Below are 56,318 nucleotides of genomic sequence, written 5' to 3' on the forward strand. Positions count from 1 at the left end.
AACACTATATATACGCGCTTTGCACGTCATTTTCATTCGTAATACTTGTTTTAACGAGTTTTCTCTCTATCTTAATTTCTGTACAAGAGCAACAACGTGAAATGGAGAACAACAACGAAGGTACTCCAGTGACGAGCGGGTCTCAAACTCCCCCGGTACCCTTGGGAGGTGGATGGGGGTCCGATGCCAGGGTACTACAACATGTACCCGTGGCAGGGGATGATGCCCGGGATGGCAGCCGAGGGGAATATGCCCGGGATGGCAGCTGGGGGAGTATGCCGGCGTGGTAGGGGGTAGCGGGGATGCAACCCGGTATGCAGATGATGCCGGGGTGGGTGACCGGGATGCAGATGATGCTGGGGGGGGGGACGGCTATGCAGCCCCCGACAGGAGGGGTACCGGCGACGCAGGGGACGCCGGGGGAGGAAAACGTCTATCGCCCCAGTTTTGATTTTTCGACTGCTTCTTCGCACATATCGACCCCAACGGAGGCGCAGTTCACGCAATTTGAGACTTTTTCCTTAGAGGAGTTGGAGTTTGATATTCTCGAAGTTCCGGATACTCCCGTTCAAACGGGGGGAGTAGTGCGGGGTCGTGCCGCCCCAAAGAAGAAGGGCAAGGGGAAGAGGGTCAGCGAGTCGTCGCAGCCGGGTGAGGACGACTGCTCGGTACGGAGGAGGTGGACGGATGCGGAGAACGTCGCGCTGTCCAAGGCGTGGGTGAGTGTTTGCGATGATTCCCTCACTTCGAACAATCAGAGGATCGTCAACTTGTGGGCTAAAATAGCAGTAGCCTACAAGACATTTTGCCCGGAGGGGAGGCCACGCACCGGGGAGGATTGCCAGAAGGCGTGGGACCGAATCAGGGCTGCGGTCTCCCGATTTTCGGGCTTGTACACCAACGCCCTCCGCATGCAGAGTAGTGGCCAAACGGAGGATGACTGCAGGAGGATAGCGGAGAAAGCCTTCCCCCAGCCCGGGTTGTATAAGGATTTCACCTACTGGAACTGCTTTGTGGTGCTAAACGAATCCTAGAAGTTTCGAGCAGGTGCGCTGGCTGGCCGAAGAAGCAACGACTGAACTACACTGGTGATTTCAGCTGCAGCAGCGGTGGTTCCCACGACCTCCCCGAGACGGCCCAGGTGATCCCCACCCCTCGTTCGTTCGCTCGCCGACCTCGCCCGGCTGGGCAAAAGCGGGCGCAACGGGAGGCGAGGGGGGTCGCCTGGGGTTCCTAGGAGATCCAGTCGGCATCCCCCCTTGGCCACTTCACAGAGGATCTCAAATTCTTCGCGCGTCAACAAACGCGCGCTCAGATGGTCAAGACGTTAGCCGAATGGCGGGCGGCAACGGACCCCGAGGAGAAGAGTTTTCTTCACGCATTGCTCGTGAGCATGCGTGACGATTTGAGTGGAGGCGGCGGCGACGGTGGCGACTGTGGCGGCGACGACGACGGCGACAACAGAGGCGAGGAGTGAATTTTTTAATTAATATGCTTTTTTTAATTAATGTACTTTTTAAATTTTATTGTATTTTTTTTAATTAATGTACTTTTTAAATTTTAATAGTATTATTAAATTTTTCCGTATCTGTGTCATAAATTTAATTCCGTATGTGGTGTGATTGCTAATTATTTGTTTTATATAATTTTGAGTGATATGGCTAGACTATGGCTGGGTTATTTGCTTGTCTTGATGATGTGACAGAAGGATTTTTAGGGCGGGTGATGTGGCAGGAGGAATTTGTGGTTAGGCTATGACTGAGCTATTGCTGGGCTATTCCTAGTGTGGATGCTCTAAATTCCCTCCCCGATAGATTAAAGGTACGAATGTACACGTGTCTTGTAGTGTCCGATTTATAAGTTGTAGCTCAACTTGCAGTTTATAGCAAAACAGCCTCACCAAAGCACAGACCAAAATGAGTGATGGAAACAAATTTTGACACAATAGAAGTAGCTTCTACATCTAATTACTCATTCTATCTGCACATATTTATGTACATTGGCACAGATCAAGTAGCTTCAATCTGTAGATAAATTGTTCATTGGTTCTCAACTAAACTTCAACCAGAAAATTCTCTGTATCCCCATCCACATCCAGTCCACTCATTTTTCTCCATTTCTCGGGGATACTAGAGTATCGCCTCCTCCTCTGCCAATCCCTTCTCACAACGCGAGCCACTAATCATCTCATACAGTCGAGCACTGGGTTGCAAGCCTTTGGAAGGAAGTTCATTAAAAATACCTCTTGCAAGGTCATGTCTTCCTTCTTTACACAAGCCACAGATAAGGATATCATACGTGATTATATTAGGTGTAACTCCCCGGTCTTCCATCGCACGCACTAATGAAATTGCTTCATCATTACGATGAGCTTTGCACAAGCCAGCCAGCAAGATACTATATGTAAAAATATCTGGATGAACTCCCTGAGCTTCCATATCGCTGAAGAGCTTCCACCCATCCGAAAATCTGTCTTCACGCAACAACTCCTTTATCATAGAGCTATACTGACCACTTGTATTCTGTGGACCTTTCCCAGGAACTTCCAGAAAGTCAGGCTTAGCTTCATCTATGTTTCCGTTCTTGCAATACCCGTTGATTAAACTACCATAGCTAAACACATTATTGGGCTTAATGCCCTTTTCCGCAAGAGAATCAATTAACTCCCTCGCTTTATCCATTTTCCCGTGACAGCAGTATCCATCTATCAAGGCATTATAAGTGTAGACATCAGGACTAACATTTTGTTGCATCATAATTTCCACAAGATCCTCCGCCTCTTCCACCCTACCATTCTTGCAAAGCATGTTCACCAACACAGTAAAAGTGATCACGTTAATACAAACCTTCTTATCAAACATTTCACGCAGCAAAACTCGCACAACATCCCATCTACCGGCACAACACAACGCATGAACAATCGAGGTATAAGTGACAGTATTTGGCAAAACACCCCGTTCAACCATTCTGCGCAATACCAGTATCGCATCCTGAACCATCCCGCCCTTGCATAAACTATCAACGAGAGTGTTATACGCATAATTGCTACTAATGCAACCCCTTTTAGCAAACAGATCAATATAATTACATGCTGTCGCAGTGTGCCCTGCTTTGCAAAGCCCATGAACAAAGAAAGAAACTGTAAGTTGACAAGGCTCAATGAGTTTATCATCTAACAGCTTGTTAAAGAGCTTCTCTGCCTCAATAGCCTTATCACCTAAAAAAAGCCCCTTTATGAGAGTATTGAAAATCACGACATCGGGTTCGTACCCGAGCTTGAAAAAGCTGCCCAATAAAGAAAACCCCAAATCCACCCGATTTAAAAGGCAATAGCAATGCATAATGATGCTGAATGTGTACTCATTTACAGGGAGACCTGATTGACGCATTCCGTCGAACATTGAGAGGGCAGCGGAGTAGTGCTCCATATGGACAACAGTAGTCAACAATTTGTTGTATACAGAAATGGAAGGCTGTGGTCTGATCCGAGACATTTCACGAAACAAGAAATTGGCAAATTGGATGTCGTTTATAGAGCTGAAATCAATTCTGAGCATAGATGAAAAGGGCTTCCTACCTTCGTAGCGGAAATTGGAACAGCAGAGAGAGATTGAGTGAGGAACAGTACCGAATCGAGCAGCAATTCTTCTGAGAATCAGCGACATTGCAGAAACCCTGATGCTGATAGCAGGATTTTTGATGATTTATGAAGAATATGAAAAAGAAATTGAGAAATTGAATCTCCTATTTCATTCCAACAAAAATGAATTGAAGAAGATGGGCTTTTTAGGGTGTCCAGTATAAGGCGGACACGCCCAATAGCCCCGCCCTAGTTTTTGTCCATAGCCCTAATTTTGTTATCCATAGTCTCAAAATTCTATTTCTGCCACTATAGTGGACAACTCCAATAGCCCCCAAATTTTATAATCAATTTTTATTTTAAATATTTTTAGTTTCAATCAAGTGTAATTTAAATAATCGCAGTATAAATAACTAGAATACGAGGTAATTATGCCCGAATATTCGTTGTATTGGAAACCGGTAAAATTATACAACGAATAATTAAAATAAAATATAACTACAAAACTCCGGCACCGTCTACTCGGTGTCTTCTTCTTCTTCTTCTTCTTCTTCTTCTTCTTCTTCTTCTTCTTCTTCTTCTTCTTCTTCTTCTTCTTCTCCTCCTCCTCCTCCTCCTCCTCCTCCTCCTCCTCCTCCTCCTCCTCTCTCGCTGCTGCCGGCCTCGGTATCCCCAGGCGCATTATCAACCAACCCCAGTCGACTTTCAAGCCGATTGATGAGCCTCTTGTAGACGTTCCTGACGTACGGGTCAGTTTCACCTGCGTATGACCTGCATACGTCTTGCAGTTGTTGCATCAACGTTACGTCTATGCTATTGGCCAATACCTCGTGGGGTTGCACCGTGGGCTGTGGGATTGGGGCAGACTGGGGGATGCGCGATCCGGACGCGGCCGCCGTTTGGCGTGAGGCACTTCTACCCCCTCTGGCTTTGCGGATAGCGGCCTGTTGTCCCATGGGCCGTCGTCGCCTAATGTGAGTCGCGGCTGGCTCTTCGACTTGCTCGTCGGACTGCTCGAACTCGTGCGAGCCGCTCCCACTGCTGTATTCCCGGGCAAGGTTGTGCCTTGTGCGCTTCGGGCCAGGAGCTGTTTCCACCTCGTTCGCCACGATCGACCTGAATTTCGGACAATCCGCGAGGACAAGATACTCCTCCCACAAGGTGAACTTCGGCTGGCCCGTCTTGTGGTATTGGCCATCCGACAGGGTCTTAACATCTGCTACGCTTCGGCCACTCTCGGCGTGGCGAAGGTTGTTCTCGTATATGGACGCGAACAGCTTGGTAGCCCGCAGTATCCTACCGAACTTTTTTTGGATCTGTTCTGGGTCGCGCTTCTCGGCGCCGTCGGGCTTCAATTCCTCGTATGCCAACATGACGCGCCTCCAAAAACTCCCCGACTCCTGATCGGTACCCACCACGGGGTCCGAAGTGATAGAATCCCACGCCTTCGCCACGGCAATGCTCTCGTCTTTGCTGTATGGCTTGCCGCGGCTGGACCGCTCGGGCTGATCACCGCTACCGTCGGCGCCACTGCCCTCGCTACTCGCAATGCCGGGGCAGCTGCCCGAGTGTCCACCGACGTTGCCGGTGCCACGACTGCCGCCTCCGCCCCTAGGGCCTCTGCCCCTACCGCCACCAGAGCCCCGACTGCCGCTACCTCCTCGGGTCGGAACGGGTGTTTCCACCCGCGCTGCCGGCGTATCTGGGATGCCGGAACTGAGCAGACCCAGCATAGTATCAAATGCGTCTTGATCTGCTTCGGTGATCGGAGATTGGCTGGCTTGGAAAGGGGAACCCGGCCGCGGCAGGTGAAGCACGTCTAGGTTGGGTCGGTAATATCCAAAAGCGGAACGACTCAGATTCCGATCTAAAGCGGGCGGCGTTGGTGAGGATCTCCACGACTGAGATGGAGGAATGGGTGGACTCGATGCCCACGGTGGTGGAGATTGATTCCAACTCCAAGGCTGTGACGGAGCCGCATATCCGCCAAATCCCGACGGCTGAGAAGCATATCCGCCAATACCCGATGGCGGTGAATGATGGGCAGACGGCTGAGATGGATTGCTGTCATATCCCGATTCCTCAGTGTCGGGTGATTCGTCGTCTCCTCGGTGCCTTTTGTAGAGAGTGTTTTTGTAGAAAGTGGGTGTATGGATTTTGTGAAAATGGGAGTGGGGGAAGAGGGGGAGTGGTATTTATAGATGAAAAAACGAAAAAAAAAAAATTCAAAAAATGCGGCTATAGCCGCGGCGGATATCCGCCACTATAATAGCCGCGCCTATACACCCACCGCCGCGTCCTCGCCCCACTCGCGGCGAAGCCTCGTCCGCCGCCCTCCCCCCATCAGCCGCGTCCACCCTCGCGGCGGACACCCCCTCCACTATAATAGCCGCGCCTACCGCCCCGCTTCCGCCCCGCTCGCGGCTATAGCCGCGTCCACCTTATAGTGGACGCTCTTAGCCTTTAGGTTTCTCATACTTAAATTGCCCGTTCTAAAATTATTAAAATTATTTCTCTTTTGTTGTATAAATTTATTTTTAGTTTTCATTTAATTTAAAGAATTTTGCGAATTAAAAAATGGTAATAGATTTATTTATTTTTCACGAAATAATATTTTTTTAACAGACAAAGTTGCAAAACACCCATTATGGAGTAGTAAAAGTTTGTACTATTAAATTAAATGTGTCTTTCAAAAATTAATCTCAGAAGTAGTTATTCAAAGTCAGATAAAATCGGCAGAGTCAAAATATCTCTTAGAGCATCCACAATGGCGGCAAGTGGGCCGGCTAGCCGATTCCCGGCGCTGGCCGGTCCGCTCGCCGAACCATTGCAGCAGGCGAGCGCGCGCCGATTCCCGAGCGCTGGCCGATGCGCTCGCCGAGCTGGCCGCCATTGCAGGCTCCCGATCGGCCAGCTGTTTTTTTATTTTATTTTATATTTAATTTTAGAAACACTATATATACGCGATTTGCACGTCATTTTCATTCGCACAACTTGTTTTAATGAGAGTTTTCTCTCTATCTTAATTTTTGTACAAGAGCAACAACGCGAAATGGAGCACAACAACGAGTCGACTCCAGTGACGAGCTGGTCTCAAACTCCCACGGTACCCGTGGGAGGAGGATGGGGTCCGATGGCCGGGTACTACAACATGTACCCTTGGCAGCAGATGATGCCCGAGATGGCATCCGGGGGTGGTATGCCAGGTTGGCAGGGGATGCAGGGCGAGCCGGCGATGCCGGGCGGGCAGGGGGTACCAGGGATGCAACCCGGGATGCAGATGATGCCGGGGTGGCAGCCGGGGATGTAGCCGGGGATGCAGGGGACGCCGGGGAGGGGGACAACGTTATCGCCCCAGTTTTGATTTTGTGACTGCTTCTTCACACACATCGACCCCATCGGAGACGCAGTTCACTGGGTGTGTTACTTTCTCCTTAGATGAGTTGGGGATAGATCTCGGGGATGCGGACACTCCCGTTCAAACGGGGGGAGTAGGGCGGGGTCGGGGCGCGCCAAAGAAGAAGAAGATGAAGGACAAGAGGGTGGTCGGCGAGTCGTCGCAGCCGGGTGATGACGGCCGCCCGACACGGAGGAAGTGAACGGACGCGGAGAACGTCGCGCTGTCCAAGGCGTGGGTGAGTGTTTGCGATGATCCCCTCGCCTCTAACAATCAGAGGATCGTCAACTTGTGGGCTAAAATAACAGCAGCCTACAAGGCATTTTGCCCGGAGGGGAGGCCACGCAGCGGGGAGGAGTGCCGGAAGGGGTGGGACCAAATCAGGGCTGGGGTCTCCCGATTTTCGGGCTTGTACACCAACGCCCTCCGTATGCAGACCAGTGGCCAAACTGACGACGACTGCAGGAGAATAGCGGAGAAAGTCTTCCCCGTGCCAGGGCTTTATAAGGAGTTCACTTAATGGAACTACTATGAGGTGCTGATGGACTCCGAGAAGTTTCGGGCAGGTGTCAATGCTGGCTGGCCGAAGAAGCAGAGACTGAACTATACCGGTGATTACAACGGCGACAGCAACGGCGGATCCCACGACCTCCCCGAGGATGTTCAGGAGTTCCCGTCTCTTCCCGCGTTTACTCGCCGCACTCGCCTGGTTGATCAAAGGCGGGCGCCAACGAGCTCGCCAGGGGTCCCAGGAGGTCCAATCGGCATCCCCCTGTTGGCAGGTCGACAGCCGAGCTCGCCTTCTTGGCGCGTCAACAAACGCGAGCTCAGATGTACAAGATCTTAGCTGACTGGAAGACGACAACTGACCCCAAGGAGAAGAGTTTTCTTCACTCAATGCTCGTGAGTATGCGGGCCGATTTGAATGCCGCCGCGGCACAGTTGGGGGGCTCAGACGCGGGCTCAGATGCCGTAGATTTGGGGGTCTGGGATAGTGGCGACAACGGCGGCGGCGACGACGAGGAGTGAGGATGAGTTTTTTTTTAAATTAATGTAATTTTTTTAATTAATGTACTTTTTTTAATTAATGTACTTTTTTAAAATTTAATATTATTATTGAATTTTCCCGTAATTGTGTCGTAAATTTAATTCCGTATTTTGTGTGATTGTTAATTATTTGTTTTTTATAATTTTGTTTATTGTGGCTAGGTTATGGCTGGCCTATTGCTTGTCCAGTTACTTGTCCTGATGATGTGACAGAGAGAGTTTTTAGTGCTGATGATGTGGCAGGAGCAGTTTGTGGCTAGGTTATGGCTGAGCTATTCTTATTGGAGATGCTCTCAGGTGGGTGAATGAAGCCTATTTTTTATCCTCTCCCTATATATACATGGGCAATTGTTTCGTGTTTAAGTACGACCTCTTATCTTCTTGTTTCTGATTTTCAGACGTATATACGTAAAATGGCGGCTGATCGTTTGAGTCCAAGTTCCGGGGTGAGATCCCCTGCTGTGTTTAAAAACACAGCACCAAATGCTGTGCTATGAAACACACAAATTTAGGAATAAAACGGCCGCTTCTCTCCACTTTCTCAATCTTTTAATATTTTATTTTATTTTATTTTATTTTTATATTTTTAAATTATGAAGACAATGCATTGAAAGTATTAGCACGAGTAAGTAGTGAATAAATTTAGCTAAAAAAATGTAAGTGTAGTATCTTAATTTTTTATTTCGTTCAATTACTGAAAGATTTATAAAATCTGAAAATATTAATTGTAGGTATCCTTTTTAAAATAAAATATTTAAAAATAATAGTAACTATAATGAATACCGTTTAAAATTGAATTCCTCAATTAAATATTAATCAAATTATCAAATACTATAAAATAATTAACAACGAAAGGAAATATGAAGGGTAGAAAATGACATGATACGCAACTTATATGAGCACCACCCCCGTTCAACACATTTTTAGTGTTGTTCGTTTTGCTTTATAGTTTGATTTAATACATTTTTAAAAATTTTATTGGTATTTTTAATCTTATAAAATTTATAAAAGTCAAAGTTCGAATTTTTCGTTTTCTCAAATAAAAAATAAAACTACAAATCGAACTTTTATGAATTTTATAAAATAAATTGAATAACGCTAAAAATGCGTCGAACAAGGATGGTGGCCTATACCATTTAAATTTTAAATGTATTATAATCAAACTATAAAACAAAAAAATACTAAAAATGTAAAATGGGTTAAACGAGGATGGTATTCACATAAGTTGTTCACATAAAGGGCATAGCATATCATTTTCTATCCTTCATATTTCCTTTCGTTAATAAATATTTTATAGTATTTGATAATTTGATTAACATTTAATTTGGGCATTCAATTTTAAACACTATTAATTATAGTTATTATTTTTAAATATTTTATTTCAAAAAGGATACCTACCATTAATATTTTCCGATTTAACAAATTAATATAGTAGTACTGACATTTTTTAGCAGTATTATACTCCGTATTCACGGATGGTAATATACTTTCAACTCATGCATTGTCTTCATAATTTAAAAATATAAAAATAAGAATAAAATATTGAAAGATTGAGAAAGTGGAGAGAAGGTGCCGTTTTATTCCTAAATTTGTGCGTTTCATAGCACAGCATTTGGTGCTGTGTTTTTAAACACAGCAGGGGATCTCCTAGCTTGTGGGGTGATAAGTTCATCAATCACATTTCTGATTCCAGGGTATATATATTTATATAGGTCTACACTTTTATTTTCACTTTTTTTTCATATAGGAAAATTCATTTATAATTAATTAATTAATTAATTTGGCATTGTAGGTCTTTGAAAAGTACTCCAAGAAAGTTGAAGTAATGAAAAATGATGTGAGAAATTTGGCAACAGCTCCCGAAACCAAAATAATAGACACCATGAATCTGATCAACACAATCGAGCGCCTAGGCGTTTCGTATCACTTTGAAAATGAGATCGAAGACAAACTGCAACAATTTTTCAATCTCAATACGAATTATCACGATGATGAAGCCTATGATTTGTACACCGTTGCTCTCCATTTTCGATTGTTCAGGCAGCACGGCCACCCTATATCTACCGGTATATATATGTACTATTTATTATGTATTGTAATTAATAATAAATCTATGCCTAATTAACATTTTGAAGCAGAAATATTTGGTAAATGGAGGGATGTGAATGGGGAATTCAAAGAGAGCATTAAGACGTGGAGAAACCGTACTAGACGACGCCCTTGCTTTTACTACGGCTACTCTAAAATCAGTGGTGCCAAACCTCGGATCACCCCTCAAGAAGCAAGTTGAACGTGCCCTAGTGCAGCCCTTGCACTTGGGGATTCCCAGAATTGAAGCGCGCATTTTTATCGACACGTACGAAGAAGAAGAAGAGGAGAGAAACGAAACCCTAATCAAGTTTGCCAAATTAGACTATAACCTACTGCAGATGCTGCACAAAGAGGAGCTACATCAAGTCTCAAGGTAACATAATTTTCAACCAATAGATGTGAAGTGTTAATACTACTAATTAGAAATAATCTTGATTTTTATATATAGGTGGTGGAAAGAATTAGGGCTTATCTCCAAACTTCCTTATGCAAGAGATTTTTGGGCTTTGGCAGTGCACCATGAGCCACAATATTCTCGTGCCCGTGCAACTCTAGCCAAGAGCGTTGCGATCGCATCTGTGTTGGACGACACGTACGATGCTTATGGCACGATTGAGGAACTTGAGGTTTTCACCAAGGCAATACATAGGTAAAATTTAACTAAGAACATGCTCGATTAGCCACTAAGGGAGTTTTGCTAGCTTGGATAGCTTTTATACTTAGGTTTGCTGCTTCGTGAACATCAGCTCACCATTCGTGGTTTGAGCATTTACCTCTTATAAAAAAACCAAGTTTTGTTATCGATTTTCTTATATTAATTTCTTTACGAATTTCATTCCATTAATTTCTCCTGGTTTCATTTCATCATACCACGCATGTACAACTTAAACATGGAACTCTAATAAATTGCTTGCTTATAAGGTGGGATTATGGAGAGATCTCTGGGCTCCCCGAGTACATGAGACCTCTCTATAAAGCTATCTTGGAACTCTACAATCCATACGAGGATGAATTGGCTAAGGAAGGACGATCCTACGCATCATACTACGCCATAGAAGGAGTATGATTCGTGTTATAAGGAAATTTTTTATACTATACATTACTATTATGAAAGTGTGTATTCTTACCAAATTTGAGATATGATCCATAGCTAAAGGAATTGGCAAAAGGCTACTTTGAAGAAGCGAAGTGGTTCTTAGAGGGTAACTTGCCACCATTTGAAGAATACCTAAAGCTTGGTCAAATTACGAGCACCTACGATTATTTGGTCCCCTCTTCTTTTCTGGGAATGGGATCTGTTCGAAAGGAAGACTTCGAGTGGCTGACCGAGAAGCCTAAAATACTTGTTTCCACCCTCGTAATAGGTCGCTTACTTGATGACATTGGTTCTTATGAGGTAACGAATATACACATATATATACTTTTAATAACTTTTTCAATCATGGAATAGTTTTTAACTATTCGTGGTGTTTAGTTTGAGACGAAGAGAGGTCAACTTGCTATTGGTATTGAAAGCTACATGAAAGACAATGGTGTGACAAAAGAAGAGGTGACGGCCAAATTTATGGAATTATGTACGAATGCATGGATAGATAACAACGAGGAGATGCTAAGGCCGTCTTGTTATAAATCTAGGGATCTTCTTATGCATATCCTAAACTTGAACCGTGTAACATATGTTGCTTACAAAGGTAAAGAAGATGGATACACTCAACCCGAAAAGGTTTTGAAGCCTCATATTGTTGGCATGCTGGTTGATGCATTTGATATTTAGTCAAGTCGAATCATATATAGTACTCAAAATAGTTGTACCATATGTATTTGGTATGGAATTCTATTTTGTTATTTTTTTCTATCTTTACTTTGTTGTAGAAAAACTTTGATGTATTTTGCTGTTGTTAGGCTATCTCTACTTTATCGATCGTAGAGAGACTTTGATGTATGGTTCTACTTCCTTTCAATCTGTTGGCAATAAAAAAAATAAAATAGTAAAGGTTTCCCAAAAGCCACCAATAAAGTAGGGTGCCCTTCTCAAATTTCCTGCAATTGTAAATTTCACTATTCTTCTGACAATTTGACCTAATTACATAATTGCAACTAATATTATTATTGTACTCCATGGGTATAAAAGTTAAAAGACATTCAGACGTCAGTATATTTCTTCGTCAAAATAAATATATATAGCCATTATTGTTAGTTGTAACTTTCTTTTATTGCCATAAAAAACATAAAACACAAATACACAATAGAATTTCATACCATATTATATGGTACAACTATTTTGATTATATATGATTCGATATGACTACCCCTCAAATGCATCAACCAACAATACAATGATATGAGGCTTCAAACCCTTGGGTTGAGTGTATCCATCTTCATTGTTTTTGTATGTAACATCTGTTAGCCGATCAAAATTGAGGATACGCGTAAGAAGATCCCAAGATTTATAACAAGACGGTTTTAACATCTCCTCGTTGCTCTCTGTCCATGCGTTTGTTAATAACTTGATAAATTTGGTCATCGCCTCTTCTTTTGTCACACCATTTTCTTTCATGTAGCTTTCAACCCCAATTGCTAGTTGTCCTCTCTCCATCTCAAACTAAATACCACAAATAGTACTTCAAATTATTCTCTAACTGAAAAAGTAGTTGATTAATATCAAGATAAATATACATATGTATATAATGAAGTCTGTTGCAATAGATGCCGGTAGTATATGCGTACCTCAGAAGAACCAACATCATCAAGCAAGCGACCTATTGTGAGTGCGGCCACAAATATTTTAGGCTTCTTACTCAGCCACTCGAAGTCTTCCTTTTGAGCAGATCCTCTTCCCATGAAGGAAGAGGGGACCAGATAACCAAAGGTGCTCGTAATGAGACCAAGCTTTAGGTATTCCTCAAATGATGGCAAGTTACCCTCTAAGAACCACTTCGCCTCCTCAAAGTAGTACCTCACCAATTCCTTTAGCTATACATGGATCAAATCAAATCAAACACTCTTTTAATAGTAATAGTAATAAGAATTTCCTTGTATATAACACAAATCATACTCCTTCTAGGCATAGTATGATGCATATGATCGTCCTTCCTTAGCTAATTCTTCCTCGAATTGAATGTAGAGTTCCAAGATAGCTTTATAGAGAGGTCTCATGTACTCAGGGAGCCGGGGGATTTGTCTAGAATCCCACCTAATTATAAGCAAGCAAATAAGTTGCATGGTTAAGTTGTAAGTCAATTTTTGAGGACATACTTGGTATTGGTATGATATATAGAATTGATTCAGGGTGAAATGCATCAAAACTAGTAAATGGATGAATATAGAAAAGGAATAACAAACCTTGGAGAAGCATGAAATGGAATGATGATAGGAAACATATGGATGTAAAAGATGAATAACAAAACTTTGATGATTCATTTGTTTGATAGACACAAGGAATGAAAGCGATATTCGTTGAGAGAGCCAAATTTGATGGCGGAATTAGGAGGTTTGGGGGAGGAATATTGATTATTCCTAAAGAGAACTCGAATGGTGATGGAATGGTCTTGGATTTTACCTCTGTATTGCCTCGGTGAAAAACTCAAGTTCCTCAATCGTACCATAAGCATCATATGTGTCGTCTATTACTGATGCGATAGCAATGCTCTTGGCAAGAACGACGCTGGCACGATAATATTGTGGCTCATAGTGCACTCCCAAAGCCCAAAAGAAACACTCCACCACTCTATCTCTTGCATAAGGAAGTTTCGACATAAGCCCTAATTCTTTCCACCACCTATGTATATGTATAGCAGTTAGTATTAACACCACACATATATTCACCTTTTATGTTTTAAAATTATGCTACCTTGAGACTTGCTGGAGCTCCTCTTTGTGCAGCATCTGCAAGAGGTTATAGTCTAGTTTGGCAAACTTGATTAGGGTGTCGTTTCTGTGCTCTTCTTCTTCGTACGTATCGATGTAACTTCATGCTTCAAGTCTAGGAATCCCCCAGTGCAAGGGCTGCACGAGGGCACGCTCAACTTGCTTCTTCAGTGGCGATCCGAGGTTTGGCACCATTGATTTTAGAGTGGCCGTAGTAAAAGAAAGTGCCTCGTCTAGTATGGTTTCTCCGCGTGTTCTAAGATATGAAGCTTCATACAAACTCAGCATACCCTTCGCCTCGCTCTTAAGGCTCTCTTTGAATTTCCCCTTCGCATCAGTTCATTTACCAAATATTTCTGCTTCAAAAAAATGTAAACTAGGCATAGATTTATAATTTATAGTACAATATATGCATAATAAATGCATATATAGTGGAATGAGTGTTAGTGAATTGTGAGGTCCACATTTAGAATGATGTGTAGGGTTAGTAGTGGTTGAAAACTTACTTCCAATAGGTCTTGAAATGATTCAACACATGCTTCATTCGAATTCATTGAACATGATTTTTACTTTATTCACTTAAAAAAATATAGTTCACTCCAATAGGTTTATTACTTCATTAAAAAACGTTATTATTGGACAAGGTTTTTACTTCATTTCAATAGGACTTCAAATGCTTCTACATATACGTCATTCAAATATTCCATGTGCTTATTACACCATTCAATTAGTCTATCGTTCCATTTTGTTGTCAGCGTCGTGGCGACGGTTAGACATTGCAGAGAGAAAGAACGGTACGCGACGGCGAAATGAAGTAATAATCCTATTGGAATGAATTAAAAACTTACTGAATGAAGTAATATATATTTTTGAATAAAGTTAAATCCTCCTAATATGTTATGACTTATTTTCCTGGGATGAAGTAAAATAGGCTCGTGATAAAGACGAAAATAATATATACATTTGCGCATTTCATCCATAAAAAATTAGATCTAAAAACCCTAATTTGGTTTAGTTCTGTTCTACAATAAGGAGTAGATTTGCACCTAATGGGACTCTATATTGTAATATATAAATATAAATTCTTTATAAATTAATAGTCAAATATAATAAGTTATGATCCATGCAGCTGTGGTTGGCGATTGTAAACGTGGTTGTTAGTACAAAAATTCGTGAAAAAAAAAGATAACAAAAATTTAAGCGAATAACGAAAGATAACGCAAAACTAAATTGAGATTTGTATTTTCTTAGTGAAAGTGAAGACAATTGTAATCTAGGACCATATTGGGTTTGACACTCCCCAAGACGGAGCTTATAATTATGCTCGACTCATTACATTAAACTTAAGCTATCGATAAATAGTACTACTACATATATTATTCGAATTCGAAAAGACTAAACCTCAAATGCATCGATCAACGTTGCTACAATAAGAGGCTTCAAACCTTTTTCAGAATGAGTGTAACCATCTTCTTTGTCTTTGTAAGTGACATATGTTAAGCGTTCGAAATTGAGGATAAACGTAAGAAGATCCCTAGATTTATAACAAGTCGGCCTTAGCATCTCCTCGTTGGTATCTAGAAATGCATTCGTAGATAATTCCATAAATTTTGCCATGGCCTCTTCTTTTGTCACACCATTATCTTTGATGTAGCTTTCAACCCCAATAGCAAGTTGATCTCTCTCCATCTCAGTCTAAACACACCACAAATATTACTTCAAATATATTCTCTTATTGAAAAAGTAATACTCATACTATCAGTCTATATATGCGTACCTCATAAGAGCCAACGTCGCCAACTAAGCAACCTATTGTGAATGCGGCGACAAGTATCTTAGGCTTCTTGCTTAGCCACTCGAAGTCTTCCTTTCGAGCAAATCCTATTCCCATAAAACAAGAGGGTACCAGATAACCGAAGGTGCTCGTAATGAGACCATTCTTTAGGTATTCCTCAAATGTGGGCAAGTTACCCTCTAAGAACCACTTTGCCTCTTCATAGTAGCACCTCGCCAATTCCTTTAGCTATGGATCATATCAAATCAAATTTGGTAAGAGTGTGATAAAAACACTCGTAATAGTAATAAAATTTCCTTTTAGTATATAACAGGAATCATACTCCTTCTATGGTATAGTATGACGCATAGGATCGTCCTTCCTTAGCTAATTCCCCCTCGAATTGAATGTAGACTTCCAAGATAGCTTTATAGAGAGGTCTCATGTACTCAGGGAGTCGACATATTTCTCCGAAATCCCACCTTATAAGCAAGCAAATAAGTTGGTTAAATTGTATTGTAACTTGTAGGCCAATATTGCACAACTAGAAATTCTTTGGACATGCATGTTATGATGTTGAATGGAATGAATGTAGGAAAAAATGATAATACTTAGATGATTACTTTGTTGGTCACGAGGAATGCGAAAGGGAAAAATGGAAGCAAAATTTACGGAGAAAGAGAGAGTAACTTATAGAGGGAGGGAAAGAGTACCAAACATATCCTTAAGTTTTACCATTGCATTGCCTCGGTGAAAACCTCGAGTTCCTCAATTGTACCATATGCATCGTATGTGTCGTCTATTATAGATACGATAGCAATGCTCTTGGCGATAATGGCACGAGCACGGGAATATTGTGGCTCATGGTGCACTGCCACAGCCCAAAAGAAACACTCCACTATCCTATCCCTTGCACAAGGAAGTTTCGACATAAGCCCTAATTCTCTCCACCACCTATGTATAGAAATCAAGATTGTTTCTAATTAGTATTAACACTACACATATATTGAAAGTGGGGTGAGTGACCCATTTCTAATAAAAATTAGGTTACCTTGAGACTTGCCGGAGCTCCTCTTTGTATAGCATCTGCAATAGGTTATAGTCTAATTTGGCAAACTTGATTAGGGTTTCGTTTTTGTGCACTTCTTCTTCTTCATGCACCGCGATGTAACTACGTGCTTCAAGCCTAGGAATCCCGAAGTGCAAGGGCTGCACTAGGGCACGCTCAACTTGCTTCTTAAGGGTTGATCCGAGGTTTGGCATCATGGATTTAAGAGTGGCCGTAGTAAAAGCAAGCACGTCGTCTAGTATGGTTTCTGCGCGAGTTCTAAGGTACGAAGCTTCATACAAACTCAGCAAACCCTTCGCGTCGCTCTTTATGCTCTCTTTGAATTTCCCCTTGGCATCACTCCATTTACCAAATATTTCTGCTTCAAAAAAGTCATAGATTTAGTATGCATGGAGACACTAAAACAAGAAAGGTATGTGTAATACACATATACCAGTAGATATAGGATAGCCATGCTGCCTGAACAATCGAAAATGGAGAGCAACTGTGTACAAATCATAGGCTTCATCATCGTGATAATTCGTATTGAGATGGAAATATTGTTGCAGTTTCTCTTCGATCTCATCTTCAAAATGGTACGAAACGCCTAGGCGCTCGATTGTGTTGATGAGATTCATGGTGTCTATCATTTTGGTTTCTGGAGCTAATAGCATACTTCTCACTTCATTTTTCAGCACTTCAATGGTCTTTGAGTATTTTTCTATGACCTACAATGCCATATAATTATAAATTACAATAACATAAGCTATTTACCTGAATGGAAAATGGGAAGAAGGATATGCATGCATCTTATTATATATCCACAAGTCAAACAGAAGAGGTTATTCCAAAATACTAGCCTAAAAGGAGATAGAACTTATTTAGTTTATAAATCTCACATCAGTTGCCTTATACAACCGATGTGAAACATTAGTCCTTAACAATTATGAGCTAATTACTTTCTTGCTGGTCACAAATAGTTTAGGGTTAAGAGACCAATTTATGATCCAAAAAATAAAAATGAATAACCCATAATTGAATAGTCAGACAATCTGAGTGGATTGGTCCGATTGACATTCCTATTTATTCCACTTGGTAGGCAACCTTTGGTCTCTATTAATTGTCTCATTTTGTCATTTTCGTCTGTCCCTATTAATTGTCTCATTGAATTGTTACTATATTTGATAAATGAGCCTCATATTTCATTAACTCAATCTCATCACTATTATTATAAAACTAATAATATAAAAATATGACTCACATTCTACTGACTTTTGCCTCTTAATTTTTCTTAACAAAGTCAAGCAACTTCTTAAAAGCTCTCCCGGTAAAAAAAATGTGACAATAAATGGAGACCGAAGGGAGTGATTAATAGTATATACCTTGGAGTCAGAAATGTGATTGATGAACTGTTAACCCCACACGCAGGGGGAGAACTAGGCCTCAGGGCGATGGTAGAAACTGTTGCAGTTTAGAGCCGCCATTTGCAAATCCCAAGCAACAAAACTAAGAGTTTAGAGATGCAAATTGTGTTGTAGTTAAACAAGAATCCACCTATATATAGGCACATGATCAGACTATTTTGGACAACTACTAATAATTAAACAAAAATTATGACGGCCGTCGTGTAGTTGTCTAAATTTGCGTGGTTGATATGATGCGATATTGAATACTATTCCTTCCATTCGTTCATAGTAATTGAGTCATTTTTCTATTTTTGGACGTTCTATGGTAGTTGAGTAATTTCCTCTTTTATCAAAAAGTAATGCATATTCTATGTCTTACTTTATTCTCTGTCTTACTTTATTCTCATTCTTACTTTTCATTCTCTCTATTTCTCTCTCTCTCCTACATTATGAACAATTTATTTAGGGTAAACTGCTTCTAAAATCGTGAACTTTCACAATAGTTTGGTATTTCCCGTAAACTTTAAAAGTTGCATAAAAAATCATGAACGTTGCCGGGTTGTGCAAATTTCCCAAATGACCCAACCCGGTAGTTTTTTGGCATAAACTTATCTTATGTGGCATCCGGAAGCGTGACTAGGCAGCCGGAACACAAAACTACATCGTTTTGTGTTTTGAGAATAAAAATAAATAAAAAATTCGCTGCATCCCTTAAATTAAATAAATCTCCCTTAATTATGTCTAAAATTTGCAAACGTAAAACGACGGGGGAGAGAGAACCCATCTCTGGCGGATGCCAATTCAGCTCAGGGGAGAAAATCATCGCTTGGAGATCATCACCATCCTCCCTGATGAGCGTCGGCTGTTTCGTGAGCCACTATAGGTGGGAGAGCGTGGCGGCGGGGGTGTCGGTGGTGGCGATGGCGCAGGCGATGGATCAGGTGACGAATGCGAAGTTGGTGGAGGATTCGTGGAGGTGTGGAGTGAGGGCTATGAAGGGGGAGATTGTGGAGGCAGATGAGATCGGTGCGGTGCTTAGAGATGGTGACGGACGGTGGAGATGAGAGTAGGGAGATGAGGAAAAACGCTAAGAAATGGAGGGATTTGGCGAGGGAGGCTGTTGGCGAGGGAGGCTGTTGACGACGGTGGAAGCTCTCAAGTTAATCTTAAGATGTTCACTGAGCATAAGAAATTTGATGTTTGGTTAGGTTAGGGTTTGTGGTTTTTTTATGGTACATGATGATTTAAAAATATTTAAATTTAAATCCATGCAATTGTACATATCAGCGTCCACAACATCACCCACGTCAGACACTTACACACGTCAGCACTCTACTTAGCCGGAAAATCAGACTCGAGAAATCGGCACACGGGAGCAAAGTTCATGATTTTTGACGCAACTTTTAAAGTGTACGGGAAATACCAAACTATAGTGAAAGTTCACGATTTTAGAAGCACTTTACCCATTTATTTAATACATTATACATCTCATTCTTAATCACTATACCGAAAAAAAATGACTCTACTATCATGATATGGACAATGTACTAACTTGTTATAGAACTTACGAGGAGAGGATGGTGTGGTTGTCAAGAAATAATACTACGTCACTCATTTCTAAAAAGGGAAAGAAAACCATGGCGTAAGATGCATACTTGTAGTTGGCGAACATTGAATTTTCGATAATTATGTGGAGCTTGATTAGCCATAAAAGGATATTTTAAGAAATATGTATAATAAAATTAAGAGTATATTAATGATCTCATTTAATGCTCAAATTTTTTAAATTATTGTCCTTTCTTATTCATTTTCTCTCTAATTGTTTTTAAATTTTACTGTAGTGACCTTATTTTCTTCTTTTAGTCAATGTAATGATAATATAATTAATATATTTCTGTTCATATATGTTTTGTTTTAAAATTTTATTTTAGAATCTAAATACATAAACTATGAGTTATTAAGTTTTTCCCTAAAATTAATTTTATCTAAATTGAAGTTAACGTATTCGTCGAAAATGCTATTGTGGTAAAAGGCAACGAATTAAAACGGCTTCATTTGAATAAAACTTCTGAGATTTCCTAGAATTTCCCTGAACTTTGAGATTTTTTAGAATCACTCTTAAAATCTTAAGATTTTTTTATTTTCCTTTACGACAGATTTTTTCGAAAATCATTCCATGTTCAATGCTACTTTATTTGAAATTCAGATACAAGTATTAATTCATATTTCTTAAAACTTAATGAAAATTATTATTTTTTTAAATTAATAATTTATCAATTTTTTAAATATCACTTAATTTAAATAAAATAAAATTATTGATAAGTTAAAATTTATTGTCAAATTCTTAACATAATCATGTTGAATAACAAAAATTAAACATTAATAATTATAATATAAAAATGAAAATAGTCATCATCTATATCAAATGCAACATGAAAGACAAAAATCACAAAAAAAATATCGTATAATTTGTTAATCATTTAAGACATTTGACATTGTCCAACATATATAATTCAAAAAAGATTTATTGTTTAAAAGAAATTGAACATTATAATTTAGAAAAGAATTTAGGATTCAAAAATTAAATTTTTTAATTGAAATTGTTCGTCAGAGAAAAATTAGAAAATCTCATATTTCATCTACATGCTAATGATATGTCATGTTGATTTGCACTTTTGCCATGTAAATGGTGATATGCTAAATGTGCTCCATATCAAATTTAATTGTATCAAAATTATTTGTTGGGAAAAAATTAGAAAGAAAACTCAAAATATATATATTTAGATAAAAAAAAGTTAGGGAACACGAATAAAGAAATGTTATAGAAGCTCGATATTTACAAACAAATAACCCTTAATAATAAGTTGTGACATCTATCTATAAATATACTTCCTCCGTCCCTCAAGAATATGCACTCTTTCCTTTTTAGTTCGTCCCACAAAAATATGCACTTTCTAATTTTGGAAAGTATTTTCCCTCTAATGGGTGAGACTCATTCTCCACTAACAACACTTTATTTACTTTTTCTCTCTATCTCTCTCTTACTTCACTAATTTTACATTAAAACACGTGCCGACCCCAAAGTGCATATTCTTTGGGGACGGAGGGAGTATAAAATGAAAGTTTTGGAAATATTTACAAAACTGCCATTTTAAATTAAAAGTTGTGTATCATTTAATTAAAACTGAATTTTGTTTATCCATGTATACATTTCAACCGCCGGTTTCACATCTTTAATCAAATGTGATAATATTTAACTATTGAGTATATGATTATTTATACATTTCAATCGGCCGTTTCACATTTTTAATTGAAGAGAGTATATGATTATAAAATATTCAATGACTGTGATAAACATTGAAGAGAGTATTATGATTATAAAATATTCAAAGTCATTGAATGTAGTAATATAAAATAAAAAAGAACTTGATAGCACACTTCTCTATCATTTTAAAATCATTTATTCAATTCAGCCGTTTTTATTGTTCTATATCTAAGCATATTTATCAATACTATCATTATATAAAAAATTATTCTTATGTTAAAATTCATACACAAATTATATTTAACTTTTAATTCTACACTCCATCACAACTTTGTTTTAATAAATTAATTTTTTATTGAATGTATTACGCTATATGTTTATTACTATAATAATATTCTTCACAATTTGATTTAAATAAAAATGGACCGTGGCACGGGAGTGATACTAGTTGTAACTAAAGTCAAAATAAATAAAATGAAAATAAAAATAATTGTAAACTAATTGCAAGTCATTTTATAGTATATAATTATACAGTCTTAATAAATTAATGCCTGCCTGTGTGAGACATGATGATCAAATATAATAATTTATGATAATGAAATTATTATATTATAAACTACGAAATTATTGTACTATGCTACATATTTTAATAATAATTCAGTTAATATATTAATGTCACGACCGCATTTTCTAAGGATAGAAAACACGGTTGATCGCGACTAGGGGAGGATTAAAGAAACGGGGAAGAAAGGGGAAAACAAAAATCGACCATAGCTCGAAACAAATGGGAATAGCTTGAAATAAAATCAGAGTTTTGAACAAAATTAGACCTGAGTATTTTAAGATGCACAACGGAAGCAAATGAACGCGGTTCCATGTATGAAGACATGAACCTCCGAGAGTCAAAATCTGACTGAATTAAATATCTTGTCTCAATAGCACTTCCTCCACCACTTCGCTGCTCAACCTGCACATTTAGAAATATATGCAGGGCTGAGTACAAAAAGTACTCAGTGAACACATTGCCGAAGAATACACATATACATTTGAAAATATTGTCAAGCCATCATCACAGTAACACTCGGGGTGTTGTTGAAAAGACCCGAGCTTACTAAAAATATCACATTGGGTTGCAACCCCTTTTTCCTGTACTTAGCCATATCTGATCACATTGTGCCGTTGAGATGGTGTTCTCACACGGTCACCTTCCCTGCCCATCATGTCAGAGGTTTCTATGTACCGGGAAGGTGGCCACCTTCCACGGTCATCTTCTCTGCCGTTCACGGTTAGAGGTTCCAAGTAGGGACACCACCCTACTAGGACTCAAAATCGAATCGATTCACATATATCATCTTTCATAATTCACTTGGCCTTAGCCAAACAGATAGGCATCATACACCAAACATTTATGGCAAGACAACATCTTTAAAAAAAATCACAAACATGTGTTCGTGTTTTCATAAAATACGATTTGTATTTTTAGTATAAGAAAGCTCACCTTCATCGTTTAGTTCCTTTAACTTGAATTTCTTACTCCGACCTTACTTGCGGAGATAACCTTTTGAAAACAAACAACGTACTAATAAGACTCGAGAAATTCACATACTGATAGGAATGCATGCCCCCTACTTTATTTCTTTTATCATTTGTTCACCGTTAGAAAATTTTAGAAACTTGCATATTAATTAAATTGAGAAATTTAAGTAATAGCACTTCTTTATTAACCTTAATTATTTATGTGACTTGAGAACATCGTCTCCCTCTTTCTTTCCATTTCCTTAGTGGCCGCCCGAGGCGCCGCGGGGCGATGCCGGTCGGCCGCTTACGCCCATAATTCCTCCGGTAGCTCCTCATATTTTCCATCACAATATCGAACAAAAATCTCAAAATTTATTTAAGCGCATAATTGAATTCTCGCAACTATTTCCCCTTTGTTAAGAAAAATTATATGTTTTCCCGACTTGGGATAAATTATTCATACTTCAAAATTATTTCAAAATTAATTAAATATTCCTCACTATTAAATTTATTCAATTATCAATCCAAAGATTTATTTACAAAAATCCTAATTCTCCACCTTATCTCTCAAATTAAAATTCTAAAGCCCAACTCAAATTAAATGGAGCCCAACTTTACAAATCATCTAATTGAATTAAAAAGGCCCAATTCCTTTAAAACAACCAAAGGCCCAAATATTTTTTTTAAAAAAAACAAAAGCCCCATTTATACTTCCACCATCTCCACGTCTCTCTCTATTTCTCTCTCACCAAATCGGCAGTTTCCTCCCAATTCCCGTCGGCTTCTCCAATTCACCTCACGACGCTGCCGGTGCTCGCCGGGAAGATGAAGTGTTGCCGCTGCAGTGCTGTCGGCGCTGTCGCCGATTCAGGCTTCGCCACCTCCGTCGCACGAAGCCACCGCTGTCCTCAACGTCCAGCCAAGCCGCCTTCGCCGTCAGACGCTGGGAGACACTGCTGCTGGCCGCTTCCATGCCGTCTGCGGTCGCCACGGGTCTGCTAGCTGTTCGAACAGCCCCGAAACGACACCGCGCAGCCCCGAAACCAACCCGAAAAGCCCCGCACAACCCCGAAACAGCCCCCGTAAGTTTCTAATTGATTTCATGAATTAAAGTCTGATTCTTGAATTCGGTTCGCTTCGATTTAAACGATTAAAAGATTGATTCCAGATCGTAGTTATTGTTTTGGATTGTGCGATTTGGTTGAGTATATAAAAAAAAACATGCTATGCAGTTCATGGATTGAAGGTTTAGATTTGGGGAAGGAGATTTACCTTTGATGTGGAAATAAAGTATGGTTGGATTGTAGTGCTTGACTCTACAGTTGTGTGCAAATCTCCCCCCTCGGACTCCTCCATCCTATGTGGGGTTGGTGTGTGTAGAGAATTTAGGATGTCTATGGTGATGTGTGTGAAAGAAAATGATTTGCATATATGTACTTATACATAAAAGATAAAGATGGTAAGTGGCGTATCTTGCAAGATGCAAGTGGCTTATCTGGTAAGAATAAGATGAAAGTTGTATGACATTATTCCTATCTCAAATATGATTTGCTGGTCTTACTTAAACGCAGCATTTAATGCCGTGCTGAAAAATTTGATCCTCCCGGATCTGCATATCCCTTTCTTTTATATTTTATTTGTTTTATTAAATTTTATTATTTGTATATTTATTTACTTGTTTATTTAATTGGGTGTAGGTATAATCGGTTCAACTTCGTGGCCGTTCGCGTTGAAGTACACGCTTTCTTAAAACATACGATGTATAAATTAAATTTTCTTTGGACTTTTGTTAGATGTATCGGATATCAAGATTATGAGTTTGGGATCTTATTTATTTATTCATCTAAATTTATTATATTCTTATAGGGGTAATATATATATTTACGTTTTCTATTCACTTCCCTATTGTCAAAACAACAACGACGACTATCTATCGTAGCTCGGATTTAATCACATAAAAGTTACTTATATAGATAATCAAGCTAATAATATAGTTTATAATAATATCGGTTTAGCGGGTCGTTACATTATACCCCTCTTAAAAGAAATTTCGTCCCGAAATTTAAGAAGTAATTAGACAAAAAGCTTGGGATATTTCTCCTTCATTTTCTCTTCTAGCTCCCATGTTGCTTCTTCCTGTCCGTGGTTTTTCCACAAAACCTTTACTGTCGCAATCGACTTGTTCCGAAGCTGTTGCACCTTCCGGTCTAGTATTTCTATCGGCTTTTCTTCGTAGCTTAGGTCAGGTTCTAAAGAGATTTCTACGTGACGAATCACATGTTTCGGGTCGAACACGTACCTCCGAAGTTGGGAGACATGGAATACGTTGTGCACATTCCCAAAAATTGGGTGGTAATGCCAAACGATATGCTACCGGGCCCACTTCTTCCAGAATTTCATAGGGTCCAATAGATCGTGGTTCTAGATTCCCTCTGAGTCCAAATCTGGTTATTCCTTTGGAATGAGACACTTTCGAAAAGACTTTCTCCCCGATGTTAAATTTCAATTCGATTCGACATTCGTCGGCGTAGGATTTTTTTTTTCTCTCTGAGGTGGTCAATGTCTTGTCTCCCATGAGGGTCTCACGCGAGGAAATATAGAGTTGATCTAACCGTTTTAACTTTGATAGGAACTGAATTTGGGATTCCAAGAGAAATATTCGAATCGTTCTTTCTTTGCGTAGGCTCCAAGGTAACCATGAAAACAAAACGATTATAACTATTTCAATTACGTGAGGGTTTGGTTCACCACAAACTTTCACCAGTAGCTTGCAACAAAGGTTTTCATGAAGTGCAAAGACTAGGCTCAATTGAGCTCATTATGCTCATTCCCAGAAAAGAAAAGATACAACTTCAAAGGGCTTGAGCTATACCCATAGAGCTTGGGAAATTTTATTGTGGGAAGAGCTTGCCAGATGGAATAAATTGCGAAAGTGAGGGTATGATGAATAGAATGTAGATGTCAATAATAGGTTGCCAATAATATAATCAAAATGAACAGTGAAGTAGAAAAGTTTCAAGTATCCCTAGATGATAACAGGAAGACCTGTGATGGTTGGTTACAAATGGATTTGAAAAGAAGAGAAAAAACAAACAATTGCAATTTGCTCGACAACACTGTGATAGAAGATCATATCAACGAAATTTTAGAGTTTATAAGCAATTCAGGGAAACTAACTAATAAAGAGGGCAACAAAAGGAAACTAGCCAAGGGAAAAGCAATATGCCATCTTTAAATATGGAGCTTGCAGAAAAGCTCAAATCAAGAGACAACAGTCATATTTGAATTCAGAAAATGAGAGTACTCATGTAAAACAAATAGCTTGTCAATAAGTATGTCTGAAATCACAAAGGGTCAAATTAAATGGTTTAAGGTCTCACCAGATGGCTACTCCAATATAGTAAGACTGAAAATGATTGGGCTCAAGTGGATTTGAGAAAGAAGAATAACAAGGAACTACCCTTTTGGGTCAACAACATCGTGATACTATATCACGTTAACGAATTTACAAAGTTTATAACCAAGTCACGGAACTTAATTAGTAGAGAAGACAACCAGAGCAAACTAGTTCGGGAAGAGAGCAAATTACTTTAGACTTGGAGTTGCTAAAGAGCTCAAAGCATGATGGAATAATTATAGTGGGATTAAGAAGAAGTGACTATTCTTTATAAATTAATGAGTGTCAGCAAGCACATTTGAAAACACTAAAGATCTACTAATGATCTTTGAAGAATATATTATCATTGAAGAGACAATAGTTTAGGGAAACATGTTCATTATGAAGGCTATAAATAAAGCAGCTCCTAGTATAGAAGTTTGGTGGCAGGAATTCAGAGAGTCAAAGTATTGCTTTTATACAGAACGAGTAAAGAAGGACCGTAGTCACTGGTGGTTATCAGAAAACATGAGGGAGCAAGCTCAAAACTGAAAGTGATTCACAACCTTGACATAGAAGAGGGAAAATAATGGCACATTACCTTGCAAAAGAAGGCATTTAATATCTTAATTCAACAAAAAGTATTTTGATCAAGGGGGTGCGAGAAAATGAAATTCATGGGAATCCAAGTAAGCGTTGCTGATGAATCTTCTTGGTTAACTACAATGGTGATACTCCCTTGTCTAATTCCTTATAGAGGATGGTAAATGAGTTATGGGAAACTTTGGTCACAAGCTACTTTCACTTTACGATCACGTCAGCTGACCATATGTGGGGATTACGACTCTTTGGTACTCTTGGTTCGTCATCGCAGTCATCCTCGTAACACGTCGTTTTTGCTTACTTATATTGTAGAGCTAGGTTCTTTCTTTGCATTGTAATTATATTCTCTTGCTATGTATGTGTACATCGCTTAGTTGGATCAAAGGTATGATCATTTGGAGTGATTGGATTGTCAAGAAAGACAATGGTTAACCCAAATTATTCATGTCATTGGGACGTAGAGAATGACATCTAACCCCTACCATCCTCCTAGAAACATCGTTTTGTTCTATGTTGGATTGCTTTTCTCATGACGAAGTTTCTTTCTTATCGAGTCCCTTTCTTTTTGTCGCTCGGGAAAGCGAGAAATGTTCATACTGTACTTCTAAGTTCGAGTTCATATCGTGTTCTAGAAGGAATGCATATCTAAGTATTCTATGTTCTTTGGAAATTTTGATTTCCCCATACTAGCAACATGATTCAATGACTACTCAAAAAGAAATATCATTTCACAAACTCGAAAAGAGACATCATTTCAACAATTGGTACCAGACTCGTATACTTTATACTTTCATATTTCAGTACCTTTTTCCATTTAGCCAAGAAAAGACATACTAACTCTTTCTTTAAGCATGCTTCCAAATCAAGAAACATCAACTCTTTCTTTAAACTTGGTATTTTCATCTTTTCACTCAAATTAACTGCATGAGCTATTTGTCCATTTCAAACTTTCAAACATCTTGACTTTCTTTTGAAAAAGAACAAGTTACCTTTTTCCTCGTTGAGTGCGATTGGTGGGAGTGCTAAGAGCATTTTCATTGATTAGACAGTCTAGTGGAACAAGGCTAGACCAAAGATTTTCAAAGAAGACTCTCGGGTTCAGAGCGGAAAGAATGCTCTGATACCTCTCTGTCACGACCGCATTTTCTAAGGATAGAAAACACGGTTGATCGCGACTAGGGGAGGATTAAAGAAACGGGGAAGAAAGGGGAAAACAAAAATCGACCATAGCTCGAAACAAATGGGAATAGCTTGAAATAAAATCAGAGTTTTGAACAAAATTAGACCTGAGTATTTTAAGATGCACAACGGAAGCAAATGAACGCGGTTCCATGTATGAAGACATGAACCTCCGAGAGTCAAAATCTGACTGAATTAAATGTCTTGTCTCAATAGCACTTCCTCCACCACTTCGCTGCTCAACCTGCACATTTAGAAATATATGCAGGGCTGAGTACAAAAAGTACTCAGTGAACACATTGCCGAAGAATACACATATACATTTGAAAATATTGTCAAGCCATCATCACAGTAACACTCGGGGTGTTGTTGAAAAGACCCGAGCTTACTAAAAATATCACATTGGGTTGCAACCCCTTTTTCCTGTACTTAGCCATATCTGATCACATATTGCCGTTGAGATGGTGTTCTCACACGGTCACCTTCCCTGCCCATCATGTCAGAGGTTTCCATGTACCGGGAAGGTGGCCACCTTCCACGGTCATCTTCTCTGCCGTTCACGGTCAGAGGTTCCAAGTAGGGACACCACCCTACTAGGACTCAAAATCGAATCGATTCACATATATCATCTTTCATAATTCACTTGGCCTTAGCCAAACAGATAGGCATCATACACCAAACATTTATGGCAAGACAACATCTTTAAAAAAAATCACAAACATGTGTTCGTGTTTTCATAAAATACGATTTGTATTTTTAGTATAAGAAAGCTCACCTTCATCGTTTAGTTCCTTTAACTTGAATTTCTTACTCCGACCTTACTTGCGGAGATAACCTTTTTGAAAACAAACAACGTACTAATAAGACTCGAGAAATTCACATACTGATAGGAATGCATGCCCCCTACTTTATTTCTTTTATCATTTGTTCACCGTTAGAAAATTTTAGAAACTTGCATATTAATTAAATTGAGAAATTTAAGTAATAGCACTTCTTTATTAACCTTAATTATTTATGTGACTTGAGAACATCGTCTCCCTCTTTCTTTCCATTTCCTTAGTGGCCGCCCGAGGCGTCGCGGGGCGATGCCGGTCGGCCGCTTACGCCCATAATTCCTCCGGTAACTCCTCGTATTTTCCATCACAATATCGAACAAAAATCTCAAAATTTATTTAAGTGCATAATTGAATTCTCGCAACTATTTCCCCTTTGTTAAGAAAAATTATATGTTTTCCCGGCTTGGGATAAATTATTCATACTTCAAAATTATTTCAAAATTAATTAAATATTCCTCACTATTAAATTTATTCAATTATCAATCCAAAGATTTATTTACAAAAATCCTAATTCTCCACCTTATCTCTCAAATTAAAATTCTAAAGCCCAACTCAAATTAAATGGAGCCCAACTTTACAAATCATCTAATTGAATTAAAAAGGCCCAATTCCTTTAAAACAACCAAAGGCCCAAATATTTTTTTTTAAAAAAAACAAAAGCCCCATTTATACTTCCACCATCTCCACGTCTCTCTCTATTTCTCTCTCACCAAATCGGCAGTTTCCTCCCAATTCCCGTCGGCTTCTCCAATTCACCTCACGACGCTGCCGGTGCTCGCCGGGAAGATGAAGTGTTGCCGCTGCAGTGCTGTCGGCGCTGTCGCCGATTCAGGCTTCGCCACCTCCGTCGCACGAAGCCACCGCTGTCCTCAACGTCCAGCCAAGCCGCCTTCGCCGTCAGACGCTGGGAGACACTGCTGCTGGCCGCTTCCATGCCGTCTGCGGTCGCCACGGGTCTGCTAGCTGTTCGAACAGCCCCGAAACGACACCGCGCAGCCCCGAAACCAACCCGAAAAGCCCCGCACAACCCCGAAACAGCCCCCGTAAGTTTCTAATTGATTTCATGAATTAAAGTCTGATTCTTGAATTCGGTTCGCTTCGATTTAAACGATTAAAAGATTGATTCCAGATCGTAGTTATTGTTTTGGATTGTGCGATTTGGTTGAGTATATAAAAAAAAACATGCTATGCAGTTCATGGATTGAAGGTTTAGATTTGGGGAAGGAGATTTACCTTTGATGTGGAAATAAAGTATGGTTGGATTGTAGTGCTTGACTCTACAGTTGTGTGCAAATCTCCCCCCTCGGACTCCTCCATCCTATGTGGTGTTGGTGTGTGTAGAGAATTTAGGATGTCTATGGTGATGTGTGTGAAAGAAAATGATTTGCATATATGTACTTATACATAAAAGATAAAGATGGTAAGTGGCGTATCTTGCAAGATGCAAGTGGCTTATCTGGTAAGAATAAGATGAAAGTTGTATGACATTATTCCTATCTCAAATATGATTTGCTGCTCTTACTTAAACGCAGCATTTAATGCCGTGCTGAAAAATTTGATCCTCCCGGATCTGCATATCCCTTTCTTTTATATTTTATTTGTTTTATTAAATTTTATTATTTGTATATTTATTTACTTGTTTATTTAATTGGGTGTAGGTATAATCGGTTCAACTTCGTGGCCGTTCGCGTTGAAGTACACGCTTTCTTAAAACATACGATGTATAAATTAAATTTTCTTTGGACTTTTGTTAGATGTATCGGATATCAAGATTATGAGTTTGGGATCTTATTTATTTATTCATCTAAATTTATTATATTCTTATAGGGGTAATATATATATTTACGTTTTCTATTCACTTCCCTATTGTCAAAACAACAACGACGACTATCTATCGTAGCTCGGATTTAATCACATAAAAGTTACTTATATAGATAATCAAGCTAATAATATAGTTTATAATAATATCGGTTTAGCGGGTCGTTACAATTAAGCTACAAAATTGTTCTATACTACAAATTTTAATAATAATTTATAATTAAAATATTATGGGCTACCTGGGGATTTTATTATATGGTAGATTCAGCTGAATATTTAAGGTTGGGTGGCTATGTCGTTGTTAAGTGTTAACTTAAAGTTCAAGCATAATTGATGATTAAAATACATATTTATCGTGTCAACGGGTCGCAACGCAGTTGGCAGCACGGATCTGTGCCTCTGTGGTGACTTTAAGGCCACGGATTCAAATCCCGCCACACGTTGGGGACACTTTCAGCCTTAATCCGCAAACCCGGTCGAGCAGGATTAGTCGAATTCCGCCAAAGGCGTGTTCGGTACGCATGTGATCAAACCAAATAAAAAATATACATACTTATGGTGTGGAGGTTAATGCTTGTGCAACGAGGCAATTTTTTGAATCACTACGGAATAGAGAAGTGATATGAAAAATTTATTACCAATTTTCACGTGATTTCAAACTTGATTCGAAATAATTATACAATATTTAAGTAAATAATATTTATTTTTTAAAAATTTTAGATATTTAATTTTTAAAATATAATTTACCTATATTGTTACAGAATGATTAGCATATAATTTAATTTTAGTTAATTCATATTTATAAATTGATTTTAAACGTATAATATCAAAAAAGTTCGATTACATTTATCACTAAAAAAGGAAAATCTAAGTTATTTGATTACTCCCCTGTCCCTGAAAAATATGAACATATTTGGATCGGCACGAGTTTTAATTTATAATTGGTAAAATAAGAGAGAGATAAAAGGAAAAAGTAATTAATGTATTGTTAGTGGAGAATGAGTCTCACCTCATTAGAGAGAAAGGAGTTTCCATTAGAAAGTTCATATTTTTTAGGGATGGACTAAAAAAGAAATAGTTCATTGCAGCAAAAGGTGATTCCGTCACCTTGGCGGCCCCCACACTCCGGCCCGACATCATGCGAGTGGGTCCAATCGGGGTACGCAGTAGCCCGTTAAGGGGGAGATCTTAACCCACTAGCTGTCAGAAGCCCATCTCCTAAGGAGATGGAAGCAACTACACGACAGTAGTGTGATTCGAACCCAGACTCATTACAGCAAGATCTGCCCCTCCGTTGCCAACTGCGCTGCCCCTGCAGGCAAAGGAAATAGTTCATACTTCTAAGGGACGGAGGGAGTATTAAAAACACCACACATGATAAATGAACATAAATGGTAGTACTCCACATACATAATTGAACATTAAAATATTTTACATTAAAAAACAATTAATAAATAATAAATTAACTTAAAATAAATTACATGGTAATTAATTTGCAATAATTTGGAAAATATTAATCCCTCCGTCCCCCAAAAATTCATAAAGTTATATATAGCACGAGGTTTTAATGTGTAATTAGTTAAGAGACAGAGAGAGAAAAGGTAATGGAAGTAGCGTTAAGGGATTGTGTGATCCACGTTATTAGTAGTTCAAAACTTACCTTATCTAAACTTTGTCTAATTGGGGGCGGTCCAAACTGGAAAAAACTAATCTATTTTTTATTGGCGGAAATGGTATAATTTTAAATTAAATAAGGTCAAATTTAAGATAAAATTAAATTTTCTAATAATTATTTTGAATCAAGTTTTTGGTATGGATTCAGTTAATCATGAGTAGTGACAATTAGATGCAAGAGAAAATGTTACACAATAGTACAAAAATACAATGTACTTACATTAATGAGCCTGAACATATCAAATACTCCTATTCGAGAGAAATAAATATAATAGTATGAATGAGTATACTTTTAGTATCTACTTCTCTTTTGTATCTGGCTTGTACGTGGTGTAACAAAAGAGGTTCTGGTAATTAGTGAATGCATTGTGGTCTGATCCCTACAGATTGTTTCTTTATCTATGTACTATATTTAACATGTTCGTGATACTTTGATATCAAATTCCTTCCAATTATGAATGTATCCCGGTTTTATTCTTATGGTTCGTTTGGTAGCCATGTTCCGCAATGATAATAATATTTATTCTAATTCTATTTGATGTTTGGTATATAAATTAAATTACCATTTGGCCCGTGTTAATTTTCTGGCCAGTCTTATTTTTCATCTTTCCATTTTGATTAAGATTTAATAATGGTATTTTGGTATAATTACAATTCAAACTTAAATACAAACTAATATACCAAATATAGAGTTTAAATATTTATTTTATTTATATTCCTTTAAATACTCCTCGTTGCTATCCTGCCACGCATCCATAGTCATTTTCCAAAATTTGGCCATGGCCTCTTCCTTTGTCACACCATTCTCTCTCATGTAGCTGTCCATGCCAGTTGCAACTTGGTCTCTCTCCTTCTCTGTCTAAACACCAAAATTTATAGAAAGTCTAGGGTTTTTTTCCACAAAAATAGGGTTTATTATGTAATAGCAATGTACAAAAACAAGAGATTGTGTTTTCTTTGGTATTCTCCTTAGAAGAAGATAAGTAATGTTTTAAAGAAAACAAGGAAGCTACAATGTAGTTCCTAAGCTATCAAAGTTTTCCATCATTTCAGCATTTACTTTCCGCATTTCAACTTGATGCGAGAATTTAGCGAAAGGATTTTAGATGCATACGTACCTCATAACTAGATGCATCACCCACCAATCGACATATTGTGAGTGCAGCCACAAGCATTTTAAGCTTCTTACTTAGCCATTCAAAGTGTTCGTTTCGAGCAGTTCCCATTCCCAGGAGAGAAGAGGTGGTGAGGTAACAGTAGGTGCTGGTAATGAGAGCATTGCTCAGGTATTCCTCAAATGGTGGCAAGTATCCTTCTATGAACCACTTCGCCTCCACAAAATAGCCCCTTACCAATTCCTTTAGCTGCATATATATAATTTTTGTATGAATAGACACTTTTATAATAGTACTAATAGATTTCTCCTTAAGACACACAAATCATACTGTTTCTATTGTATAATGTGTTGCATAGGATCGTCCTTCCTTAGCTAATATTTCCTCGAATTGCTCGTACAGTTCTAAAAGAGCTTTGTAGAGAGGTCTCATGTACTCTGGGAGTCTAGCAATTTCTCCATCATCCCATCTAAGCAAGCAAGAAATTTTTTTATAAGTAAACAAGGTTGTACCTAATTGTTGACCACTGAAACCTAATTGCACACTCACTCTCCATTTGTAATTATTTGTCTCACTTCAGTTTTATTACGTGATTGGTATGTTTTATATTCCATTAACTCAGTCCATTCATGTTTAATTATAAAACTGATAGTAGTATATAAAAGTGGAACAAACATTTCACTAACTTTTTCTACCAGCATTTTTAAGTCTGAGCAGCCAAAACGTAAGACGATTCTTGGTGGACAACTTACCTTTGTATCGCCTAAGTGAAAACCCCGAGTTCCTCGATTGTACCATAAGCATCGCAGGTGTCATCTATTAGAGATATCATAGCAATGGTCTTGGCAAGCATGATACGAGCATGAGAATATTGTGGCTCATGATACACTCCCACAGCCCAAAAGAAACACTCCACCACTCTATCTCTTGCATAAGAAAGTTTCGAGATAAGCCCTAATTCTTTCCACCACCTATATATATCAATCAAGATTATTTATTAGTATAGCATAACATTATTTATTAGTTATAGTCAACCTTGGCCAATTTCAATATGGTTTCATTTTTTTGCTCTTCTTTATCATACAAGGAGATGAAGCTGCGTGCTTCGACTCTAGGGAGCCCTAAATGCAACGGCTGGACGAGGGCATGTGCAACTTGTTCCGTAAGGGGCGAACCCAGGCTTGCCACCATTGATTTCAATGTGGCCGTAGTAAAAGCAAGTGCCTCGTCTAGTATGGTTTCTCCGCGTGTTCTAAGGTATGAAGCTTCATACAAACTCAGCAAACCCTTCGCGTCGCTCTTAATGCTCTCTTTGAAATTACCCTTCTCATCCATCCATTTATCAAATATTTATGCTTGAAAAATATTCATATTATTTATAGCCAAACTAAAACAAGAAAGGTATATAATACACACATATATATACCAGTAGATATAGGGTGGCCGTGCTGCCTGAACAATCGAAAATGGAGAGCAACTGTGTGCAAATCATAGGCTTCATCATCATGATAATTCGTATTGATATTGAAAAATTGTTGCAGTTTGTCTTCGATCTCATTCTCAAATTGATACGAAACGCCTAGGCGCTCGAGTGTGTTGATCAGATTCATGGTGTCTATCATTTTAGTTTCTGGAGCTGTTAGCAGACTTCGAACATCATTTTTCAGCACTTCAATTGTCTTTTGAGTATTTTTCTAAAACCTACAATCAATGCAAACAATTAATCCTTGTTAAAGTGAAAATAAAAATGAAAGCTGAGACATATGTGTATATATATATAGGAGAGTGCTCATATCCATAACTGAATTTAAGTCTATATATATATATATATATATATATATATATATATATATATACTGGAGTCAGAAATGTGATTGATGAACTGATCACCCCACAAGCTGGGGGAGAACTTGGACACGGGGCGATGATAGAAACTGTTGGTGTGGAATAATGGACTAACCATTTGGGCTTATTGATTAATTCAGTTGGGCTGTTTAATCTGAGTGCCCATTTACATTGGTGCCTTGATTCTTTCTGGACTTGGCCCATTACTTATGAGAGTTATCCCGATGGCTGCCACGTGTCACCTCCACTCGGATCATGGCGCTGAGCCGTTGGATTTGAGGTGTGTTTCCTCTGAGTCTGTATGCGACTCTTTCACTCTTCACTCTCTCAATTCTATCCAATACACACTCTCTCTCCTTGAGTCGATTCTCTGACTTCTCTCTAGAAACCTCTCTCTCTCTGAAACTCCGGCCGTTTTTTTCTTCTCCGATGACTCCTTTCTCTGTTTTATATAGAGGATCGAGTGATATCTCTCAACCTCTGAGTTGATCTGGAGATTTGTGTGAGTTCGGACGGTTGAGTTCGTCCTCTTGTTGTTTCTGGGAAGATATTCGGTGGATTTCATAGATCCGTGAGTTCCGAGGGTTCTTGAGGCATTGTGGTTGTGTTTGTGAGTGATTGGTCGTGTGGGGTGACATTATGTGGTAGTAATCGGGTAACCCTAGCTCGGGGTTAGATTGTTTCCACGGTACTCCCTTGTGACTTGTTGGATAAGACGGAGGAGGTCTTTGGCCCTTGTGAAGTCGTGTGTGCGACCTGAGCCATCATCTGTTCTTGGTGCTCCAAGTTTTCTTGTTTACGGTGTATTCTTGTTTAAGATCCGTTAGGATCTGTTTCCTTTATTACTAACAAGTCTTGTGAGTGTGCAGGTGAATTACTGTGTGAGTGCTATTGCAAGCGGTCGAGGCATTGCAATAGATTAGGGTTTTCTGTGATTCTTGCAAGTGATCTCTGTTATTTCTTGATTGTAATATTTGGTTCTGTAAACTAGCTTGTTCCTTCTGAGATTAGCCATCTCAGCTCTTGCCTAATAAAAAGAGGTCCCGGTAATAGTGAACCTAAGTGATCTGATCCCTACAGTTGGAATTTAGAGCCGCCATTTGCAAATCCTAAACAACAAGATAAAGATTTTATTAGAACTGCCAATTGTGTTGTAGTTAAACAAGCTAAGAATCGATGTATATATATAGAGAGAGGTGAGTTGTTGTTAATAATTGCGTAGTAGTTAAAAAAAGAATTCATGTAAATGTATGTAGAAGCGATTAAGGCAGCCAAGAAGAAGAGGGAGCCGGACCACACCTATGCAAACAAAAAAAATCAAATTAATTGAAACTGAATTTAGACAATAAGTTAACCATATATACAAAATTATGTAGATGTCAAAACTTTGTGTAGTTGGCAGTTGTTACATAAACCAAAATTAAAGTTTAAACAGAACATATAAATAAAATGCATACTACGGCCAGGGGCGGACCTATCATGAGGCATGGGGTCCCTTGGAACCCCCAACCGTTTGTCTTTTTACTATATATTATATATTTATACGACAAATACAAGACTACTCTCTAGGGTATAAGTTGGTTCCATATTCACTATTTAAGCTTGAGATATAGAGGTCGATTCATGGATTATCTTATACTCTCTCAGTCCCTCCGTAGTTAAGTTGTATTCCTTTTTAGGTTGTCCAACTATAGCTGAATCGTTTCCTTTTTTTGGCAAAAAGCAACAACTTTTCTTCTCTTTTACTTTACGCTTTCTTATTTTATTCTCTATTACTTTACGCTTTCTTATTTTATTCTCTCTTCATCTTTCTACCTTTTTTGCTTTTCTACTTTATTATTCATTTACTTATCTCACTTAATACAACTTTTCTTAAATTCCGTGCCGAAAAGAAATGCGTCTACTACAGAAGAACGAAGAGAGTATTTCTCATTGGTTTTGTAGTAGTAATTTATTTATAGGGAGTATATAATTTGTAATTTCTCCTAATAGATTTTATCATAGTTAGATTATTCAATTTTATAATAATTAACTTATTTCTCTAATTTTATAGTTAATTCATTAGCAAGTAATATGTGTTTTTTAAATTAATGAATTTGTGTAATTTTATTTATTTTTTCATTTGTGTTAATATTGTTATGATAAGATCATAAAGTTATCCCCCATAAATATGATATTTTTCATATTATTTTATTTATTCGATTCTCATAGTTTATTTTGTCACACTGATCTTTATAATTTAAGATTGAAAAATAGTCGTAATTCTTTAGCCTTATAAATATACATATATGTCATATAATATTGGTAAATTTAATTTTAAAGTTGTTCATGTTGGGTGACACTAAAAATATATAACAATTGTTAATAATAATTTGGACCCCCAGTATTTGAATCATGCGCCCGCCATTGCTTACGACAACAATTATTGTGGTTTATGGTTTATGTTTCGAGCTTAAGTACAGTATGATTGTCAAGAAATAAAACATGCCTAAATATCCAAAAAGAATACTATGCCTAGAAATAGAAAGTTGCTTAGTAAGAAATATATAGAAGTACATTACTAAAATAGTAAAATGCATATTTATGGTTGTCACCTTCGGTTGTTGCATTAAATAAAAATTAAGAACTAGGCGGCTGTGCGATAAATTTCTAAAAAAATAATAATAACAGCTGACTAATACTCCATGTATACTTGTGGTTGGCCAGCTGTGTAGTTGCTCAATAGCGTATTAAATTATTTCTAAAGATATCTCAAATAAAATTTTGATGATAATAGTAAGCTTGAGTTTGTATAATGGCGAGAATTTTAAGGCAATCAATCCCTTCATTTAATAAAAATTTTAAGGCAATCACTCCCTACATTTGTAAATGAGTTTTGTAATGACATCTTACAAGCCTCAGTCAAAGTCTTGGTCATTTAATAAAAATTATCTAACACATAAGCAAGTCACTTGATCGAGTGGAATGTCAACTAATAACTACTCGATTGCGTGTAGTTTAGTTTAATTCTTGTTCAATTGGTTATTCAATGGATTTTGTTTAGTAGGGTAGGAAATAAAAGGGTAAAATGGATTCCAACCATTTTGTTGAATGCCATCAACCACTACAACTTCAAAAGAGATTTGCATTGGTATTTTACAAGCCTCAATAATCGTAGTTATATAGAGAAAGTTACTACAATTTTAAGAAAACTATCAAAAACATGAATTATGCTTTTTCAGATCTTAAGTCCTTTTAAATATCCTCCGCACTATAAAAAGATATCTCATATTTAAAATTATACTCCCTCCATTTCTTGTTAAATGATCTGTATTCTCTCCGATGCATACATGACTTTGAGACGACTTAAGTTGTGATTTTATATTTATTTGCTTTACTAGCTAGTTACTTTAAATAAGCAGATAGAAAGTTATTAACCAATCCCTTCTACCAATTAGGGTTTCTTTTCTAGTTTATTTTCTTTAAGCCTCGAAATTATTGTACTATGCTACAAATTTTAATAATAATTCAGTTAACATATTAAGCTACAAAATTTTTCTACACTACAAATTTTAATAATAATTTTATAATTAAAATATTATGGGCTACTTGGGGATTTTATTATATGGTAGATTCAGCTGAATATTTAAGGTTGGGTGGCTATGTCGTTAACTTAAAGTTCAAGCATAATTGATGATTAAAATACATATTTATGGTACCAACGGGTCGCAGTGCAGTTGGCAGCACGGATCTGTGGTGACCTTAAGGTCACGGGTTCAAACCCCGCCACCCGTTGGGGACACTTTCGGCCTTAATCCGCAAACCCGGTCGAGCAGGATTAGTCGAATTCTGCCAAAGACGTGTTCGGTTCGCCTGTGGTCAAACAAAAAAAATACATACTTATGGTGTGGCGGTTAATGCGTGTGCAACCGGGAAATCTTTTGAATCACTTTTATTTTCTTTCTACGGATTAATTTTGTTATTTGTTATATCATTATATATCAATACAAAAGAAGTGATATGAAAATTTTATTACCAATTTTCACGTGATTTCGAACTTGATTCGAAATAATTATACTATATTTAAGTAAAATAATTATTTTTTCCTTAAATTTCTAGATATTTAATTTTTAAAATATAATTTTCTTATACTGTTACATAATGATTGGTCAAATTCTGCCAAACACGTATTTGGTACGCCAGTGATTAAATAAAAAAATACATACTTATGGTGTGGCGGTTAATGCGTGTGCAGCCGAGCAATAAAAAAAATACATACAAAAGTTAGGGATATTTCATGCCGTTCACTCTTAAATAAGTTGCGTTTCTAAATGATCTTTTCAAATTCATTTTTTAAAACTGTGATGTTATGCTCTCTTTCTCATTACTAGTTATCCAAACACATAGCTTAGGTAATATTCAAATATTCAAGAAAAGAAAGACATTTTATTTGATAAAGACTACGAAAAGAAATAGGCACACAAATAGTACATGGTGATGATGAATATGATTGAAATGCAATGCACTTCATTCACTGATTAAGGCTGTTGTATATTATTGAGCTTGAAATACCACAGTAAAGGAGTCTTCTCGATTCCTTTCGCATATCGACACGCAACGATCTCTTCTCCTTTGGCTTCTCTATAAATGGGTGGATTATTTTCGGACAGGAGCTCCTTGATCGGCCCATAAAGCTGGGAGCTCCCGCTTCCTGCAAGATGCATCCTGAACACGAATGCCACTGAGATTCTGGGGCCCAAATTCTTCGCCACTACTCTGTGGTAGGCGCTCTTAAACCTAGCATTTGTGATCAACTGCAACAGCCAACAAACACCAACATATTAACTCACGGATAAGGTGGGTCCTACTATCTACTACTAACATTACTAACATTGCTTTTCTCTTTCTCTTACATACTTTATCAATTTCGCAATAAAACTTGTATCGTTCTCATAATCTCTATTTTTAAGGGACAAATGGAGAATAACATAATGATGCAGCATCCAACCAAATTGCTTACCTCCATCATATCTCCGGAGATCACGAGAAGAGATCCGGGGGAAGGTGGCACATCAACCCAGCTATCCTTGTGCAGGACCTGTAGGCCCCCGATTTCGTCCTGCAGCAGAAAAGTCAGAAATCCACTGTCTGTGTGGCTACCGAAACCTAATGTCATGTTGGGCTCAGGACAAGCCGGATAGTAATTGCAAGCAAGAAACTCTCCCATGGCACACCCCATGTCTAACATGTGACTCTTCTTCAATCCAAGACCCTCAGACAACAACTCAAACACACTGATCCCCACATTCTTAGCTTGCTCCGAGAATTCCATCATCGGATCTCTGCACATATAATCATCCAGTTACAAAATCCAAACCATTAAACACATATCAGTTTGCTGATATATTAATATTAACTGACATCACAAAGCATATCAGTTCATGACTCAACTGATATGACTACAACTCATACCTGAAAACTTGAGGAAGCTCCTGCGGTGTGGGAGGGTCGGGAGCCATGATCAAGTAGAGACTGTCTCTCCAATTAGCAGCGGCATTTGTATAGAGATCGAAGTTGCTGTTGTAGACAACCTTCTTCAAGTAATCCCGCGAGTAATACTGCTTCTTCACCTCCGTATCCTGCTCGTGGAACTCCTTCACTGCCTTCATCGCTTTGCTCAACGAGCTTGTCGGGATGCCATGATTTACGATCTTGAAAACTCCCCATTCTTCAAAGGCAGCTCTAACTTGATCGATGATTTCACCGCGGTTATTGCTCAACGATCCCAAGTCAATTACCGGAACGCTTAGATCGCAGACAGTCTTGTCTTCCTGTATGTAGTCTTGGTGGATGAAAATGCGGGGAATCTTTGCGATCCCGGCGTCGACAAGCCCCTTCACGCCGCTCTTCGTGGCATCGAACGCTTCTACTTCCCTGCTTCGGTTGTATTCCGACATGCTTGCTGCTATCTGCACCCACAAACTGATTACTCCTACTATTTTTTTTTTGAAATGTCATAGAAGAGATTAATTGTTCTCTTTTCTAAATAGTATGTGGCACGTGTTATAAGCAAAAAATCACAACTGCTTAACGAATTATAACTATTATTGGTGTTCGGTTGGGGAGACTAGCTGGTTATAATCTGGCGGACAGCTTTTAATTTTGTGTTCGGTTGCCAATATTGGAAATTATGTCGGCCCAATATTAAATAAAGGCCTGTGGACGGGCCAATAAAGGCCCATGGCCTGCCCGTCCACATGTATAATTTTCTGCATTGACATACCGACATCGGAGCTCCAACCATTCTAGATTTCTATCTCACTGCCTCTCCCTCTTGTTCCCATTATCTCTTTCCAATGTTAATTTAGTCTTGTAAAAAGCCCATTCCAACTAATCGGCCTAACAATATCTTACTACTATTTTACTACTCTCTCCGTTTTAAAGAAGATGCCACGAGATTTTTGGAGATGTTGTTTTGTGTGTTAAGTGGGAAGAGAAAATATAGTTTTATAATTGACGAGAGAGGAAACTTTTTCAAAAAGAGTAAATGTGACATCTTTTATGGGATAAACTAAAAAAGAAAGAGTGACATCTACTATGGGACGGATGGAGTACTATTTTATATAAGCAACCAAATATAAATAATTGTAAAAGATTATGATGCATGACCTTGAAGGGCTCCAAAAACTGCCATTCATTGTGATTGGGATTAGTTCCAATCATTAATTACAGTGTAAACGGGTGGGAAATGAAACGATATCTACAACAACTATTCAATCCGCTATAAAATTTAGTTTTAGGAAAGATGAATATATAAAATATGATAAAAATATGCATTTCAGATCATTTTTAGTCATACAACTTTAAGATAAATGAGTTACGCTATAATGGAGTATTTGGCAGTATTCATTACTGATAAGACCTATTTCATGCATAGGTTTAGAGGGTAAAATGTAGGCTACTTGATTAGTTTTACGCAGAAATCGAGTGTTAATTGTGCATGAATGTCGCTTGACCAAGGACAACAAGTCCAAACTGATCATGTTGGCGCAGAAGGCGAAAAAGGCCCAAAACAATGTGAGTTGATCAAAGTGATGTGCAAGCAGTTAGCCTGGGATATTACATTGCAGAAGAGGACACGTATAGCCGATGTGTTGGAAAGCGATCCTCAATCGGTTATCTAGGACCACTGCGAAACAGAAAGGGGATACGTATAAGCTGACTCGACGGATAAGACGCGCAATTCCAGCAAGGACTAAGATTCTCTGCCAAAGTTGTTATCACAACTGAAAGTTGTTATGAAGAATCTATAAATAGACGACGCACTAGCTTTTACTACTGCCACTCTAAAATCAATGGTGCCAGACCTCAATAGTGTGCTTGTCAAGAATTAATACCTCGATATATATATTAATATATATATCTAGAGTCCCATTATTCACAAATCCACTCTTAAAGACCGAATCACCGAACCATACCAAATTAGGGTTTTTAGATCTAATTTTTTATGGATGAGAGGCACAAATTTATCAATTATTTTCGCCTTCATCACGAGCTTTTTTTAATTCATCCAAAGGTAAATAAGTCATACTAACATGTTACGAAGATTTAATTTCATTGCAGTAGGTTTTTTACTTCATTCCAGTAGGTTTTTACTTCATTCCAGTAGGATTATTACTTCATTCCAGTACGTAAATGCGGTTTCGCCGTCGCCTGCCGTTCTTTCTCTCTACAATATCTATCACCACCGCCACAACGCCGATATGGTGTAATAAACACATGGAATGATGTAATAAATTACTGGAATGAAGTATGTGTAGAAGCATTTGAAGTCCTACTGGAATGAAGTAAAAATCTTATCCAATGAAGTAATAACGTTTTTGAATGAAGTAATAAACGCACTTGAATAAATTGTATTTTTTAATGTAAATAAAGTAAAAACTCAGGTTAATGAATTCAAATGAAACATATGTTGAATCATTTCAAAACCTATTGGAAGAAAGTAAAAACATGTTGTAGTTTCAAGATATTACGTACGGAATGAAGTAATAAACCTATACAATGAAGTAAAATGGGCTTGTAATGAAGACCGAAAAATTTACACAGCAGCACATCTCATCAAAAAAACTAGATCTAATGGCCCAGATTTGGTCTCTAGTTCGGTCTTTTAAATTGGTTCGACATTGATCACAACTCTCTCTCTCTCTATATATATATATATATATGGTTTTGATCTATGCAAAACTAGATTTAAATACAGAAACGCAGAACAATATCATACGTAGGGCACTTTTAGGTCATAGTTAGTTAATTTTTAGGTCATGCTAACAAAGCATGACCTAAAATGATCTTAGCATGACATTAAACCCAAATATTATAATATGACCTAAAATTGCTTAATTATGACCTTCCGTGTTTTTGGTTAATTATTGACCATTAGATCATCTAATCCTAGGGCTAAGATTTGGGTTGTATTTCTGGATTTAAATGCATTTTTATTTTGATCATCTCCCTCTATATATATATATATATATATATATATATATATATAGGGGGCACATTATTGATGTGAAACATTATGTTAGAGTTCACAATAATTGTCAGGGTTAGAGTTGATAATTTATAACCCAAATAGCCTGATAAGTGTAGAATTGGCCCAAATCGAGACCGATATGCTTGATTGACATCCCTATTTATTCCACCTTGGTAGGAAAAGTGAAATTATATACTTACCTTGGAGTCGGACACATGATTGACGAATTGATCACCCCACAAGCTAGGTGGGAACTTGGACTCAGGGCGATGATAGAAACTGTTGGAATTTAGAGCCGCCATTTACAAATTAAAATAAGAATTTAGAGAAGCAAATTGTGTTGTAGTTCAAGCTCTGAACAAGAACCCATGTATATATAGGCATAAGTATCAAACTAAACGACAATTTGGACTATTAATTAATGGACCATAAAACGACATAAGTATCAAATATCAAACTAAACGACAATTTGGACTATTAATTAATGGACCATAAAACGTAAATTATGATGGCCTCTGTGTAATTGTCTTGTGTGGTTGTTACGTTAAAGCCAAAATTAATGTTTAATCAGACACAGGACTTACAATTAGGATAGTGTGCTTGTCAAGAATTAATACCTCGATAATTTATAAAATACATAAATAATTATGATATATATATATATATATATATATATATATATATATATATATATATATATATAGGGTAGTCATCAATGTATAACTAATCTTAAGTGTATAACTAGAGAACAAATCTCAGCCACACATCTTAATGAAACAAATATTATTTATTTTAATAATAGAAAATATGTTGAGGGTATTTTTGGAAATTACATTATGAAATTCATTAGTTCATACGTGATTCATTTTCTTCCAGATTGAGATTGTCGATGTTCTGCTCCAGAACAGAAAAAACAAGATGCTGAGATCGTTCTTCTTCATCTTCTCCGCGGCACCGAAGTGGAGGCGTTTCACGGCGGTGATCACGCTCTGGAGAGCCAAGAGAGCTGGATTCGTCGGCGGTTTGAAGAAGTCGGCGCGAGCTTTCTGGCGGCGGCGGAATCTGAGGGCCGAAAAAGGTTAATGAAATGGTACCATCCGAGTTGGGATCTAACAGAGAGTCCTTCGACTTTGGACTCTCCAACCGGGAGGATCGGGTGCTTGATCGGAGATGGACTGAATTTTGTTTTCTCGGCGGCCGCGAGGGAGGAGGGTTGGAAAACGGTGAGGGACAATGGAATGGGAATTGAAGGAGTTGTTGAGTTGAATTATGAATTGATTAATGGAGGTTTAATTAAAGTTGAGGAATCATTGTTTCATTCAAATTGGGATGAAATTAGTCGTAGCAATATTGATGTTAGTAGTTTAGAATATATTTTTTTTTCCCTATAAATCTCTTGGTTAGATTCATTGTAAGATAAAGAAGAATAGATGTATATTAATATGAGCACAATATGTGTTTGATGAAATGGCACAGTGAGTTCATTATTTGTTGCTCAACATATTAATACTATTCTTTACTTCACTCTTGTTTACAAAACACATCACTCTTATTATGATTTTACTTCACTCTTGTTTACAAAACACATCACTCTTATTATGATTTTACTTCACTGTTATTTACAGAACACATCACTCTTAGCATTATTTTACTTCACTCTTGTTTACAAAACACGTCACTCTTAGCATGATTTTACTTCACTCTTGTTTACAAATAACATCACTCTTGTTTACAAAACACATCACTCTTAACATGATTTTACTTCACTCTTGTTTACAAAACATAAGAGTGATGTGTTTTGTGAACAAGAGTGAAGTGTTTTCTGAACAAGAGTGAAGTGTTTTGTGAACAAGAGTGAAGTAAAATCAGAATAAGAGTGATGTGTTTTGTGAATAAGAGTGATGTGTTTTGTGAATAAGAGTGATGTGTTTTGTGAACAAGAGTGAAGTAAAATCAGAATAAGAGTGATGTGTTTTGTGAACAAGAGTGAAGTGTTTTCTGAACAAGAGTGAAGTAAAATCAGAATAAGAGTGATGTGTTTTGTGAACAAAAGTGAAGTAAAATCAGAATAAGAGTGATGTGTTTTGTGAACAAGAGTGAAGTGTTTTCTGAACAAGAGTGAAGTAAAATCAGAATAAGAGTGATGTGTTTTGTGAACAAGAGTGAAGTAAAATCAGAATAAGAGTGATGTGTTTTGTGAACAATAGTGAAGTGTTTTCTGAACAAGAGTAAAGTGTTTTGTGAACAAGAGTGAAGTAAAATCAGAATAAGAGTGATGTGTTTTGTGAACAAGAGTGAAGCGCTTTCTGAACAAGAGTGAAGTAAAATCAGAATAAGAGTGATGTGTTTTGTGAACAAGAGTGAAGTAAAATCAGAATAAGAGTGATGTGTTTTGTGAACAAGAGTGAAGTGTTTTCTGAACAAGAGTGAAGTGTTTTGTGAACAAGAGTGAAGTAAAATCAGAATAAGAGTGATGTGTTTTGTGAACAAGAGTGAAGTGTTTTCTGAACAAGAGTGAAGTGTTTTGTGAACAAGAGTGAAGTAAAATCAGAATAAGAGTGATGTGTTTTGTGAACAAGAGTGAAGTAAAATCAGAATAAGAGTGATGTGTTTTGTGAACAAGAGTGAAGCGTTTTCTAAACAAGAGTGAAGTAAAATCAGATTGATCAAACACCTTCTAGCATCAGCATTTACAAATTTCTCTCTGATCAAATAAATAATTAAGAATGAAAATTTAGCCGAATTAGAAGAGGATGAACTTCAATTATTATTATTACAAGAATTTCCGTAGCTCAATTCGCCGTATTTATAGCTGAAACCGATCGCCGCCTTTGCTCGGGCAAATTCTAGCTTTGATGAACAGAGCTCCGAATTCTTCAATAATTCTTGAATTCACATACAACATTCAGCAACCTAAGAGTAATTAAACTCAATTTCGAGCCGGAATTCCCATACCGGATGATGATTCCGGCGAGCAGCGACTTGTCGATCACCGTCTTCAACTTCACATTCTTCGACCCGGTCAGCTTCTGCGCGCGCTTCGCGATCTCCACCAGATGCTGCGGCTCCAGCTCCACCACCGACGCCACTGTCGCCACCTCCGTCTCCGACAGCCGGTTCGCGATCAACTCGAACTCCGCCGCGATCTCCTTGATCAGATCCACTCGCTTCATGTCCGTGAAGTTAACCTTCAAATGAAGTAAAAATTTACATAATCTAATTTTTTTGTGCAATGACCATTATACCCCACATTGTTATTGTAAAGTAAATTTGTGATAGAGGGAACTAATTTCTCCTTAAATTAGAAAATTAACCCTAGCCCTTGATTTTGTTGTTCTTGTGGTTGTGATTTGTTCTCTAGTTATATGGTTAAGGGGTGTTTGCCATAGATCACTACCCTATATATATATATATATATATATATATATATATATATATATATATATATATATATATATATATATATATAGTTGTGATCAATGTCGAACTAATTTTAAAGACCGAACTAGAGACCAAATCTGGGCCATTAGATCTATTTTTTTATGAGATGTGCTGCTGTGTAAATTTTCCGGTCTTCATTAAAAGCCCATTTTACTTCATTGTATAGGTTTATTATTTCATTCCGTACGTAATACCTTGAAACTACAACATGTTTTTACTTTCTTCCAGTAGGTTTCGAAATGATTCAACATATGTTTCATTTGAATTCATTGACCTGAGTTTTTACTTTATTTACATTAAAAATGTAATTTATTCAAGTGCGTTTAGTGACGGACAAAAGCATCACTAAATTTACAATGACGGAGATCATGGCCGCCGCCATGGTAAATTCGGATTATTGACGGACTATTCTGTCACGAATCCGTGACTGGCGTTTTTCAGTTGTTTATCCGTCACTAATCCCTTAAATTTCCTCTGCCGTTACTAATTCCATCACTAATTAGCATTTTTTGTAGTGTATATTGGATAGTTGATATAGGGGTCGTTAAAATGCATATACTATCCAATTCACAACTAAGACCAATTTTACACTATTAGATCTTAAAATGATTGATGGCATGCACAAACCGACCCGGCCCGGCGGTTAACTGCCGGTTCGGGCCCGCCGGTTCATGAACCGGAACCGGGCCCGGAACCGGCGGGTTGAACCGGCAGAAGGGTTGAAGGGTCGGAAGGGCCGGTTCAGGTTCGGCAATATATTGAACCTGAACCGGCGGTTCAAAACCGGCGGTTCGGCGGTTCGAACCGCCGGTTCAAAGGGTTAAATAGTGTTTCGTAGGTTAGGGGTTCGTAGGGTTCGCGTAGGGGTTTAGTATAGCCGTTGGAACCGGCGGTTCGCGGGGTAAACCGCCGGTTTGAGGGGTAAACCGCCGGTTCGGGAGCCGGTTTCTGACGGTTCCGGCAACTTTTCAGAGGCTAGGCCGTAGGGTCAGTGTGTAGGCCTGCAAAACCGGTCAGAAACCGCCGGTTTTCGGTCAGAAACCGGCGGTTTTCTGACGGAAACCGTGGACAACCCGCCGGTTTAGGGTTGAACCGCCATATGTTTTTGTATATGCAAAAACAGTTACATAATTGTATTTGTATATACTCTAGTCGATGAAGTATATTTCTCTATACGGCTAAATGAGGGAAACTTTTGACAATTCTACTATATTTGTTGATTGTTAGACGAAACTCAACATTTAAAGTTGAATTGCTAAAGGTGTCCTTAATTTAGTTATGTAGAAAGATCTTCTTCGCCGGTTAAGAGTATATATATAATACACTTATACGTTTAAGAACTTCAACATCGTTTCTTGTCATTTGTAATTAGTTCTTCACTAGTAGTCTCATTTGTATTTAAATTTTGTTTAAGACTTCAAGACCGCCATATGTTTTCAATTTGTAATTGTTGTAACTTGTAACGTGTAATTTGTAAACATGCAATTTCAATAAAATTGCAACTTTATCCGTATTTTTTTAATTTTATTTACTCACATTTCATACAAAAAACAAACTTGAAAAGTGTAATGTAAGTTGATTAAAATTGAAATGTTGAAAAATGCAAAAAAAAAAAAAAAAAAAAAAACAATTCGTCGAACCGGCCCGGAACCGGCGGTTCAAGCCGAAAACCGGCGGTTTTGAACCGCCCCGTAACCCGCCGGTTTTTTGAACCGGAACCGGAACCGCCGGGAGCTAGGCGGGCCGGTTCAGGTTCATACATTCCCCGACCCTTGAACCGCCGGTTCATGACCCTGAACCGGCGGTTTTCGACCCTTGTGCATGCCTGATGGTATTAAAGCTCACGTACTATGCTACAAATCTATACATATACAAAGGGGGAGTTTTGGGAAAATTAACCAAAATGCCATTATGATTTTATTAAATTTTTTTTGAGATAATGAAAAGATTTTATTTATTTTTATGATAATGAGGGAAGTGGAAGTGAAAAGCCTTTGAAATATAAACTGAATAATTAGTTCAAATTTATTGAGGAAATTGATAAGATTTTGGAAGAGAGACTCTCCAAATCTTTATGGTCCGTTTCTTCTACAATAATGACCGGTAAGGATTTTGATTCTCTGTAATAATTATTTGGTTTTAATACTATTGAATTGCTTTCGTAATTATAATGCTAGGCTCATATGCTTGCAGGAATCCACACACTATAAAAAGTGCTCTTTACCGCGCACACAGTCAAATTTTTTGCTCTGTATATGTGTGGTTTTAATAATCTCTTTTTATGGCTAAATAATATATTAGTAGTTTTTTGAGAATATGTTGTTGTGAATAGACAGAATGTTACCTTATTACGTATTATAAAATGTAAGTTAGTAGGTTTCTTCTAACTGTGGTCGTTAAATTTGTTTTGTAGTGACTTATGCTGATTTGCAAGCTCCGGTTCAAGCTCATATGATAGGTCGGAGAAGGTTCAAGTTTTCCAATTTGTCTTGTCATTATTTTATCTATATCACGTACTTTGGAGGGGTCATGATGATTATATTTTAACGTTAAGGATTTAGGATTTAGGTTTCAAGGTTTGGGTTTTTAGTGTATTAGGGTCACTATATTGCAATGTAATGAAGCTCGACTATGATAAAGTATAGTACTAATTTAAATGGATACATAATACAAAAAGATTACACACAATTTTGTGACAATATTCTGCGTCGGCGAGTTTATAATTCAAAATACAATTTTAAAACCATTTTGAGGTTTGAAAAGCTATCGTCCAATTTTAAAACTTGCAATACTTTCAATTTGTTTTCGGAATCAAAACTTGATCTTGTGCATTAAAACTTAAGATTATTTCAAATACATTATTTAAATAAAGAAGTTACAATTTTGTATTCGTGCAGAAAATAAAATTACTTGATTTTTTAGTATAATATCATTGATAAAAGCTATACTATTTTAAATGGGTACATAGGTACTACTCCAAAATAAAATAAATTAACTCAATATATACATGTAAAATAATCATGCATCAAATAATAAATTAATTGAAATGTACATTCTAAAATAAATCTTATCAAATTAGTATTGTAGTACAATGCATTCAACATAAATTCGTGTTGATGATTGAATAAGAACGTGATATCATCTCTATATTTTGAATTGTTTCATAATAAAATAAACACGGAATTAGTTAGAACTAATATATTTAAATTTTAAATTGTATAACATATAAAAGGGAAGTTTTGGAGAAATTTACAAGATTGCCATTTAATTTTAAAAATTATATAAAATAAAAAATGTATAATTAAAGGCCTAAAAATATGTGTGAGTAACTGGAGTGAGTGGGAGGTTTTACTGTGTCATTTAAATTTGGTGATATGGGGAAATAATTAGATTACCTTCCATTTAAAATCAATTAAATTATCTTGATTTGTGGATAATTAAACCATATTGTAAAACTCAGATCTTAATTTATAATAATCCAATATCTACACTACATAAAACAAAAATAATTATATATGTAAACAACAATTAGATATTAACAAATTTAGTACAAATTGGCAAATAAATCAACACGTGACATTACTTTATTAATATGATAATTAACCATTGTTGACAAAGTGAAAATATAGTTTAATTTATTAGTTTTGAATAAATTTATTGTACACAAATTTATTAGAAAGAAATTAAGACTTTTGTGATTTATTTAAATTTGTAAATTATAATTATATTTGGGAAATACATCGTACACTTATTTGATTTGACTTCATCAAAGTTACATCTTTCAAAAACTTTTAATGGTATTTAAGTTTAAAAAATTATACTAAATTAAAAATGTGTAATTAAAGGCCTAAAAATGTGTGATTAAGTGGAGTGGGTGGGGGTTTTACTATCATTTGAATTTGGAGAAATTTACAAGGTTAATTATATAAAATTCAAAATGTATAATTACTATGCCATTTAAACGTTTGATTGGAATTCCAATAAAAATATAGGGAATCTCCATAACTTTATTTTTATACAAAAATAAAAATATATTATCTTAGTTTAGATATTGCTGGCAAAAATATCTATGAATGCACCGCTTGTAATTTGTATTTCGTTTCATCCATGTTTCATTAAGTGGAGCATCTAAATTAAGTGGAGTGGGTGGGAGGTTTTACAAGGGTTACGTGCATAATTTTTAGCCTATAAATATATCATTTAAAGGTTGGATATCCACACATACCTACTTACCTTATAAAACTCAAACATACCATTTTTGCTCTTACTATAGGAGGAAAGTTTGACGCCATAGAACCATTCCACACCATGCTTAGTGAGCTCGAGGCTTCCCTCAGTTTCTTTGGTTGGCTAATTTTGTTGTTTTTAATTATGTTTCCATTCTTTTCCAATTTATTAATTATATTTTTTATTGGGATAGATTTTTATGTTCCTACTCCATGATTTAATGTTTAAACATTATATTATGTGATTTGTTTCAAATTTATTACGCTTCAATGTTGATTTGTATAGATTTTTTATTTTCATATAACTAAAATTGTTACTCATATCGTTTATTGTTAATATTGATTCTAATTTTATTTAATTAATTTCAAATTGAAAATTAATCTTTTAAAAATATACTATTAATCTGTGCATAGCACAGGCGTGATACTAGTTTTAATAATAATTCAGTTAATATATTAAGCTACAAAATTGTTCTATACTACAAATTTTAATAATAATTTATAATTAAAGTATTATGGGCTACTTGGGGATTTTATTATATGGTAGATTCAGCTGAATATTTAAGGTTGGGTGGCTATGTCGTTAAGGTTGGGTGGCTATGTCGTTAAGGTTGGGTGGCTATGTCATTGAATGTAGTAATATAAAATAAAAAAGAAATTGATAGCAGTTACACTTCTCTATCATTTTAAAATCATTTATTCAATTCAGCCGTTTTTATTGTTCTATATCTAAGCATATTTATCAATACTATCATTATATAATAAAATTATTCTTATGTTAAAATTCATACACAAATTATATTTAACTCATAATTCTACACTCCATCACAACTTTGTTTTAACAAATTAATTTTTTATTGAATGTATTACGCTATATGTTTATTACTATAATGATATTCTTCATAATTTGATTTAAATAAAAATGGACCGTAGCACGGGAGTGATACTAGTTGTAACTAAAGTCAAAATAAATAAAATGAAAATAAAAATAATTGTAAACTAATTGCAGGTCATTTTGTAGTATATAATTATACAGTCTTAATAAATTAATGCCTGCCTGTGTGAGACATTACGATAATGAAACTATTATATTATAAACTACGACATTTTTGTACTATGCTACATATTTTAATAATAATTCAGTTAATATATTCAGCTACAAAATTGTTCTATACTACAAATTTTAATAATAATTTATAATTAAAATATTATGGGCTACTTGGGGATTTTATTATGGTAGATTCAGCTGAATATTTAAGGTTGGGTGGCTATGTCGTTGTTAAATGTTAACTTAAAGTTCAAGCATAATTGATGATTAAAATACATATTTATCGTACCAACGGGTCGCAGCGCAGTTGGTAGCACGGATTTGTGCCTCTGTGGTGACTTTAAGGTCACGGATTCAAACCCCGCCACCCGTTGGAGACACTTTCAGCCTTAATCCGCAAACTCGGTCTAACAGAATTAGTCGAATTCCACCAAAGGCGTGTTCGGTAAGCCTGTGATCAAACCAAATAAAAAATATACATACTTATGGTTTGGCGGTTAATGCTTGTGCAACCGGGCAATTTTTTTAATCACTACGGAATAAAGAAGTGATATGAAAAATTTATTACCAATTTCACGTGATTTCGAACTTGATTCGAAATAATTATCCAATATTTAAGTAAATAATATTTATTTTCTTAAATTTTTAGATATTTAATTTTTAAAATATAATTTTCCTGTGTTGTTACAGAATGATTAGCATATAATTTATTTTATGTTAATTCATATTTATAAATTGATTTTAAACGTATAATATCAAAAAGGTTCGATTACATTTATCACTAAAAAAGGAAAATCTAAGTTATTTGATTACTCCCCCTGTCCCTGAAAAGTATGAACATATTTGCATCGGCACGAGTTTTAATTTATAATTGGTAAAGTAAAAGAGAGATAAAAGAAAAAAGTAATTAATGTATTGTTAGTGTAGAATGAGTCTCACCTCATTAGAGATAAAGAAGTTTCCATTAGAAAGTTCATATTTTTTAGGGATGGACTAAAAAAGAAATAGTTCATTGCAGCATAAGGCGATTCCGTCACCTTGGCGGCCCCCACACTCCGGCCCGACATCATGCGAGGGGGTCCAATCAGGGTACGCAGTAGCCCGGTAAGGGGGAGATCTTAACCCACTAGCTGTCAGAAGCACATCTCCTAAGGAGATAGAAGTAACTACACGACAGTAGTGAGATTCGAACCCAGGCTCATTACAGCAAGATCTGCACCTCCGTTGCCAACTGCGCTGCCCTGCAGGCAAAGGAAATAGTTCACACTTCTAAGGGACGGAGGGAGTATTAAAAACACCACACGTGATAAATTACATAAATAGTAGTACTCCACATACATAATTGAACTTTAAAATATTTTACATTAAAAAACAATTAAAAATAATAAATTAACTTAAAATAAATTACATGCTAATTAATTTGCAATAATTTGGAAAATATTACTCCCTCTGTCCCCCAAAAATTCATAAAGTTATATATAACACGAGGTTTTAATATGTAAGTGGTTGAGAGTGAGAGAGAGAAGGCAGTGGAAGTAGCGTTAAGGGATTGTGTGGTCTACGTTATTAGTAGTTCAAAACTTACCTTATCTAAGCTTTGTCTAATTGGGGACGGTCCAAAATGGAAAAAACTAGTCTATTTTTTATTGGCGGAAAGGGTATAATTTTAAATTAAATAAGTTCAAATTTAAGATAAAATTAAATTTTAAATTAAATAAGTTTAAATTAAATTAAATTTTAAATTAAATAAGTTTAAATTAAATTTAAGATAAAATTAAATAAGTTCAATTTTTTGAAATGAGACTATTTTTTTAGACATCCCATGTAACTATTTTTCGGAGTATTTATTTTTAAAAGTGTACAACTTTTGTTCACAGTTGTAGTAGGATGACACGAGATTTTAGAAGGTTTTATTTTGTGTGTTAAGTAAAGATAAAATATAATTTTTTATAATAATACGAGAAAAATTTCTTTCCAAAAAAAGAAATGTGACATTTTTTACGGTAAAAACTAAAAAGGAAAGACAAATATCTTTTATGAGACAAATTGATTGTGAGGAATATAATGAACTTTTTTGTTTGTTGGAATCTAGTAAATCAATATTTATTTTTATAAATGTATACAAAACTAAATTGTGATGAGTATAGTGAACTTGCGTTTTGTTTGTTGGAATCTAGCCCAATCAACGTAATTTTGTTGGATTCTATGAGTGATAAAAAAGTTATTTTGTGTAATTAATTAATTTGGTACGAGTGCCTAAGATTTAATTTTAAATTGTTCCTTCATCCAATATAAATAGGAATTTTAAGAACTACACGAGTTTTAATGCAAAATTAGTAAATATTAATGAGATCAAAAGACATGGTGATTAGAGTATCGTTAGTCATAAGGTATAAAACCGAGATAATTTTTTCTTCCAAGTAAATTAAACTGAAAGTGTGAAATGGTTCTGATCCTGTGACATGAATGGATGATGGATTGAACACTTGAAACACCTAAAATAAGAACAAAAACAAAAAAAACAAAAAAAAACATAAAAAGTGATGATCAACTTAGACTAAGCATGTCTGCAACATTATTTCGAGATTGTGACTTGAGTTCGTCAAGACATATTCTTCCTCATCCATGAATTGGGAGTACGAGATCTTCAATTATTTTGAAAGCACCCTGTGTGAGAAATCTCGAACAAAATTCTTATAATTGAGAAACATGATTTATTACCAAGGTTGATGTAGGACAAAAAAAATGACTTCAACACAGGAAAACCTTTCCAATCTTTACAAATTGAGATTTGTATTTCCTTAAGTGAAAGTGAATACAATTCTCTATTTATAATACTAGGACCCAGTGGCGGACGGACACAGTAAGGATGACGGGCTTAAGCCCCTCCCAAAAACTATTTTTACGTTTTTTCTACTTAAATTTTTTCGAAAATAATTCTCAAACACTCTTTAGCCCTGCTAAGTTAATCGTATCAGAGATTAAATCATCAAAAATGGAATAACAAAAGGGGCTGAACTGAGGTACTAATTTTGATTACTTAAACCAAGTGGTAAACTATATAAATTGAACATCTAGTAATGGGTATAAATGGAATTTACTTGTCAAATATGGTGTAATATTGAAATTATCAAACACGCATAAAAAAAGCTTTTCTTGAAAAGCATGAATATATTCTCAAATGTTTTCTAAAGAAGCATTTTCTTGAGAAAAGTATCAAACATGCCCTTAGAGAGAGTAGCAACATTCTAAATTGATAATTTAGCCTTTTTAGCCAAAAATTTGCCACAATATTTTCGGTCATTTACAAAAAATTGATAAGTATATTTATAATAATATATTTAATGTGTTGTTTTCTCTAGGTAAATTGGTGACTATTCACGTATTTGATTTGAGTTTAAGAATTGGTGTATTTAGTTGGATTTAGAGTTTAGTTTAAATTTAATTTTAATATTATCTTTTTATTTATATTTACGGCATGGTTATATTTTCAATTATATACTCCTTTAGAATAAGATATATTCTCTTAATCCGTGAAGCGATGTCCACTTTTGCCATTTCGGTACGTCAGTAAAATGTTGTCCACTTTGCTTTTTTCGATATTTAGTAAATGAAGCAATTTTTCCACTAACTCATTATATTCACATGCTAT

The 56,318-nt window shown here is 36.8% G+C and overlaps 3 protein-coding genes, 2 long non-coding RNA genes and 3 pseudogenes across 6 annotated transcripts; 1 reads left to right on the forward strand and 7 right to left on the reverse strand.

Annotated features, from left to right (window-relative positions):
- Positions 1 to 1,896: 1,896 nt before the first annotated feature.
- On the reverse strand, positions 1,897 to 3,740 carry LOC121777954 (putative pentatricopeptide repeat-containing protein At1g12700, mitochondrial). The gene has a single exon (XM_042175297.1). It carries the CDS (start codon positions 3,663 to 3,665, stop codon positions 2,130 to 2,132), a length of 1,536 nt encoding a protein of 511 aa, XP_042031231.1. The 5' UTR covers positions 3,666 to 3,740; the 3' UTR covers positions 1,897 to 2,129.
- Positions 3,741 to 4,453: 713 nt separating this feature from the next.
- LOC121776943 lies at positions 4,454 to 11,889 on the forward strand (annotated as a pseudogene).
- A 531-nt stretch (positions 11,890 to 12,420) lies between these two features.
- On the reverse strand, positions 12,421 to 14,366 carry LOC121776944 (annotated as a pseudogene).
- A 1,011-nt stretch (positions 14,367 to 15,377) lies between these two features.
- On the reverse strand, positions 15,378 to 22,339 carry LOC121777090 ((-)-5-epieremophilene synthase STPS3-like). Its single transcript, XM_042174230.1, has 8 exons — positions 22,306 to 22,339; positions 18,187 to 18,310; positions 17,259 to 17,532; positions 16,808 to 17,183; positions 16,492 to 16,710; positions 16,100 to 16,238; positions 15,760 to 16,005; positions 15,378 to 15,677 (listed from the first exon to the last, which is right to left on the reverse strand). Exons 3-8 carry the CDS (start codon positions 17,476 to 17,478, stop codon positions 15,378 to 15,380), a joined length of 1,500 nt encoding a protein of 499 aa, XP_042030164.1. The 5' UTR covers positions 17,479 to 17,532; positions 18,187 to 18,310; positions 22,306 to 22,339.
- Positions 22,340 to 22,383: 44 nt separating this feature from the next.
- Positions 22,384 to 24,680, reverse strand: LOC121777091. 2 transcript variants are annotated; one of them, XR_006045362.1, is made up of 3 exons: positions 24,266 to 24,663; positions 22,974 to 23,033; positions 22,384 to 22,442 (listed from the first exon to the last, which is right to left on the reverse strand). It is a non-coding gene; the product is annotated as an uncharacterized LOC121777091 (long non-coding RNA). The 2 variants fall into 2 exon arrangements; XR_006045363.1 differs by having other exon boundaries at positions 22,402 to 22,442; positions 23,201 to 24,680.
- A 3,671-nt stretch (positions 24,681 to 28,351) lies between these two features.
- On the reverse strand, positions 28,352 to 30,492 carry LOC121776285. The gene is made up of 3 exons (XR_006045271.1): positions 30,221 to 30,492; positions 28,927 to 28,986; positions 28,352 to 28,395 (listed from the first exon to the last, which is right to left on the reverse strand). It is a non-coding gene; the product is annotated as an uncharacterized LOC121776285 (long non-coding RNA).
- Positions 30,493 to 33,185: 2,693 nt separating this feature from the next.
- On the reverse strand, positions 33,186 to 35,557 carry LOC121776945 (annotated as a pseudogene).
- Positions 35,558 to 39,844: 4,287 nt separating this feature from the next.
- On the reverse strand, positions 39,845 to 44,282 carry LOC121776076 (1-aminocyclopropane-1-carboxylate oxidase homolog 11-like). Its single transcript, XM_042173203.1, has 4 exons — positions 44,152 to 44,282; positions 40,891 to 41,387; positions 40,439 to 40,760; positions 39,845 to 40,232 (listed from the first exon to the last, which is right to left on the reverse strand). The coding sequence occupies exons 1-4, from the start codon at positions 44,251 to 44,253 to the stop codon at positions 39,957 to 39,959; spliced, it is 1,197 nt and encodes a 398-aa protein (XP_042029137.1). The 5' UTR covers positions 44,254 to 44,282; the 3' UTR covers positions 39,845 to 39,956.
- Between the last annotated feature and the right edge of the window lie 12,036 nt (positions 44,283 to 56,318).

This window comes from Salvia splendens, chromosome 18 (assembly GCF_004379255.2).
Source record: "Salvia splendens isolate huo1 chromosome 18, SspV2, whole genome shotgun sequence".
In the NCBI taxonomy this organism is placed as follows: Eukaryota; Viridiplantae; Streptophyta; class Magnoliopsida; order Lamiales; family Lamiaceae; genus Salvia; species Salvia splendens.

Excerpts from the sequence above, each read along its gene's own strand:
- LOC121777954 (XM_042175297.1), bottom strand. The coding sequence starts at position 3,665 with ATGTCGCTGATTCTCAGAAGAATTGCTGCTCGATTCGGTACTGTTCCT.
- LOC121777090 (XM_042174230.1), bottom strand. The coding sequence starts at position 17,478 with ATGCTATTAGCTCCAGAAACCAAAATGATAGACACCATGAATCTCATC. Across the intron at positions 17,184-17,258 it reads TGGCTATCCTATATCTACTG|AAATATTTGGTAAATGGAGT; the intron begins GTATATGTGTAT and ends TTTTTGAAGCAG. Across the intron at positions 16,711-16,807 it reads GAGCTCCGGCAAGTCTCAAG|GTGGTGGAGAGAATTAGGGC; the intron begins GTAACCTAATTT and ends TTCTATACATAG.
- LOC121776076 (XM_042173203.1), bottom strand. The coding sequence starts at position 44,253 with ATGGCGGCTCTAAATTCCAACAGTTTCTATCATCGCCCTGAGTCCAAG. Across the intron at positions 40,761-40,890 it reads GAGCTTCCTCAAGTTTTCAG|AGATCCGATGATGGAATTCT; the intron begins GTATGAGTTGTA and ends TTATATGTGCAG. Across the intron at positions 40,233-40,438 it reads TCTCCGGAGATATGATGGAG|TTGATCACAAATGCTAGGTT; the intron begins GTAAGCAATTTG and ends TGGCTGTTGCAG.